At 34.3% G+C, this 72,089-nt stretch overlaps 1 pseudogene; it reads right to left on the reverse strand.

Annotated features, from left to right (window-relative positions):
* Nucleotides 1–14,361: 14,361 nt before the first annotated feature.
* Nucleotides 14,362–47,890, reverse strand: LOC132563052 (uncharacterized; annotated as a pseudogene).
* Nucleotides 47,891–72,089: the final 24,199 nt, after the last annotated feature.

The raw sequence follows: 72,089 nt of genomic DNA on the forward strand, positions 1-72,089 counted from the left end.
TAGTAAGTATCGGCTAATATAGAAATGATTATCCTTATATGGTATTATGTTACAGTTGATTTTTTAGGATATACGTAAGAGGAGAGACATTTAGTGCTAATTATAATCATAGTATCTATGAGTTCTGCTACCCAGTTGTAAGAAATGAGTTAAATTATTATTAATATGATGTACTATGTAGTTTTAATGTATTACAATGTAGTCAGTGTGTGGTATACTTACTGTTTTTGCCCTGAGACTAAGGTATTTCACTGTCTTTAATTATTTATATCGTATGAAATATCTCATTATGCTCAGCAATTGTTCTATATGTATTTTTTCTTACTGTTTGTATGGTTCATCGGATTTCAAATCTAACAATACTACTGAGATCAATGTACTATCACGGTATCTCTGTAATACTTCGTTAGGTCAAATATGATGATATACTATCTGATATAACAAACGGTAATCTACAGACCGAGAACACTGAGATAAAATCTAGTTATTGGTCGAGTCGCATGCGTCAAAAACTCGTAAAAAAGTAAATGTACTTATGATTCCATCACCCAGCTGACACAGTTGTCTTTCAGTTCTTCCAACCGTTTAATTACTGCGTACTTTGATTATATATGCAGTGTGAAGAGTGTTATAACATCATACGTCTGTATTTTATCTTCACAAGTCAATCTCGACTCCTACCAGCAGACTTTCTACTCTCCATTCGATGATATTCACCAATCATCTAGCCTTAACTATCGATCATCTGCTTGAACATCCGACCTCTACTAATCGTACTTTGCTTGTACCATTTGCCTACATCCTGTGCCGATTGTTTTCTTTAACGTCTTTCCGAAACTTTTAATTTCTATAGCTTTGGCCTTAACTCGACCAGTCATCATCAGTGATCTCAATAAACCAACTGAGTTTTATCTGCCACACGGTACCGCTATCTATCAGCGATGGCATTTACCTGCGGTTGGCAGGACACGGGAAATCAGTGTTGGAAAATCTTTCCAAAGACGTCCCCCGATATTTATTGTAAATCGATTGAAAGCAGTATAGTAATTTAGTGGCACTAGGTGATGCAATAGTTTCTTGTTAATAGCCATTATTTAGATACCAGCTGTGTTTATCTTATATAAACAAATCCAGCAAAACGTATAGACTTTTTGTACATTATACTAAGTACAGTCTGTTGTAGTATTTAGCTAGACAAAATAAGAGCTGAAGAGCGTTTTTCGCTCAACAATACATCTGCTAAAAGATTTGTTGTATACTTGAAAAGTGCAAAAAAGAATATATATGTATTTAAATTTTTATAGTGGGCTATAAGCCTATACATATTGATCGTTTGTTTCTTTCACCGATCTTTACGGAATCTAAATTATTTGATATCTGCAGTTGCATAGGAAATTCAATTGAGAAAAAATTATCTTTCATTTGCAACTAACATATGACGTCACAAGGAAAATTAAGCTGACAGTGTGTCGTTTTAATCGCATGTTTGCAAACAACAATTTTATATATAAAACGCTTAAGGCTTAAAATCAGAAAATCAATTCCATTAGAAATAGATTTACTTTAAAATTTTTATGCACTAGAGCTCCGTACACGCACAACCACAGCACGTTTCAAGTGTGTTTTAACTGTTTACATTTATGATAAATGGATGTAAATCAATTTGCTACCTTAATCATTTTTACGTTACAGGTGACTGGTTTTACCATTTGCGATTTGTCTGCCTCAGTTTCGTTTTTGATACATTCGTCTTCATCGCCCTTCTTGCTGTGAAGCACAAACATAGACATGTCCAACATCCAGGTCAGCCAAAGACTGCAGACAGATTGAACAACGAGTTATACAACGAAGATGGAGAAAATTACCAAGACGATGTCGAAGATGAATGGGACGATTACAAAGAAAGTCATGTAACTCAAAGGAAATAAATAAAAATGATTATTAGTAGACATAACAAATTATTAACCTCTGAGGTATTTCATTAACTTATTTATAACCCTTTTTATTCCAACTATATCATCACTCAAAGAAAACAAACACAAAACCCAAAGGCTAAGAAAGTCACTTATTTTAGTTACAAATGTATGAAATTTCATGACTTATTTAGACATCAAATATTTTTTAAATGAAACACAATTCAAAAGTATATTACTATATGACTGTTCTTGTTGATTAAGACATTAGACAAGATTTATCGTTTTAGTGTTGATATAATATGGAAATACTCAAATTGGAAGAAAATTGTAAAACAACAAGTACAGGTAACCGAAACGGAATACTACTGCATGTTATTTTATAGAAATAGCTGGCGTGATCTAAAATGCTTTTCTTTATTTCATTAAAGTTCATATTAGTTTTTGTCACACATCAATCAAAATTTTTCAATACATTGAATATTTATGGTGTCAGATAACATCATTTCACGTTTTTTCCACATTTGTTTTATACTTTGATGATAAGCATCACGGATAACATCAACTGATTGTCAAAATTACCTTAAATGTCGTATCATACTTTATATTTAGAATAATAATACAGTTTCGGGTAACGTTTCGTTTTGGGTAACGTTCCGTTTCGGGTAGCGTTATGTTTCGGGTAGTGTTCCGTTTTGGGTAACGTTCCGTTTTCGGTAGTGTTCCGTTTTGGGTAACGTTCCGTTTTGGGTAACGTTCCGTTTTGGGTAACGTTCCGTTTTGGGTAGTGTTTCGTTTTAGGTAACGTTCCGTTTTGGGTAGTGTTCCGTTTTGGGTAGCGTTATATTTTGGGTAGCGTTCTGTTTTGGGTAGTGCTCCGTTTTGTGTACATCACGTTACTTTTAAGAAAACAAACTTAGTGTATTTTATAATTTCAAAAAATTCTTCCATTATCGTAAAACCAAAGAAAAAAATATTGTGATGGGTCGGTGCATCTCCCTTTTTCACCTTTATTCGGCCAGTTTGCTTTTCCTCAGGAACCCCTTTGATTTTAACTATTTAGGCACGTGTATGTCCTCGAAGGATGTGATAGATATGGGATGCCTATTTTGTTTCGTTATTTGGCAACTTACGTCTGATAATGAAATGTGCTATTAACTTGTGTGTATTTTGTAAATCCTTTCAGACAAAAAAGATATCTATGCTTTCACCAAGATGTAATAACAAGAGGTGCACATGGAAAAATGTTATTTTATATTGGTTTGTTCCTTTGTTTCAGTGACCTAGCATGTCTTTTTGTTTTGCTATGGACCTCTGCTGGTTTACAAGGTGACATTGTTATGTACAGTACTGTATGTATATGATATTTTCCTCCAAACACGACTTTATGAAAATCACATTTTAAGTTTACGTACCTTGATTACTGCGCACTCGCAGACATATGTTGACGTGTACAAAATAATCACAAGGCTTGTACAAACTAATCAGAAGTACATAACACATTTCAATGCAAACTTTGAATATAAAACAGTAGTGACAAATAATAAGTTATTAAGGCGTTTCGTCCTTTTAAGACTTGTCACTGATGCGAATGATCTAAACTGTTGAAATCTAGAAGTGACTAACGGGAATTAACATCGCCTGAAACAAGTATCAGAATGAATGTGTGAAGATGCACCAACTGTTAATAGTAATTCTATAAATTTTTAAATGACCAATATTTGATTATTCTAAAAGCAATCATTAAGACCGTTTGCATATTGGGAACAGTTCCTACACGCTGTGAAATTTTAACTTTGTATGCGTGATAAGTGGAAAAGCTAGTGGAGTTGAGTAAGGTAAAAGCAATTGAGGATATGGATAATACAAAAATTAAAATAGATAACCACTTCTCTGACCTTACAGGCGATTATGTAAAATTAAGTTTATAAAAAACTTTTTAAAAAATAGACCATGTCACAATGAGATTCAACTTCGTAAGACAACATTAAAAACTGTACAAATGACACGCATTTCATGTAAATTGCATTCATCAGTACAATTTTAAAAGTAGACGCAGTAGAGCTTAACCATTAATTTACCTGCATAACACAGCTGTTTCCTCCTCGTCGATGATAAAAAAGGGTCTTTATTTTGAGATCTAGGAGACGATTGGGACGAAAGAAATGTCAAAATTTGGATTTGGAGATGCTTTAGCCCCACATTCAATACGTTTTAAAATTTTCGTACATCAAATACGTTCATAACGTCAAGTACACATGTATATTCTGAACATTGCCTTAATTCGAACGACTTAAAACGTGGCACGCAGGTTACGGCAAACCTCGGTGACCAAAAGACTACCAGTGGTGTCTATTTACTACCTGCTATCGCCATGTAAAAAGACATACAGATGTATTTCATCTTCATTACAAATGTAGAATTTGATACACAAGAGCTAAATAATGAATAAGATAAACCATGTCTTACAGTGGCGGATGACAAGTCTTGTTGTATGGTAGAGACATAATCTTCATCAGAGGAAATAATTTTGTCGATACTTGATTTCGTTTTGCAGCAGATTAAATGATTCAGAAGTGTTTCCATGGAAAAGTATAATTTGATACCATTGATGACAATAAAACAATATTGTATCAAATTACACAAATGGAGGCCATTTGACATACATTTAGAAGACTGACTGAACATTTCGACCCTATAAGAGATTTATAAGCTCTATCTTATCTATTGTATATATTTACTTCATCTTTTCATTTATCAACATCGAATTAACGTTATTTTTGGATCATTTCTATAGAAAATAACAGTAATTAGTTTATATCGTTAGTGAAAGCCAAATCAATAATGATATATTTTCGACGATATAGCACCCTTCACATAGACCAAGACAGTTATCTGGTTTGATCGTCAGTGGGAAAATGTCACGCCCGATAGGCTGAAACTGTCGCGCCTAAATCATCCTGTAACTTTGTTATCTACTGTCGACCTTAAATCAAGCTGTGATGTTGTTAGCGGGTATCAATATGCTAACCTGGGCTGATAGGGAGCCGGTAATGGAAACTATAGGTTATTAAGTAATGGAAGACTACACATAATAGCCAATATATTGTGTACAGAGGAGTCAGTTGTGGCTATCTCGATGCACTTTCTCCAGTCATGCCCATCAGATGATGTGACGAGAGAGATACCTATCTATACCGCAGCAAATAAATTGGCAGAAATCATGACAAAGAGCAAGATATCGTGCTCTGCAATCAAAATTCTGTAAAAACACCATCATATCCTTTGCATGCAACAGACACCTGTTAAATAGAATTACGTAGTGCGTAGTGGTGAAAGTAAAACTTAATTCAATCTTGTTTATCCTTTATCTTAATTACATGCTATTGTGACATCAGTAACAGGTAATCTAATTAAAATAAAGTATCTAAATATGGCGGGTGAATAATGATCTGTAATACATCTATTCCTTATTTATAACCAATGTCCTTTTTTGATGGTTGGAAATTCACATTGCTAGTAGAAGACTTGATTTCACATTACGGAAATCGCAGGCGTTGATAGAATGAACTGTCAATCGCTAGGGTTGTTAATTGTAAATTTGATGATTTCGTTGTTTCACACCAGTTCACAACATGAAATTAATTGAATGTCAGATTGATATAAGAAATATCTATGATGAAGAGAACGCTTACCTATCATGAAAGCATGACCTTGTTCTCCATGCAGTTTTCCAGTGTTGGCTGGCTGTTGGTTTTTTTTTCCTTTTTTGTATTCGAGTAAGATTTAAGGCATAACATAGAAGTCGGTATTATTTTCTTCGTTTTATTTTTGTGTATTTTCTTTCGCAAAGTACAATGCATTTATAAAATATTTTGTTTTAAGAGTAAGCTATAGCAATGTGAGTATAACAATGCAGTATATATGGAATTAGTTAATTTATCAACAAAGAAAAAAATGGCAAATGGCCCCTAGCAAATTCACGCAAAAGTATCCATCGCAAAAAATAACATTAGATTTAAGAATTAAAAATTAAGATTAAATTTTTTTTATCATATTCGACCTGATATTCTCGAAAATAAACAACTATATAGCTGATTTTCTTACTATAGTTGAATTCTTAGAATTGGCGTCAACGTGTCAGTGTCATAAAGCAACTCAGTGACGTCACAAAGATTGTAGAAAGGGAGTATCACCTTTTAATATTTATTTAGAATTAGATATTGTATACCCAAAACACTGCATCATACATTGACTCGTCTTTTTGAGACTCGCAAGTGATACAAAAGGCTTGAATGTTGAGAACTATGAGGCGATTGAGAAAAATCTGCTTTGATTACAAGGAATGTCATAATCTAGATGGGAAAAGTGCAATGGGACAACTATGCAATGAAGCTATAAAATCGGTTATACCGCCACCCAACCGGTCTGAAAATGGATTAATGTCTGGCCATGACCTCATCAGAAATGAAAGAACTTATTTCCCTTCATAGTTGTGTAAAGGATAGCTGGATTATTCCTCCCACGAGGTCAGCCCCAACATTTGGAACCATTGGATTATAATGTGTCCTACAAAAGAGACTTATTAAATATCAACTTCCTGTTCATTTTACTGTTCAGTAGGTTTGCTCTCAGTATATCTCGACACATATTTACTGACTTCTTTGTTCATTTTAGCTTTAATCCAAAGATAAAGATTGATCGCACCATTATTTTCTGAAGCGACAAAAAACTAAGAAAGTGATTTCAGAATGAATTTATAGAAGGTTGAAATCAAAACACGGCATTAAAGAAAAAAATTAATCATGTAGTGCCACTTGCCCTGAAGTCAAGACGATGTCCATGATCAGTAGTATAGTCCTACCAGATTAACCTGTCCAAATCACTTTTCATTACATTATCTATCACAGGCGATTCGACTTAAACGTAGGTGGCGCGTAGGCATATGTATTTGTGAGACGAGACTAATTCAACTATTTACATGCACATGGTCAAACGTAATGATAAGAGATATGTCATATCAGATGAAAATAGCTTTGAAAGTATTGCAGGATTATCGAAGGTTAAAATGGTGAAAGTCTGTGATGTAGCAGATGTATTTTGTGGTTCTTTGAACCTACTACGATATCAACATAGTGTAAACAGTACAAAATGGATAGAACTGAGAGAAGAATTCGCGATGCCTTCCAAGTACTCTAACTGTTCAAATGTTAAGTGAAGATTACGAACATATTACTTGTCATGTATACATGTCGGTCTCTTATCACGAGTAAGATCAAATCATTAAAACATTAATTTAGTAACCATTAAGTTAGATTAAGTTACGATGATTCATTCAACCAAATTCACTTACATTTATCATTTATCTTAAATAATAAACATAAAGTACACATTATCGACAATCTTGTTCTCTGTCAATCCTGTTACAAAATTAGTAAAACTCCAATTTGTTCTGGAGATACAAGTGATTCTACTAACTGATGATACTAATATATAATTTTCGAAGCAATATATGCGATATATGAATGGTTATCGAAAAATCTCTTGCATCGTATATGTAATAAGTGTTCTCTACCATTACACGTATTTGCTGTTCTACTGATCCAGTCTGTCTAATATCCTCTTGGTGCGATAAAAATACTGACAACTGTGGTGTATTTCACCTCGGTATTTCTTTCACTTGACAATGAGTGGCGGGATCGCCAACCGTAAGCATGCTTCTGACATGTTCATTGTCTTAGAAATCATCCAGTTTCTGCCCGTCGCTTACGCCCTCGATAGTAACTTGTGGTATATGACCGACACTAAGGCAAATTTCTTTTTCTATCCATACTGAGGTACAATGATCGCCTATGAGTGACAATGACGTCGGGCAGATGGACGTAAGACCAGCCGGACATGACCTAATGACGTACAGAGTAAAGTGGTTATCACTTGCGATCACAGCTTGCCTCCAGAATAATAGCCGGAACCCAGAGAAGTTGTCTAGAACGTAGGCACTGTGATGGACAGTTTGTCAATAACACTTTCCTTAGGACTTTGTTGAATATCCCTTTGGACACCTTATTTGGTTTGGACTCTCCATGAGGTCAAATGGATCTGGTGTACTTTAATTACTTCGCTTAATTCATCATCCAGGTTTGTTTCTATTCATCCACTAGACACAATAAACCACCATGCGGATATGTTTGTCTTTGTGGTCATGCTAATTCGGTGCAAAGGGATTGACAGAGAATTAACTGAAGAAATCATTAGTTAGTCTTGTCTAGCCTTTCTTTACCTAATGCGTACTTTTACTGATTTCTTTTGGGAAACAGAAATTCTTCTCATACCGTATACTATTGTTGTTTTGATCGAACGTGTTATATATCTTATCATAATCGTATAATACAAATGTTCTATATTATATATAAATATATATATATTCATATTTTATTGCCTTAGATTCTTTTAAGACTGCAGGAAAGTTTGACTGGATATAGGACAAAATTCAGTTTAAAATTAATTCAAACGTAAGATATTTTGCGTTTTCTTAGAAGACAGAATTTAGCATGACGTTTTCTAGAAATTTTGATTGTGGGTCCTATTTTGTAACGGTATTGGCGACGTTGTGATTCGGTTTCCCCAATCGACGATGATTACATGTAACACTAGATTTTAAGAACTGCTGCCAATATTACGATTTTCTTGCAAAATATCTACAATTGACAGATAAAGTCATTTACAGGGTTTCCAGAGATGCAGGCTGATAAAGAATATGAAGGCGTTTCATTGACGTCATAATGAAATATTATATTTCCGTGTACGATATGAAATTGGGCATGTGTTCTTTTGTCGTTTATGTTGTTCTCATTTGGCGTTACATAGTTCGATTAATGAAGATTTACCCGGCCCGTTTCGATGAGGCAGAGTATGCTTACCTTTCCGGAATCCATGTTTTATTCTCCCCGTAGTCTTGCAAGAGTCTTTGTGTAAATATGTCACCAATGGCACATTGATATGTCATTTGTTGTTTTTTTCAAAGCGTCTATAATTTCAACGGTTTGCTAAATTTGAATTGCGTTGCATCGTGACTGACTCAATAATTTTTGAATAATTAAAGATATGGTTGTTCCTTGACTCTTGAAAAATGGATATTTGGATACATATCCAATAAAAATGATAATGATTAAAAAAACAAACACATACGAAGACAGCGACCCATCATAATCATGGATATCTTCCAATAATATTTTTTTACACACATTAATGCAGAATGCCTTCAAACAAGGTAGATTTAAAGTATTATTGATATTCGTTTGGTTGCTGTTCGGCTTTGATCTGGTGAAACTGAATTAAAACATTTTCACATTATTTTTTGTCTTATTCGATGAACATTTAATAAAAGAGGAATATCAATGGTAAAATTCCCATTCGCGAAAAAAAAAAAGAATAATACCTTACGTATTGTGAAACCTGTATCGATAAGAGGAGCAGCAACATGTCACTTTTTTATACATACAAAGCATTCCAAACATCATCACCAGCAAGTTAATTTTTGGAGATTTTGTTCTTAAGACCTCTGTATCACCTTAAGACATGTTGATCATATAAAGATCTATATCTAAATTACGTACATTATGAGCTTAGTTATTTTGTTTCAAATATCTTACGACAGAGGATGTAAAGAATGTATGTTAGTCTGTGATGAAAATAATTAGGACCATTCTTCCTATAAATGTAAATGATTTTATGTTTCCCATTATAGTGAAATTCAAATGTTCAGTGCTCCTGAAGAGAGATCTTCACAACTAATTAATGTCCTTTGTTATTGAAGATTCCACTTTTAGTGTTGTCTCCTGAATTTTTTTTATGACCTATTAATGACTTTAGATAGCATGCGCGGGACATTTCAATCGAATGTGCTTTACAACCTGAAACTAGAAATCTGTTTGACTTTGTTACAGTAATACTGTACAACCAGAAATACTGTAATACCAGAAACGGGACTAGTAATAGGTTCAACTCGTGCTTGGACGATTTTCGGATGAAACCACTGGCGATGATCTCGTTTCCCTTTTGGAGTCTCGTGTCAAACAAATATGACGTATATAAAAACTTTCTTTGCAATATATTGTTTCCAGATAAGTTGTTGTCTATTGTAACCTCATGCGTTGATAGATTGAAAGAGAAGGTTCCTTCGTGCTCGTTTCGTACCCTTTAGATGTGGACGATCCTCTGTATTTCCGTACGCAAGTAATATAGTTATTAACAAAAGAACTTTTCAACTTCAAAGAGAAAATTTCTTGAAAACCTTTAAGTAGAGAAATCGTATGCATTCTTCATATATTATGATTCATTGGCATCATATGAATTAGTATAAATAATTCCTTAAGGAAACAACTCATTTACAAAGCATTGTCAATGACATATTCAGGAAATGTGAGATATTTAACGATTTTGGCTCGATTTCGTCGAAGATGTAAAACCTTAAAGCGTTGCCTTCCTCAATGACGTAGGTGGTTATATTGCCTCGTAGATACCCCCGCCTTCCTTTTTAGATGGTGTCCATGTAAAGTAAACTATTGAATGGGATACACATACTTTAATCCAAGGTGAAATAAATGTTTTGTTTTTTATTTTGTTTGTTTGTTTTTTTCGTTTTCTTTTTTTGTAATTATTTTGGTATTTTTACGCAATTTGTGAAGTTTCTTGCAAATTCTCGCCAGTCTGTTTGGTGAATTCATAGCTATTAATTTTGTTTTTATCTGAGCGCTTATTTTTTCGTCCTAGTACTTTTTCAAGTGTCTCCGTAAAAATCTCTCTTTTGTTCATATTTTGCTTCCTTTCGTCGATTTTGATTTGGAATTGAAATTATGTCCGTCGCCTCTTCTATAATATAAGACATGAAAATTGGCACAGAAAATACAAGTATATGTTTAAAAATCAACAACACGTCATATATGGAAAGATATTTATTCGAACATCTCATTGACAGAGACATTTCAGATTCACGGTACGAAATATCGAAAGTCATCTCTTCATGGACAAATTCTAGGAATTGAAATATTTCACCTACGCAACGGGGTAGCATATGGTTTTGCCAGATATTTATTTACTTCTAATATCGTGTCGTTAACAGTTTATCAATACAGTTTTCGCCTTGGGAAGAAAATCGCTCATTTATAGAAGACATTTTGTAGACAGGTGACAACGGATATGGTCTCGAATCGCAATACAACATACAGATCGAAAAGTCAAAAGATCAGAAGTTTATCATGCGGTATAGAAAAGTTACATGCCATGGGTTATTTCAAAAATATTACTAACATGACGTATTCGTAGAGAGAAAAGCATGCACAGATTATGTAGAATGATGCTTGGAAGTATTGTTTGCATACACAATTCATCCAAAATTCAAGACAGAATTTCAAGTACATTGCCAATTGGCTAAAATAGGAGAAGTCGGATTTTCAGAATGAAAAAAAGACATGGAAATGATATCGCTTATACATATATAGATATACACTGGAGATTAGCAACTCGCAGGATATGCTGACATCTGGTTTTTGGAAATTCCGAGTTAATCAGCATAGATTTGTTAAACAATGATTTGTAAGATTAGGATCGAACGAAGACTGCGATTGTTGTCAAGGAAAACCACAGAAGACAGTACATAGGTTTTAGCTGCGAAAAACATGACATGCAGATTTTTTGTTTCCAAGTGAAGCTAGATATTGAAGATGTCCACAGAAAGAGAAAGTCATCCGGGACGGGTGACATCACCAGTCTTAGCATGCACACCGGGGAGGAGGTAGAGATTCCTTCGGGGTGGCATGCAGCATTACGACACTGAAAACGTTCTTCATGCACAGTGGTTCACTGGTTCACTCCACCTGGAACGATCCAAATATAAGACTTCAACATGACACGTTCTCGCAAAAAGTCATTTATAACAAACACAAATAAGCTCGTTTTAATACGTCCATTTGAAATAAATATGTCATTGAAGATATGCGTTTTCCTGTACGATTGAGAGACAAATGTTTTCGAAATAGCTTAAAAAACGTTAAAGTAATAGTTTCATAATTCTGTACAGAGGTTACTTATCATTTTTGTCGTGCTGATCGTTTGATTATTTAAAACGGGCTTTGATTGAACACTTGAAAAATAACATAATATTACACAGTAGAGCAAACTGTCATATTATTTGTCATGTTAAAAGAACGTACGACATAATGATAACACAACAGAGTAAAGGTCAAAGAATCTATGGTAGAAAAAGAACAGATAACGTAATGATAAAACAACGTAACAAAACGTCGTAGAAACTGTCGTAGATAAAGAACATGTGATAAATAATAACACATTTGTGTAAAACGTCATAGAAACTGTAGTAGATAAAGAATAAAGAACAAGTATAACATGATTGAATAAAACGTCATATAAACCGTAGAAGATAACGAACACGATTAGGTAAAACGTCATAGAAACTGTAGTAGATAAAGAACAATGATAACAAAATTGAGTAAAACGTCATAGAAACTGTAGTAGATAAAGAACAATGATAACAAAATGGAGTAAAACGTCATAGAAACTGTAGTAGATAAAGAACAATGATAACAAAATTGAGTAAAACGTCATAGAAACTGTTGTAGATAAAGAACATATAACACAAAAGAATAAAGCTTTCTTAGATAAAGATCAAACACAATAGTAATTAGTGTAAAATATCAATGGAACAAGGGTAGGAATAGAAAATATTCATTCTTAATTACTAGAAATATGTATAAAAAAGTACATCACCAGTCATACGAAAAAGGGGTATGTCAAGAAATATTATATTTATATTTTAAATAACATAAATTGAAGAAGATATAATGTAATATTGCAAGTAAAGACATACGTTTTTTACTCTGCAACGATAGAGGTCTTGTGTGTTTGAGTAAAATATAATTGAATGATTACATCTCCCTTAGTTTATGAAGTAAATATTATATTTATATATAGGATACAGACTTTCTTACTGATTCGATACCAGTGATTATTTTATATATGATGTAGCATTGAAATGAAAACGGCGTTTCCAAACACCTCAAATTCTGAAATCAATCTGAAAGCTGTGTACATACTTCAATCGTGTGGTTTCTTTTACCTACGTTTTTGTAAATCATTAAAAGCACTTTCCATATATCATACTTACGATGTCAACATTTAGTGATTCTTCCGAAAGTGTCATATGCTGTCTAAAGAACAGTTGTAAAATACCACACGGTATTAAAATATGATTGACAAGAAAAATATGACATATGTCACATTTTGAATAATCATGAATTCAATTTGATTTCAGCCCTAGCTTGGATCCCCTCGCAGACTTCCTGAAGAAAACAATCCACACAGATGCTCTCCAATGGAGATTCATAACACCGACCATTTATCGACAGAGCTTTAACGCTTGGAAATAAGAAATTTCACTTCGAAAGATGTGAAATGAAATGCTTCGTTCTGATTAGTATGCAGAAAAAAATATAGATTGATATTTAATTATTATCTTTCGCTCGACAAGATGTGTGACCTAAGGAATAGTGTACCACATCATTACCTACGCGTGCGTTAGCGCCATCCGCATTGCGTGAAGTGTCTCTATAGATATATATACAAAGTAAACAATAACTTATATTCCATAAAAAATAGAAATAGAAAACCAAAGAAATAAAAGAAATTGAATGTTTTAATTTCATTTAATATCTTACATCTCAATTTTGTAGAAGAAAAGATCATTATTAAACAAAAGCTCAAAATAATGAAAATAGTAAACATTACTACTTCAATATATTCAGATAAAACAATATTGTATAACAGGAAACTATGCGACAAAAATATGTACCGTTCAACAAATAATCAACACAACCCTAGCTTCGTTATTTGTGAATCAATACCAATGTGTAACTGTGTGTCAAGCTGTGTCCTACTGATTGATAAGAAATTCGTTTTGCTGCCCTTTTCGAAAATCACACGAATTTGTCAAACTTCAAAAAGTACCATACCATGTTAAAGAGTTCAGCACACAAGTGATACACTGTTCCTTAAGTGGGTATGTGGATCTGGGTTTGTCACCTTATTGTGTTCACAAACAGCACTAAACTCAAGAAGTAAATCTGATATTTTTATATCACGAAAGCATGTGAATGTTCTCCTCTGCGTATTTTTCTATCTATCATAAGTTAAGGACTGGAATAAATAGACTGATATGTTTGCATAAAATATCCACAATAATCCATCAAAAATATTTGTTTACTTTTGAAAATAACATAATAACATGGTCATGAGGTAAAAACAGAATTATTTATGTTTCTTGTATAAGTATATATTTTGTAAATATTGCACATGAGCATTGAGTTTATCAGTTCCATTCTCGCTTAATATTGATCGTTCGTTCGCTTTAAAATTCCTAATTTGACTTTTCATCTCAACCATACGCTATGTGCCAACCCTGTTGACGTTTTGACAGCTCTGGATAGGACCTAACCAATGGAAACACCTCATCGGAGAAGATACCTTCAGACTCAAGCGGAGAGGCATGATCTCGTTTCCCATAAGCAATGCTCCATTTGTTCGACCTCCGTTTTCCATAGGCTATGTTCCAGCCTTGTCGGAGACGTTTATCTGGAACTACGTACTCTCCGTTGTATGGTTCTTCCCTTGTGTCTAATGTTTTCACATAATTTTCCAGTAGACGATCATAAAGGTCTTGGTTTTGTTTTCCTGTCAGAAGCGAAAGGAGTGGACCTTGCTCCTCTGTGTGTAATGGAAGGCCTATGGTACCTAAAACATGTGAAAAAGATTAATTAATTGGTGATTATGTATATATGTGCACATTAGTCCTGATTCATAAAAGACACACTTGGTATAAACATTACTATATTTTACAAATATACCCTCTGAATTTCAACCCATTTAGACGAGAAGCTCTTTTAATCTCATTGGGGATTCCTAAAATGATACGAAACTAGAAATCATCTCATACATGGGATGTTATCAAGAGATTCGTCCTGGTGATGTATTTTTTGCATTTTGCATTTGTCACTGGTGAAATATACCTCAGAACGCCGTTTTGATTTAGCTGCGCCAGTCATAAATTGATTGCGATGCACAATTACATTACGTCATGAAATTGAATTAGCAGCCTCGGTTTGAAATTCTCCTACACATTTTGACTTTAACAGCTGTTAATGTGTAGCTTTTTCTGACTAATGTAATATAAAATATCTTAAATTTGATTTTATGAAATCCGAAAAGGCTCGCAAAACACAGCTTCTACGACTCAACTTTTTAACAATTCACTGAAAATGAACACTCATTTAACATCCTAGATATTTGTCTCAATATAGACGCAATTATTGCGTCGAAGTTAATCACCTAGATTGAAATTTTCCTGAATGGAATAACTAGTCTGGTAACTTAATGCATGGCGTCTGTAAATCATTCAGCTAGAAAACGTTTGCAGTATAGGAATAACTTCTTAAAAGAACGAAAAATGACAACATATATCAGTATATTGTTAAATACTGGTGTGGTGAATGGCTTCCGCATGAAATAATTTCTTTAAAAAAAAATTGCCACGCAGAGACAAGTCTGGACATTTATAACTAGAAAGAATAAATATTTGTCTTATCAAAATTAGACAATACGTGTTTTACGAGGCTAATCTCTGTTCGCCCACTCAGCTAATGGCATTTTACTGCGGCTTCAAACTGCCTATGAAGATGATCGTTACGCAGGAGTAGAATAACTGTGATTTACACTGTCACTATCGTTGGTATTAATAACTTTATTGGGTTTGGGGAGTCAGCTACCTTAATTAACACCTGTTCAATCACTTTGTCGAAACATATAAGAGATTGCACAGAAGATACACAACTGAATAGTTTCTTTCAACACGAATTTACAATTAGATACAACAGAATGCTAACTAATGGACTAAATTGCATCATACCGCGGCTTTGTCCTTCTAGGTCTTGTTCAATTGTTTATGAATTTAAACATAGCATACAGGTATACAGCAAACATCGGAAATAAAAAAAATCCTTCGGCGGGTTTTACTCCTTTCAACCCAAAATTTTGTGTAGAATATTGGGCAAATATTAAAAAAATTACTTATACATTTGTACCTAATTACTGATAACACTTTGATATTAGTTCCTTCACATTCATATCAGATCGAAAGCATGCTTTTCCATTCCATTAGTTACCAAATATCTGATGAATTGTATATATATATATCAGGTGACATTTGTCAATCAATAAGTCAACAAATGATACCAGATTCATAATTGGCAAGGTCAACAATAGCTTAAGCGTTGTTTGCCTCGTTGGTTTCAAATCCATTCAAAAATATCTATAACTGATAGTGAAGGGCACTGCTTTTCCACGAGGTCAGTATTGATGGATGTGACCGCCCCCGTCTGTTCATTAGACCTTTCCCAAAACACTTAGGCAGGTAGAAATCCTATAAAATGTAATTGTGAGTTACAATTATTGCTGTAGGATGACCGAAAGCAACAGCCACTAAACCGATATGCTATTGACAAACTGCTATCAAACAGAACGTTTTAACCATTGTCTCGATTAGGCTGGTTATCAAGGAGACATGAGACAGCATGTGTTAACTAAGATAGAAACAAAGCCAAACATCTATTTACGCAATCCCAACGCTACAAGGTTGAATAAATAGCATCGCAATTAGACGCAACCTACTTAGTAAACGTATTGTAAAGTAAAATATTGTGTCTTAGTAAAGTGATGGGTGACAACAGAATTGGAAAGAAGAACGTATCTGTTCAGATTAGGAAGGCACTAGTAGTCTTGACTAACCATGCTATCTACCACCCGGTGATTGCTTATATTCAGCAGGTAAAGGAAAGGGCAAAGAAGAAAGGCGATTGGCTTTTGATTTTTTGAGAAGTCCTACAGTCTCGTACAATATCCGTGTCCAGAAAGCACTTGATGTAACATACATCAATCGTCATTATCGATGACGTAGAGAGAACCCATAATATCACAAGAGCGAAAACGGAATTGTCAGGTTTTGTAAAGTTAGGATATCACCAACAAAAACAATGTGCTTGTCAATTTTTTGAACGAAAAAAGGACAACACTAATCAAATACTAGTTTCAAAATAAGACGTTTTTTGTTTTTTTAATGCATGAAAAAAAAAAAAAAAAAACATCAATCATACTTTGACAAATGTTAAGATTATGCATACAAGTTAAATCCCATACAAACGATAACCCGATTTCACAATAATGTATCATAACGTGGTCAATACACATTTCACTTTGGCAATATCAAATACTACAGAGACAAGGCATAGCATAGTTGTACAAGTAGTCCACATATAGAATATTATAATGTTCTAAAGGCATTTTCTGGTTTTTATAATAAATATGAGAGATGGATTTTATTAAAGAATTAGATCAAACGTACGGAAACAAGTGTAGAGTAAACGATCAAATGCCCAGCCTCAATTTTGTCACTCCCCATATAATTTTAAATTCTGTAGAGGAAATCTTCGTTATGAATATTTCGTTTGGACAAACCCGAATCTAGCTTTCAGAACATTACTTTTCTCCGGAACAGAGTCTCAACATTGTTCTTAAAAAGGGTCTAGGTGTCAATTTGTGTTCACATGTTCCCTCTTTCTATGGTTTTTAGTTTGATTATGTTATTGGATATTTATTTTTACGGTGAACTATTTCGAGCACATTTAATCGGCTGAACATTTCGGATCAGCGCAAAGGTGGGGAACATACATGAAGTCCGACACCCTTTCGGCTGAAAATCATTGAAACTAGCGAGCATTGTTTGGTCTACTTAAGCTAATTATCGCTTATACAAATACGCTCAAAATGGATTAAGTTTGATACTGTTTCAATCCAAATAAGTGTGTAGTGCCACGTTAAATTATTCTGGATAATTGAATTAAAACAAATCATGCCTATCAATCAATTTTGTTGTGCATTTGAGTTAATTTTAAAATCACGCTTAAAAGCGCTGACGAACTTTGTTGATTTATTATGTTTAAAAAAGTCCAAAGTAATCAAACCGATTACATGCTTCTCATAAATATAACCTCCGTTACACGTTTGCCATCAACATGATGTTTGCAAATCTCAATGACCTATTATCTTCGTGATCTGTTTTACAATTATAAATCACATTATGGAGAATGTGGCCCATCAACACGAAACGTATATGAAGTCAATAATGGTACATTATTTTTCTGAGTTTGGCAGAAAACATTATGTTGGATACAATATGAAGTACATCAAAGACTATCGAAAACACCTTAAATATGTATAAACTGGACGATTGCTTTTGGAATATCTCAAGTGTCAAACTAAGAAATATCGATAATTTTATGAGGTCTTTTCTATTCTTTTTGTTTCTTTGCAAATTTTGATGTTCTCATTTCTTTACTTAATATGTCTTATGTATGTTGGTATCGTCCCTTTTCTGTTGATGTCTTCACGATTTCATTGTAAAATTGGCGTCTTTATAATTCCTGGTGTTATGTTTTCTTTTGTTTTGGTGCCTGACGTTCCGCTTGCTGCCTTTCCTTTTTTGTTTTTTTTTTCTCTCAGTGTATCTGATGTTTCCTTGCCTGATATTACAATATCTTCGAATTTCTTGTCATCTTTTCATCTGCTCAAATACCTTCATAATTCCTATTGTTGTCTTTTCTTTTGTTTTGGTATCCCCAAAGCTTATTTTGTTGCCTCTCCACTGTTTAATTTGAGCTCATGTTGATATATTGTTGCAACGACATTTACTTCCCGATTTTATTTTTTCCTGATGATAAACTGCTATTCCAAAATACTTATTTGATGTACACATCGCACATCAATGTTAAAAATAATGTACCTCAAGATATCCATATAATTTTTTATCATTCTATCTAAAAGTGTTCTTGAAACAGATATACAGCGTGAGGTAAAAATTAACCTTCTATTGAAAACGTTGTTAATAATATTCCATTTCTGAATAGCTATTTCCCATTCTCCAACTTTGGTATTGGCATGACACAATTGATTCTCATTATCATCATTTTAGTGCAAGCAGTCGATAACTAACGGCAAACTAGAAACACATGGGTTCAAAAGTCGCAGGTTGATGAAAATTACGGGTAACTTCTGTGGTCGCTATTGTGATCTCATTGTGATATATTCTATTCTGTAATTTGAAGCTGGACGTGTTTCATGCTAGTTAGTTTGCCTGTTGGTTCCTTTATTGTATACCTTGTTTATATTTGAGACTGTGACTGCCAAGGTTTACAGGTGACGCTTATTCTTCCGGAACATCTGGTCTTATTCTTCTTGTACATTTTCATCAGTCATTTTCTTAATTGTTTTAGTAGCTTTTGGGAATGGAATTGATTCTACTTATATGGTTCACCACGAGAGAACACCGAAGATATATTTGTCTTTTCCAATCTATGAAATCATCTCATTTGTTTTCAATAATGCAAAGAAAAGTAATGTTGTATTAATTATCTTTAACATCTTGAGAACCGCAACGTTTAACAACGTTCGGAATAGTAAGGTCATCTTTAACATTGGATTCCATATCTACATGGCGATTTGTGACAATTTATATGTTGACATCAACTTATCTTGTTGTAAGTAAATGTACTAAAACCGTGTCCTCTAATTGTTGAACGGTTCTTGCGACACAGTTGATGAGAGAATCAGAGCGTTGTGTCACCTCAGGTCGATAAATGAGGTAGGAATGTAGAAAATGAGTGCATTGTAGTTCATCCTCCTTGTGAGAAACAAAGGTTGGATGTCAACCGGGATGGATTTCGAAAATTGTTTCCCATCAATCAACATTCAGCAAGCTGCACTATACCTCTAGTTACGAAAGCCTCACCGTTACATGATCCTCATATACAGCTGCCGTTTTTCTTCCGCAGATACAGATTGATAATCACCATTATCCGTCTGATAGATTCATCTTGGACAAGTACACAGTAAATTCCAATACGATTTGCTTGACTCGTGATAAATAGTTTGCACTAACTTTTAGAGTTACAGCTCATGTAAGATGTATCAGAATTGACAGTTAGTTAATTTCATTTACTATATGACAGAGATAGAAATGCATCCACGCATGAGAGATATGATAAAATATTATGTGAAAATGTTGTTAACATATATTTGAATACGGTAATAAGCAACAGGCTTGTAAACTACATAGGGAAGCCAGAATGATATGTCGGTTGTCTTTGCATCTATTTTGACCGGGAAATGCTGCACTTTTATCTGTTTCCCACAAATGTTCGTAGATATTTAGACTATTCAATCAGTAGAGTAACCAATTCAACCAATCAATGTCCGGCACATGATATGCAAGAAATTGAAAACCATTTAGTACTCAATCATTTACTTTTGTTTTTAAAGGTTGATCTACTACCTATACCACTAGTACGACGAGCTATAATTCAAGGAATAACACAAGTCGCATTAATATTGTTCTAACACTAACTTGCACTATTATCAACCTATAAATTTACTTAGAAAAAAGTACTTTCTGTTTTCCTTGTGTGATACGAAAACTGATGGACTGGATGATCTCCAGTTTGCCCGTAGGTATCGTTGACGATGTTCTCCTTTTAAGAGCGAGACTTGACTTACTATGACATATTTATGTGTCGTCGATGAAGCAGATGATGTTCATCCTTTCGGAACATGTGGTTTTAGTCTACTTGAACTGTTTCAATGCTATCTATGCAAATCTTCCTTTGTTCCTACTTTGAATCAAAAGACATACATCTATTTGAAATCTTCAAGTGTATTTCTCCATCTTTCACGTTTTGCCCTCGTTTTTATAAATTTTCATTGAGACTTAAATTTTTTAATTTCTTAAATGTGATTTTTATTAATTCCAATAATAATAATTTTAATAATGAAGTGTTGATAAAGCTGTCAAATCAATGAAACTGCGTCAAAATATATTAGAAGAATCATATTGACAGAAATGATATAATTTACGTTATATGAGACAAAAATTATCTTGTATTTTTTAAATGGTGTTAGTTTTGAGTACATATACACAGTGTCTTTTCCAGAACGTTCTCTTTCGTTGTCAGTAAAATCCGCGTTTTGTTGATTAACGAGTCTCCCATTTCGCATGGTCCTTTGTATTTCATAATATATGATACCATGGGAACTTCAGAAACAATTGTGTAAGATCGAAAATAATTGTTACTCCGATACTATGAAGTCTAATGGTTAAAAGTAACTATATAAATTGTGTTAGCATTCCGTATTGAGGTTTATAACGTTCACATGTACTTGACGTTCTTCTGAAATTATCAGACAAGTGATAATTTCTTAATTTGAATTATGGAGTTCCCTGTCTAGATTTTGACATTCTTAAAACTCAATTTTCATCTCCTTATTAACATCCTAGGATTTAAAAATAAGGCCTTTAATATCACTGACGAGTCTTAGAAAGACGGAACATCTGTGTGATGCAGTTTTATCAATTATGTGCACAGCTGTATCTAATTCAAAATTGTATTGGAAGGCGCTTTTCATGTATGTGTCTTTCGTTACTCTATATAAAGGAATACATAAAGCGGTCTACATACATTATTTAAAACAATGTATTCGAATTTCAATCGATTAATATGTAAAATGACAGAATATAACTAATTAATTCATTTATGCCTTTTCCCCATTGTTTTACTAAATCATTCAAATTTTATTACTGGCATGACATTATGTCGAAATACCGAATTTATTAAGAACTTGGACACAGTTATACAATATCTGTCATGGTCAGTGATAAATCAAAGTGGAGAAATTGCGAGGCGATTCCAGACAGAAATGACGTGTTCAGAGTGTTGAACATGACTCTATTGCACATTCAACACTCTGTGATAGATAGCTACTCACTTCCAAATTGGTTGTAGGCACTAAATTGGACACAATTCCCTAGAGGAAACTCACATATCCGAACGAAAGCGCATTCGACTAAATGTGTTCCTAAAACCGATCACACTTTGTAAATCAGTGCCATTTTTATTAATTACACAGGAGACTAAGAAACAAACCAAAGAGATCTCCAATAGGAATTGAAGTCTGGTTGAACTTGAATCGCGGAAGGTGAAAGAAAACGCTCAGATTCGCGGCGAACGAGTCTGTTTGGTGTAATGACGACTGTGCAACAAAAGAGACAGCGCATGCTTGACTGATAAGTTAAGCTTAATCTTAAATCCAATTGCCATTACAGATTGGTCTCTTTTAAAGGCCAGACTGGCCTTTCGAGCCTCTAACAGAACCACAACGTGGGATACTGTCTTTCGTGTCATAGACAACCACAGTTTGTGGAATGACCTCGTAGATATAAACAGAGCCACACCTTTTGAGATGGCCTTGAGTTATCTCGTTAAAGAAAATGACCTTTTAGTCACTATATGGAGCCGCTATCAGGCTGTAGGTCTTATTTGAATTTGATTTAGGAAAATGCATGCTACAGATGCAGTTTTTACCTCCCACGGTGTCATTGTAACCATATTACACTTAAGCATACTAAAGGCTTATAATATAGGATTTTTATCCATAAAGACAAGCGAGTTGTTTTGATACTTTTAACATACAACTTCGATAGATCAGAAACATATATCTGTCCCAAGCAATTCTACGTTAGATGGGTTAGACGGCCTTACCGTTTCATAAATGTATATATTTATTGTAGAGGCATCTAACAACATGGTTACGGTACCTTTGATACAGTAACGAATGGTTACGCAATGACTTGTATGATATTATACATACAAAGTCTAAATATAGTAACAAGCTGAATCTCATCATATGAGGTTTTCTTTATGACATCTAATACGTGGATCCATTCATGTACAAAGTTACCCGAATATCATTTACTTTAAATTTAGGCCTATATCTTGTTTTGTCTAATTTACTAATCTTCTGTTGAGTTTCTTATTAGGACACGCCCATTTCAACCAGCGACAATAAAACGATAATTGTTTACCTTTAGCAATTTTGCATGTAACTTCTATATCTTGTACTCACCAACTCTTGTTGATTGATCATTTGTGCCGTCTTAAAACCTATAAAATCTTAAGGGAGAAGACATGTTTTAGCAGAAAGCTATCTATGGACTATCTCTGATATTTGCTATTAGTAGCACAAACCATAATCAAGGCGACCAAATAACGTACAACACGGGACTTAATATAATTAAGTGGTAATGAGCCGTTCGTACAATAGGTAGGTTAATACGTGGGATTTCTGTGTCACAAGAGTACACTTAGACTGGCAAACCATTGTTCCCTCCGATGCCCGGTGGATGTTATGAGTTAGTATTGTTCCACTATAAACCATTGTGTGAAAGTTATCTTTGTAACAACATGTCTCTTGATATTATATTTGCTCTCCGTAATAACCATATCCTCCTACTCAAAATACCTTACATTTGGATAATGACTATTTTGTCAATCAATGGCGATGACAGGTAGTTGCGTCCCGTTCTGTCTCTACATCTCTGTCATTAACTAACTTTATCGCGGCTTCCATGTCTTCTGTCTTTATTTTTGTTTTGCAAATCCGTCATGATTTCCTTGATAAAATATATCTACATTTTAACTAAAACGCCGAAAATCAAGTTTCTTTCAAATATATTGGAGATTTTTTTTATCAAACTAACTGTTTTGAGTACGCGGATTTTATTTAACTCTTCTCGAAGAGTAACTTTTGATCGCCGAATGACGCAAAAATGTCAACTTTTTATGCCTGTTTCATAAATCTAATATAAAATGGAAACATCGACATGTTTCTTATTTCATTTTACCTCAATATCGAATAAGTATATTAATATTAAAGATATTATCCAGACCATTCAAATTAAGAAAAAAACCTATCGCATTTTTATATAAAATCAAAACTCGATTTACATATTTAATAGACGGTTATTTCTCTCGCTTTAAACTTAACTGTAGTACACATCAAAAGAGGTGTTCTGTACACGAGAAGCTTTTTGGGGTTTAGATCAACTTAAGCATAATATTTTTCAAAGAAATGCTGATTTTCTTTTCCTTGAAATGAACTGAAGCACTGATTTATTTATTTCTGTGACAAGTAATGTTTGGTCAAACATTTGCAGTGTTTTCTTTTAGACCGATCTTAATTGCAATTATGTAATGCAGCTTTGTTCAGTTAGTTTAAATTGCATTTCTCTTCTGTATTTAAACTAATAAGATCAAAGTGGGTTTTTTTGTTAAGTCTATATAATTTTCTTCGTTTACAATTTTTGTCGTGTAATCTGCTGTAATGTGTGAATGTACAATATCGTTCGGAATTCGCTGTCTTAGTGTCACTGCTGTACGTGCTGTTTTTCTTTGGTCAAATTGAGTCACAACTTTGAATAAAATGGCTACAGTTTAGTAAGAAAAACCCCATACAACTTGTTGATACAACACGGTGAAGTAAAATACGTCATATCTGAAGTACAATATCATTACTAAAGTAAATAAATAATCACCGTTGCTGTCTATCATGTGAATATATCATAAGTTACGTGAAATATATCAACGTAGGCGTTAGTTTTCTGAAATACGATGTCATAAATATTGTGAAATATTTCAACGTCGCCGTCACTCATGTGAAATACAGCATCATTGGCAAAGTGGAATATTTCACCGTCGCAGTCAGTCATGTGAAAATACCATTAGCAAAGTAACATATATCACCGTCGCCGTCAGTCATGTAAAATACAATATCATTAGCACAGTGAAATATATCACCGTCGCCGTCAGTCATGTGAAACACAAATCACTAGCACAGTGAAATATATCACCGTCGCCGTCAGTCATGTGAAACACAAATCATTAGCACAGTGAAATATATCACCGTCGCCATCAGTCATGTGAAACACAAATCACTAGCACAGTGAAATATATCACCGTCGCCGTCAGTCATGTGAAATACAAATCATTAGCACAGTGAAATATATCACCGTCGCCGTCAGTCATGTGAAACACAAATCACTAGCACAGTGAAATATATCACCGTCGCCGTCAGTCATGTGAAACACAAATCACTAGCACAGTGGAATATATCACCGTCGCCGTCAGTCATGTGAAACACAAATCACTAGCACAGTGGAATATATCACCGTCGCCGTCAGTCATGTGAAACACAAATCACTAGCACAGTGAAATATATCACCGTCGCCGTCAGTCATGTGAAACACAAATCACTAGCACAGTGAAATATATCACCGTCGCCGTCAGTCATGTGAAACACAAATCACTAGCACAGTGAAATATATCACCGTCGCCATCAGTCATGTAAAATACAACATCATTAGTTATATGAAATATACCAGTCACCAATAGTCATAGTTATACAAGGTATTGGTAATACCATACAATGAGTCAAGTGAAATGCAATACCATTATATTAATGTGAAATATAGGTCAGTAAGTACAGTGAAATGTATTTCTAACCCAATTAAATACCGCTCGTTCCTATATGGCTATCGCTGGTTATGAAAATGCCACACAAACATCACATGACACATGAAACATGTTATATGTCTCCAAGGGTTCAATCAGCACCCTAAAGCTTGTTGTAGTAAGTAGATGGATAGGCTCCAGTACGTCAGCTATCGATTCCCGTCCTTTATATTGCCGGTGATCGAGAGCTTGTCCGAAATTTCCACATAAACGCTAATTATGATCAGTTTGAAATGCTGGTAATTATCACTATGGGGTATCTTTTGTGGCGGTCAATTGGCTTTCTATGGTTTACATCAGGATATTAAGGGAAAACAATCGGTAAACAAAGTATCTCAGCTCGGAGGCGGATACATCAAAGGCAAACACTGTCACTTTACATACATAACGTACGGTGAGGCCAGAGTATTGATACACACAGGTGAACCGGGTTACTTTATATACATAACATATGGAGCATACTGGGGCCAGAATATTAAATATTGGGAAATTATTTGAACATCAAATTGTCACTATAGATAATGTCGAAGCATGGCAAGGCATCCTTTGTGATTGATTACAAGAGTGTAAGTAAAATCGAACTTCTCCCCTTGATAAGCTTGATAAAACATGTGTTGAGGTTAGTTTTAAAAATTGACTTTGATATCAAAGTATTCTCTGTCTTTATGATATATGGTGTAAATTATGATATGCTTATTTTGATTTTTTTTGTATCGAAAGGAGCGACTTGATATTACTTATTATCGATTTTTCAAGTCATGACAATCAGATGGAAAGGTGGTTCCGTACAAACAATTCCCCCGTTTTAACAACTGAAATATTCCAAAACATATCAGCATAAATAATCACTTGCATTTGCATGTTTGTATAAAAATGAGAATAAGCAGATAGAACATCTCACATGTCATATAAAATACTTAACATAAACAATAAGTCCGAATGTAGATATAAATGTTCATTTTAAGAGATAGAAGACAGCGCATACCTTGGTCTTGGACTTCCACTGACCTCACTTAATATGCCTCATTTTGAGATTTATTTTAATTGAATTCTGGTCATATTTTTAGCCTTGATGTTTTAAGACAGACGATTAGTTATGAAGACTTAAGTCTATACACGGGTTACCCAAAAATAATGTGTGAAATGGTAGGAAGTACTAATCACTTATAAAGCAAATTGAATTGAAAAAAATGACGTCAGAAGCAAAATTAATAGAAAAGAAATATCGCCTCCTCTCCGATCGAAGTTCACGACGACATGAGGTTGTGTACAAACTTGTTGCCCAGGAGCTATACATGGTCCGTCTGGGTGGTAGCGGAGTTGTCACAATGAAGATGTGCGTCTTCAAGTGAGACTTACCCTTCAAGACAAGGTGCTAACCCTTGGTTAGAAACGCATCACTTTATGTGCCTTGTACGAAAACAATCAATTTATTTCTGCACAAATAGAATCAAAGTCAACTTGTATTTTGTTCCGGAAATGGGCGGAATTCTTGACTAGGTGATTCGACCGAAAATTTCGCAACTGCACACCCATGGTGTTTAATTTGTCTGTCGTTTATTTGCAATGCCTTGTGGAGTGCGGACTCAAATCTGCTTCTTAGGAATGAAATCCAACTAATGAAATAATAGAAAAATACAAAAGAAAAAATAACAATATATTATTTGTCTATAAGAATGCAAAAAGTTGAGAATTTTTCATATCATTGACTTCGTTCATGGGAATTAACGTGTTTTCATTAAATAGTGTTGTTCATTTGAAGAGCACATTATTAATGACATTATTTGGTCTTAATCACTAAAAATTAACGATATTAAAAATAAACGATATCAGAAAAGTAAGATAATTTGTATCACAAAGGGATTAAACGGAACAGAAATGCTTTCCACAGTTAGAGATCCATGGAAATATACAAAAATAAAGTTGTACTAGGTTTCATCATTGTCATTCGAGGAAACCTTGTAGTATCTTATCACATCTTATAAATATAAGATATTGTTTAATTCTAGCGAATTGATCTCTAGCTTTGCGCCCGACGTGGAATAATAAGATTGTTAACTTCATTCTTTCAACAAAACTTTTGGTTGGTGTATAGAGTACGGGGCATAGAACATGTTGTGTACATATATACTCATCATTTGAATATCTACTTTGTCAATATATTCTGATTTCCCAGAGTTACTGCCCTTCGTTTTCATTCTTAGCGATAATCTTGACAGCCGATAGAGGCCGATATTACAAAATGGTATAGCGATAAGCTTGATGGCCGATGAGGCCGCGAAGGAATTCACATGGCGGATGCCGTCGAAGGAGCAAACGGCAATTACTTTTCCGGAGCACCTGGTCTTATTCTCATTGTATACTTTTCCATGAATCTCCTTGAAAGTCTTTCTTTTGTTCATATTTCACCCTGGTGTCAATGAGTCTGTATTATATAGTGAATGTGTCCACATTTTCTTGATGTTATTGTTGTTTTCGTATGTTGGATTGTTTTGGTGAACGCTCAGATAACTTTATAATATTTCATATCTTAAACATTTAACACCCTCGCAAAACTTTTAATTCTAGACAAAAGAAATGACTACCTCCTGATGACGATATCTGATGCTTGTACGCTTTGGTAATCATTTTGAAATCGGAAATATTTTGATCCCATTTCATCATGTTCATATTAAATACGAATGTCGAGGCGGCCCGGAAGTAACCCTGTTGTTTGCCCGGATGTTGCCAGGATAAAATAAATCATCTATCAGTACGTCTGTCAGGCTATTCCGGAGCCAGTCATTTTTGCAAACAAAAGCAAGCGTCGTGATATTCATATCTAGGACATGAAAACATCATTATTATTTCATAATTGTATGAATGGCAGTCGGTATTGTAATCTAGCTGTGTGTTTTGCTCCTAATGAGTGCGTTTCGTCACTAAGCGCCACTCGTTAGAAGCCGTTACCAAACCTATATAATTAAGAATATTTCAAACATCTTCAGATTTGCACTTTTGACAAACATCGCAATTTGATATTTTTCATCATAGTTTTAATATGAAATCGTCAAGAATTAAGAATCGTCACTTAAATGCGTTGTACATCTAAGAAACTATATATTCAATTTCATTATTCAACATACTTAGTTCACATTAAGAAAATATGTATTCCACTTTATAGTGTCATCATACTGTAATGTCATAACCTGACACGGTAGGATGGCATACCACTCTGTCACATTGTACTGAAAAAGTGCAAATCATTTCTGATCACGATACATTCAAAACTGAATGTCGAGCAGAGAACTTTAATTAGCATTTGTTTTTAGTTAGATCTAAATAAAGCATTTTAACGTCATTATCACATAGGTGCACATTTAACACAACGATTACTGTATGTATGATATCAAGGAACATCATTATCCAATGAAATATAAAGATAAATAAATAAATTCTTGCAGCACTGGATAATTCTTTTAAGAAAAAAATTCTGTCCTTTTGTGATAACAGATACTTATTCTCGTAAGATTATACTGTGATACGAATCTAAATAATTTTGATGTCTAAAACTTAGTTATTTTTTGTCCTGTTGTATCAATATTATAAAACAACCGTTGTTTGTTTACGCCTAAGTAGTATCCGTGTATGTGTTGTCGGTAGTAATATGTTTCACCCAGGTGTATCAACATTTCGTCCTTGTGTCCTGGTGTACTAGTATATTTCACCTTTACGAAAACACGTTGTGGTATATTTCATTCCAGCACGTTTACACTACTACATCTCTAGTCCCTGAAAACTGATCTAAGGTGTATTTGTCAGTGTGTCACTGTTGTCGTTCTGGTATCTATATATGTAGATATAGCAGAGAAGGGGGAAATCTCTTTCAAATCAAACTTTCTCTGCTAACATAATTAATATTTGAAATGAAAAAAAAAAAAAAAAATTAATGGGATACCTGGACGTTAGCGTTCTTAACCAAATAGTAGTCATATGATATCATGTACAGAGTTAATGCGTTTATCGCCAACTGATAATTATAGTAAATCATTATTTTCCTTTACAAAAAAAGTTTATGACTGGCAAAGCTAAGCACATTTGTATCGATAAAAACACAGTACCACTTCAGTAACATTGCTCAATGACAGTGTTGTCAGCAATGAATTAAATCATTAACGAAAATAGCTACACAGCGCGCTGCAGCAAATATGGAATGCCTTATTGACTATCGTGAATATTATCGTTGTCACCTCCCAACGAAATCGAAGGCAAAATGGAGTTATTATAAATATCTTTGTAATTTGTAATAATACCATTAGCTGATTGCATCTGAGAGAGTAAAATGGCCAGGCTGTGGTGGCCTCAGATTTCATCTCTGTGTAGGGGGTTCTATTAAGTGTATATCTCGCTACCACTCAGCTGAGTAACAAGACTATTGGAAACGGACGTTTGGGTAGAAATATTTCCGCAGTACAGAGAGAGATATAAGAATATCCCAAAGCCATAATGCTGAAGGAAAAGCATCACATGACTGACACGTTATCATTTTTGTTTTATGTACACATGTTGAAACTGGCTGAAGGTCCTATGATTCAATTGTGACGTCATAGCTTCACATCAGTAGCGTTGTGGCGTCAACAAAGAAGGACATATATAGATATAGTGAGAATATCCACTTATATATTTCATATCTTGTGTAGAGGTTACATGGTCCCGAACCAACATATAGCCTATATACACTAACCATGTATTTTGTTTATCCTGCAACACTTTGTGAAAACTCTGACAAATGGAACTTCGACAGTTTGTTGTTCAATATGTTACAGTCTTTGTTTACCCATACGTTGAATTAGGTCTGTTGACGACTAAATAATTAATTCGCAGGGAGCATAAATCGATTATGTAAACTTTATATCTTTAAAGGAAATATTTAGTAAATCAGACATTGATTGTGTCTAATTAATGCATGTGCTAAATACAATGTCTTTCGTCACCGCCGAATACAGCAAAAATATATATGCGGCAGGTATATTCCAACAATAATAGTGCCAATTGCAGGATTTTCAGTAATTTTTGCAAAAGGTTTCGTGAAAAAACAGAGTATTTGGTCCTTTTCATATAAAATTGCTAAAAAAAACTTCCCATTTTTTTTAGTTTACGTCGCAAGAAGTCCAAAATGAAATAAAAACTCTTGTAAAATCGTATATATATATATATATATATGACAGCGATTGCTACTAAATAAAGTTACAATTAAGTTAATGCAATCGAGCAAAATACACGTTCGTGATATATCATTAAAAATAGGTCAACATAATCATAATCCAATTTCAAATTCAAGAAAACTAGGGCAAAATATGAACAAAAGAAAGATTTACACGGAGACTCCTGGAAAAGTACAAGGAAAAGAAGACCATGTGTTGCGGAAGAGCAAACATTTTCTGCTCAAAGCAGAACAAGATATACAACAACGCAAGCAACTGACACACCCAGTTTAATACCGCACACAGAAATAGAATATTTATCAATGAGATCACTAGAGTTGCTGCAAAACTTCTCCGTGATTTTCATCAACCTGCATTTTTTGTATCCGTGTGTTACCAGTTTGTCCGACAGATGGCTTCTTCTTGCACGAAAATCGTGATAATGAGAACATGCCCTTGGATATCGAATCCACTACGCCATATGTTAGAGGTGCAAGGAGGTTGTTATCCAGACATATATACAAACGGCGTGGTCAATGCATTTTTTTGTTATCTAAAGACGAGACATCATCAATATATCTGAACGTTGATGAAGGACGACTTTACTGACAAGGTTTGCCCGGAATAATCATGAACTTGTGCATTGTACGGCAATTCTGGTCAGAAGTGATGGAATTTTTAAGAAGGGCTTCTATAATGTTCTGGTTTGTCCTATCAACCATATTTGGACTTTACATGACCATCTCTTACATAAATTCAAACCCCTGATCGGTTTGTTTATCAATAGCAGAAAAACGAGACAATTTTATTTTCTGCAAAGATACTCAATTTTACGGGCTATACACAATCATACCGAAATGTTAGTTCTCCATTTTGATTGAAGGAATCAGTACACATTCTGGTAACTTTGGTCGGTTTTGTTCAGGACAGACATTTTGCCCTATAACACATCAGCCGAGTTTTTTTCTCCGACAGCGGCCTTTTGCTTCCTTTCAAAACACTATGAAATAAGAAATATCCTTTTCAATTTGTGTCTTCAGGGATTTATCAAAAGCTTTATTGTGATAAAGCTGTGTCAAGTTGTCAGATATATACAAAATAAACAATGACAAAAAATGAACTTTTCGCTTTTCACTTTGTGTTGTATTTTTGTTTATATCGAAGTGCTACAGTACTAGGCTCTTCTATATACAGTTAAAAATCGATTACAACAACTGAAGAACAGACATGTGTTTGCCTTCACATGAGATTTCACAATTCTTTGTACATCAATATACCGTCTAGGAGTTTAGCATGATTTCCCCAATGTCCAAAACACTGCCACGTATACAGACATATCATAACTGACGATTTTCATGTTTTACCATAGAGTCTGCTAGTGCAGGATTTTCATCAATTTGCACTTATTTGTCTCGAAGGTGTTTTCTTCTTGTGACTTATTTCTTAGCTTGGACATATATATTTCATATAGACAAAGTGCATAAGTATGTGATTTCACATATTCATATGACGTCACAATCGTAGACATGCGCTTTGTCCTATATCATATATGTAAGTATGTCAGAGAGATCATGAAATTTACTATTAATCAAAACCAACCAATTTTGATATGGTACATCAATGTAAATTCATTTCCGATTTAGACGTTAGACCTTGATAGGATGTAACGAACAATTACTGGGATTGTTAAACTGAAGGTTATATTGGTTAATGAGTCCTTACAGCCTTTGTTTTAATGTTGAGAAGAGCATTATTCTTTATGCCTTAATAGGTAATCATTAATTTTGCTTTAGGAAACCGAGTACCTAAAGATGAAACAAAGATGTAACAAATAACATACACTGTTGTGATGAAGGTTATCTCATTTTTTTAAAATTACATTTTTATATAACATTCTAAAATAAAAAAGGGAAAAAAAGGGGAAAAGAAAAAACAAAAACCAAAAACTAAAAAACAAAACAAAAGAGAACATTACAGAGCTTTGCTAATGGATTTAGTTAACGTTGATAATTGAAATCATAATTCATAATCGAAATTAAAACACTACAAAGTATAGTTCATGAAATGCAAATGACAGGAAATTAGACCAGTATTTCACATCATTAAAAGGTTTAAGTAAACTCGTTAATGGTCACTTCATCAACTCAAACTAACATTATTCATTGTTATGAAATACCGTTATATTGATAAGTTCTGAAGATAAAATAGGATCATTATAATGAACAAACCACGAACGTTTAAACAGCCTGTTCCTGGGGGAGTAAACACGAAGTAAACACATGAAATATAAATCGTCGACCAAGCACGTGCTTTATTTTGTCCATATATTTGGATGTTTTTTTAACTTGAGACTAATTACTTGTAATAAGCAATTGCTACTCTGACCTTTGAACATAAAAGAAATAAAAAGATATATCTGCAAAACTTATCTGCTTATCTATAGAAATAGTGTCAATATTTTAGGATTGATATGTAGGAGTGATGTTTAGTATGAAAATAGACTTTCATTATGTAACGGTAAAAAATTATCATTCTTCTTTATCATTACGGAGATCAGGTAGTCTTTCCCGCTCAAACCAAACAGACAAATGTCAGCAAAATTAGAAAACGGTTTCCTGCCCACATAGATCGAAGGGGATTGATTGATAGAATTGTGATATGTGTATGTCCTTGCTAAATTTGTGTTGAGAAATTGATGCATTTAATCATTAGATGGTTTGCTTTCGAGAATTTCTTTTGATGGCTTGCCTTTACCAAATGGCATAACTGATGACACAGTGATTAATGATGAGATGGTAGTGTTTAGGATAAGATGGTAGTAGACAGAGTGAGTCGGTAGAAATAAGATGTGATGGTAGTGTTTAGGATAAGATAGTAGCAGACAGAGTGAGTCGGAAGAAATAAGATGTGATGGTAGTGTTTAGGATAAGATAGTAGTAGACAGAGTGAGTCGGAAGAAATAAGATGAGATGGTAGTGTTTAGGATAAGATGGTAGTAGACTGAGTGAGTCGGTAGAAATAAGATGAGATGGTAGTGATTAGGATGAGTTGTCAGTATTTAGGACGAGATGGTAATATATAGGACGAGAAGGTAATATCTAGGATCAGATAGTGATATTAAGGACCAGATGGTAACATTTAGGACGAGACTGTCGTATATGTGATGTTAGTATTTAAAATTAGCTGGTGATACTTAGGAGGAGCTGGTAGTATCTAGGACGAGATAGTTATATTTAGGACGAGATGGTATTATTGAGGATGAGCTGTTAATATCTAGGATAAGTTGGTAGTTAATTTCAGCCTATTTCTTTATTTGACTGTACTATGAATATTCTGTATCTATATAGAAGGATACTCTCCCCTTGCTTGTCTTTTGTGCAATCGAAATATACCAATACTTGTTACCAAGAGCTAGAAATTTACACAGCAGCTAAAGTAATAAAATACATCATTTGTCAGATAATCGAGGTTGATTTGCTGTAAACTATAAACTCTGACATTGGACTAGAAAGCATGAAAGAGTACAACTTCATGTTGAATTCACTTTTAATATATTGAACACTTCACCATTGATGTTAAATTCACTTTTAATGTATTGAACACTTCACCATTAGTTGTGGGTATTTATTTAGTACGGTAAAGTGTAAATGTATCCTTAATTGTAAATCAAGAAGAAAGGCACTTTAATGGTTTTCAATCACAATGCAAACGTTTTGTACTTAATTGCTGTGAACAAAATTATCAATATCTCAATATTAGCATTTTATAAGTTTGCAAGTTGACGACGGGGCTTAAAACGGATCGATGCGTACATGTTACGCAATCTGCTTTAGTGTTAACATAAACAAATGTGTAAAACATGATCTCAATAAACAGGAGATTGTCCAGGTCTGGAACTCTCTTAACTAACGACTCTGTCTGAAGACACCAACAACGGAATCTCTATTAACTATGGCGTCCAATCACTTACAATTGCTTACCCTATCAATAAACAAGATATCGTCTATCGTTGCCAAAGTCTGCCCTAATCGCTATATCAATGACGTTAGAATGTTTAGGGATCCCTAGCTAAATTGTACAGTATATACTGATAGACAATACGCATAATCAAAATACATTGCTATATTTGTACCTATATCTGGTTATCTGTTCTTTGTATTACGGAAACTAACTTCTGGAGAAAGTTTTGATACAAATGGATCTTAACATTATAGTGACCGATTGGTCCTGTGTTTATTTACTGGTCAATCTTTATAACTGCTGGTCTCTTTTTGTTTCATAATTGCTCCATTTAAACATAGATAAAACTAATGGTATAATTAGTTGTATTTTTTAGTTAGTAGCTTGTCTTTTATTTATATATCAACTGGTCCAATATTACTGGTCCATGTATATGTAGAGTGATGCCTATATACATGGTACTTCAATGTAGGCTAGGTTTGTACAAGGTAATATGTGATTACGGATGAAATGGTTGACCGCACTTCTAGGATTCTCTCGCGACTAGGGTACCATACAATATATAACACTCCGTGTTGACGCGCTTAGGAACCATTGATATTAGAATGACACGCAAACAACATTCAGATGCTAAAAATCAATCATTTGAATTTCAAATATACTAATTAAATCGTTTAGCTAATTAATCTAGGTATAATTATCAGTTTGATACTGATGTCGTGACTGGCACTCCATCTATAACACGATATCTCGCATCAGTTCTGTTAGGCGATGGCAGATCACACAGCAAAACGGTAACGGTGTATCTACATTGCTAGCCCATTCACAACTAACACCAATGTATTTCCAAGATTCATATCAGATGATTTTTTTCACACTTGTTTTGTAGATATAAGGCCTAATGGAATAATTTTAATGTTACTTGAAACAATCACATGCCTAAAAGGCCAACGTTCTTTCTCGTACCGTCGTGCACCGTATCTGAACACTTAAGAAAGCAACAACCCCTATTTATAGACTATACATCTCTTAGATACCGCCTAAGTGGAAAGGCTACCTCCATTAAGCAACGCGTCTTAGGAGAGAAGTTTCCCTTTGGGGACTGTCTTTGATAAGCGACCAACATCATGATAATGTATGACAGTTTTAATTGGATTTTAAAATTTAGGATTTGTTCGCTGGTTCATGTTTTTATCTTCTGTAATGTACTCAAAGTTTGCCAGCACCTAAAGAGGTATTCGGATAAATGTAAATCAGGTCACAGGAAAATTTTTTAAACACTTACAAATACCTGTAAAGTATTATATTGAGTTCTGTAGGTGATACAGCGGGTATGTATTTACACACACAGTATTATATTGTGTTCTGTTGGAGATACAGCGGGGTATGTACTTACATACACACAGTATTATATTGTGTTCTGTTGTTATGTACTTACATACACACAGTATTATATTGTGTTGTGTAGGAGATACAAAGGCGGTGTACTTACAAACACACAGTATTATATTGTGTTGTGTAGGAGATACAGCGGGGTATGTATTTCCATACACACAGTATTATATTGTGTTGTGTAGGAGATACAAAGGCGGTGTACTTACAAACACACAGTATTATATTGTGTTGTGTAGGAGATACAAAGGCGATGTACTTACATACACACAGTATTATATTGTGTTCTGTAGGAGATACAAAGGCGATGTACTTATATACACACGTTATTACATTGTGTTCTGTTGGAGATACAAAGGTGGTGTACTTACAAACACACGGTATTAAATTGTATACTATGTTATTATCACAATTTTCTTTAGAAAATAAGTGATATTTTAGAAACGTAATAACAACAAGAAGCTAAATGTGAACATTATTGAAAGTCCCTTTTGATAGATCAAATAACGAAAACGCCTCGCATTGGTCTGCTGGGCAAAATGATTCTCCACCGAGAACATCTGCGATGTGACAAAGCAGGCAAACCAAGAGTAAACAGATTAATGGTCCACTTACCGTCAATATGTGGATTTAAAATTAACGGGATTATTCAATTTGCAATACGTTTGAGAATAAATATTCTAAAAGTATCCATGTAAATGAAAATACCAGTAGACAGACGGACAGAAAGTAAACACATGGACGAAATAGATGGCCAGGAAACCAGATACCTATTTATAATATCAATCACACGCTGACATGTCCTACTCCATCTTTAACCCCAGATCAACAAAACCCCCACAGACAACAATATTTAGTTTAGAGGTCGCTAATGATATTGTGTCTATGGTAAGCGTCTAATACAACAAATCCAGGCAATATCGTTCGGTTTAGTTTCACTCCCAAGAGGTCACTGTGCTGCATAGTTTTATGTATATTGTTATAATTCTATCTCTGTAACCTATTGTTTAATGTTTAAAAACTTACCGTTCACGTTACGAGCGCGGAGAAACAATGGGAAACCATTGCAATGCGGTTAGAAGTAGTTATGTAATAATTTATTCAATTATATTTTGAAGACGTATGAAAGGACCCGGTTGTATAACTCATTACAGACTTACAGAGTGGTACCAGGGTGTGAAATACTGACAACTGATCCATCGATATATCCACTTAGTAATGAGTACACAATAATGTTCCACTAAAATCTCTCGGTCCCTGCGGTTAAAGAAGGGAATGGATATTCCGTATGTGCTTTATACATCATTTAACACGAGTTTTATTCTATATGAAGTTACTTGAAACAAGTAAAATTTAAAATTTGTAAGCCAAAAAAAAAAAAAGAATCGAAACGAGTCTCAAAAAATTTCATGTGAGTGTTTTTATCACGTGACTTTATGTGATGATGTACGATATGTGACAGTTTGTATGATTAGTGTCTTTTTTGCTACGTGAAGTGAGGGAAAAGATTGAGATTATAAAGACGTGGATGGCCAGGTACACAAACCAAACAGTCAAATGGAATGAGAAAAGATGATATGTACCCCGAGCCACAATGAGTTACAGTAGAAAAGGTCTATATAATGATGGGTGTTCCGAACGGATGTCATCACTCGTAATGATTTAGTACAGTATAACGACCATATTAGCACGAAAACTACTTCATCATTACCAACAGCAGCAAACCGCCAAAGGTTGAAATCGCGGAACTTGTGAATTAGTATAGTTATGTTCAATAGTGATTCTTAGTATAGTTATGTTCAATAGTGATTCTTACTGTTTTATATATCATTACAAACTTAAAAGACCAGATGTTTGGGAAAAGAATGATCCAGACGTTTATAACTTGTTAATGAAATTAATCACCAATCCCTCTCTCCTGCCCCTGGAAAGCCAGAGGTCCTATCTCTGAAGTATGGTCTATATAAACCTACCATATCGCAATGCTTTTGGAATCAGATTAACAAACTTGAAACCAGCTACAGCAGTGGGAGAGGTTTGTCTGATAAATGTACAAAACATATCAAATGAATACCAGAGAAAGTAGACCCAGCTCACCCTGTCCCGCTACATGCTTTTACTTTCGACAAATGCGCCGTGTAATCACCCCTTGATCAATGGAGGATTTTTCTCCAATGTATTTTATAAAAGAAATATTAATAAAAGCCTAGGAACAGAACTATTGAATTCCATCACAAGTGTCTCGTAGAAAAAAAAACGTATAGTGAGTCTCTAACAATCGCCGAGATTTTCATCAGTGCCGTCTAGACCTAGGTTGATTTGCAGGCCAAATTGCAGCACTTTTTATATATATAGGCAATATAGTCAGTGTCTTAAAATATACGCTGTATTTTGGCAACGGAAAATAAAGACAAAAAAGTGTCGATACTCTCGGGCCAAATGCAGCGTATATTGAAACTTCAACAATCTGTTGTTAGAGACTATGTTTACCTGACGTCATACTGATTAAATCGGATGACGTAAGCCCAATAATTGCTGTGCTCAAGAAAATACGTTCAATATGTAATTTGTACAATAACAGTTTCTACGACTTTTTCTTCATAGAAACTTGTTTAAAAGACAAAATTGCATATTTTCTTAGTAATTCAGAGAATAAGACTGATAAATTGGTGCCCGTATTATAAAATAGATGTTTTCTGTCACTTCCGAATGAAAACAAAAAACATTAAAAACAACATACATGTATATGGCAGGTGGATTTCGACGACGGCAGCGCCGGGTTTAGGATAGGTATTCTATTTCTATCATCGTGTAATCTTTTCTACTTGTCGTTTCCATCTGTTGGTGTGTCCTTAATATCTTTCCATATCAATACCCTATTTGCCCCGAAGCCAAATTACGAAAATATGTTTATATGTCAAAATTGTCATATTTCAACTTGTGAATACTAAAAAATGTATGAGTTCCTGATAAATATCTATGTTAAATATCCCAAAGTGTTTCTATTCAGAATCAATCTTTAATACCCGCAAATATGAAAAGACATTGCTTTATTTTCAAGCGTATTTATGTTTAACTTTATAAAGTTATGGATCAGATGTTTACAGAGAAGTGATTCTGTATTACATCAAGGTCATTATATCAGTTAGACAATATATGGCCTTAGCTGTAGCGAGTTTGTAATATTATTTATCATATATCTAACGTAGCCTGCTTACTATAAGCACGTACCAATATCTTAAATCGGCCTTGTCAGTAGCATTATGTAAAAAAGTGAGAGTCTTAATGAATGATTTTTTCTTATATATATATATCCCTAGTTTTAGTTCTTAAATATGGAAAACAGTACTTCACAGATTTTTCTAAATCTTTCTCAGCAATTCTGCTAAAGCCTAATTTGTAATGACAAAACGCAAATCTTCAGCCAGTCCTTAACGTTTACAATGATATACATAATAATTATATTTTCAGTATCTTTGATCTAACCGACAGACCTAGGTTTTATATCGTGTATAAATATCAAGGAAAAAAGTCATCACAATGTCGTAAGATTCCTCTTCTGTCCATTCATTGTTTCCATACTGTGATGTGCTGTGTTATATAAATCAAGGAATTTCATATGGGCTCACGACAATCTTGTTCAATATCCCATCAGTAAATTTATTGCCATCTGAGATAACGCTCTGGTGTTAACTTCCGTCTTGTTTATTTTCTTATTAGAAACAACGTTTATTTGATATATGTCTTCATTGCAAAATTGTTCATTGGTTTATATAAATCTTTCTTCCATCAATTTCCTTCGTAAAGAACAATATCGTTTTAGATTTTACCTACTTTGATGAATTCCCACGCGATGACATTCTACTTAAATTTTGCAATATTGAACAAAATAAAGCAATTGGTGAAAAGTCAGACAATATGCCAAGGTTTTTCAATTATAATCTTCTTTTGAAGACGAAGTACAAAGTACACGGGAAATTTTTAGGTATCACAACACGCAGGCTAGAGCAGATTAACAGAAGTGCTAAAATTAAGAGACATATACGGAAAGGCAATTGGAAGCTGAAGTTGACTTACAGAGACATCAAACGAGACCATAAAATGTGAATAATTACCGGAATGCACGACAACATTCATTAACGCTATCACATAAATATCGTAAAGATTCTGATATAGATTATAGATGTTTTGATATACCGACGGTTTGGCGAAAGGAACCGTTTTTCAAAGAGCAGATGTCTACAGAACACGGTAGACAGTGGACGAGCTCGTCTGCTGAAAAGCCGAAAGGTCGCAATAGTGGTCGTAAAACCAGCTCAATAAATAAATGAAATATACGATGGAAGAAGTAACACTTTTTTATCTTTTACAAATTTATCTTATCTTAAACTAATAGATATTCCATTTTTCTAAGGCATAACTCGTCGTATTATATTCTGATTGACGCTTATTAACTTACAATACCATGAAGAACAATGCTTTTTCGATTCAAATATTGAAAACTCGGACCTTAGAAATACTTGAACGTATTACAGCCTTCATCATAGGTATTTTAAAATAAATCATAAAGAGGTACATATTTCAATCCTTAAGCCTCCTGTTAATGTACAAGTACAGATATTCTGTAAGAAAACTCACTTTTGGTGCTTATATCCAAAAATAAATGGAAGTGCTTTATCATAAATTTCGAAACGAAAGTTTCCAAGATCTGCAAAAGTAGAAAAGAACATCCAGTATCTTACCTTGAGATAGCAGCGTTACTCCTAGTATCACCAACAGGACGTTAACCATCGTGTAGGCTGTTCTCAACGTAGGCATGTCCATCCCGAGTGTATGGGTCTCTTTCAAGCAGTCCCGTAACTTATTGACAGACTGGTCTCGCGCAAGCACCTTTTTATCCTATTAGCGCACACCTTCCCTAAGCGACTCACATGCAAATTGTCTCACGCCGCTCGCAATACACAGCTGCTGTTTAACAAGCAAGCTCAGCGGTCCTACCTGGGTACAATTGCGCGTCGCTGATTGGTCAGATGGTAAAACCGAGTTGATTCAGCCGGTCGGCTTGATTGCGGCATTTGACAGTAACGGAACTTGTAATGAGGGGGATCTCCCTCCTTGGTTATCATAAATAGTCCAGCTAAATCAATACTGCCGACTGATAGCGCCTCTGTATGAGTTATGACGTAAACTGCCAATGGTACAGGACCTAAGAGATACATGTATATGTCCTACGACTCATAAATCAGTAGGGGTATGTTTCATGATGCTCACTGCAACAAGCGGGGGTGTATCAAAATAACACTCCTGAATTTATTCGAAATTACGCATTTAAGTCCCAAAATACAAAGTACAATTCAACACCTGTTCTGTTGGCCACTGTGGTTGTTGTATGAGAGATATCAACGAGTTTGCTATTTTGTTTCTGTGTACGAAGCATATCTGAGTTATATTTTCGTATTAGTTCATCGTGGATGATACGAAGGTGTAGTACTTCAAAAAGTAAGTCCCTCTCAACAAAAGAATTTTATTTCACCAACAAGTTATTGTTAATCTTAAAAACAACCTGTTGCACTTTTGGCGTTATTTTCACAGTTCTAGACATAGATATTATATCATGTAGATTAGCGATTTAAAGTTGTCCTGGATCTCGTGCTTGGACTAAGAATGTACCTGGGACGATCGTTAGCTCCCCATGTCTAGGAAGTCAAGCGGTTGATGGTGATTAAGCCCAGAATCAATATACAGAAGAACAATCAACTCAATTAATCCTAGCTGCCTGTCACATACAGGTATGTAAAATGTGCGAACACATGACCGGGTCTGACAATTTGTGAAAATCACATCCATGTCGGAAATTCGACTCAATAATTAATACATATTTACATATAGAAGATACAGCTTACTTTTTGTTAGTTCTATTAATTACCTACAATGACAGGCAGTTTATAAATTTCAGTGTTAGGTCAATGACTTGGGAGTGAGAAATATGCATCGACACAGCACGGTCACAACTGTAGATACTTCATGTTGGGGAAATATCCATTGTATTTTCACTAATATAAATTACAATTCTTAGGCGTTATATTGAAATTAAAAGACATCAGTCTATGTAATTTTGGTGAAAATAACACTACCGAAAAATGAAGATTTTCATCATTATGCTGAATATCCTGGTATATAAGACACATCCTTACACTAAATATATCTTATTTTGCTGGAACGAATTTGGATGCCCTATATACATAACGATATTTTCCAGCTTGACATCATAATCAATCAAACAGAATAGCTAATTGATGGGTTTCCTTTAAATATACCATCCATTGTAGGGGTTTCCATTAACTGGAATAGCGAATGGACGAGTCCCATGAAATGGAACAACATTTTGATGGGTTTACTTTAAACGGAACAGTTGAAGAGTTTTCAGTAAATAGGCGAGTCTATTGACGGGTTGCCATTAAACGGAATAACTATTTGATGGGTTACCATTTATTGGAACAGCCATTTGAGGGGCTATCTTTCAATATTTCCATAGATATTACTACAATATCGTAACTGCTAGTCTAACAAAAAATCTCTTTGATATGAATTTGCATTATGAAACGGCTGTGCAGATCCCCCTTTTATAACATATTTGTACAAAATGTAATAACAGGCATCCAACGATAAATAATGAAATTTCTTGTGCTCTACGAAACGAATTAACGCGTCCTGATAAAATCCTTTTTATCAAAGGAATTTCTTCAGTGGTGGATTACCGTGTTAATCTTTGACTTCCATGCTGATGAACACGTTATATAATTTTTTCGACGAGAATATGTCGCTGACTTAATATCTGATTTACCCAACGAAAAATCATAACTGTATTCAGTGGAAATGGTGGTAAGTTTTGTCATATTTCCAAAAGGTTTCAAAACTTCCATAGATGGTCCTTGTACTGAAACAAACAATTTGAGTTTGTAAAACTACATAGTATAACTTCATCATTGCAGAGGAGCTTATTTCAGAACGTAACTATTTGGATTTAAATGGTGGGTGTCGTCGATGAAGCAAAAGACACTATTCTTATAGATTCTCCATATAACTCTTTCTTTGATTCATATATTCAAGTTTTCTTGGATTTTAGTTTGAGTTAATAATGTTGTTGACATGTTTGTGATTAATATTTTTTCAAGTCTGATAGATGATTAAATAAGTATGAGTACTATCATTTTTTGGACAGTAACTTACCACAGCATGAAGTAAGCTTGCTCGAGATACAGAACCCAGGAAACCCTTAATGCTTTACCTTGAAGCTAAATGACGATGTCGGAAATATTGGCATTGGGTTCCTCTCAGCCAGTGTATGAATATCTTTGAAACTGGACAATAATTGCCGTCGTCATATGGATGACAAGGAAAGGATGGACAGATGGATAGTGAAACATAAAAGACCTATTGTCAACTTAAGTGCAATCGATGTTACGCGTTATACAGGATAATGACAACAGTCTGGGACTGAAAACTTTACCAGCAAAGTTAAGCACATATATTAGCGATATCCTGGAATATCATAGATTGATACAGCTTTAGATTAGATGAGTTTTAGTATTGGTGAACTGATATTGTGGGTATCCAGTTAGAGCGCTGCGCTGTTGATCTGTAACACTCTCGCCTTTTAGCACGGCGTCCGGAGTTGATTCACGGACCGGACGTGAAAAGGCATGGGATACGTGGGTTTTCCTCTGATACTCCGGGTTTGTCCCACATTACGACCCTCGCTCGCTTCCATTCGGACCGAAAAGGGTTTATATATAAGTATAAGTTTAAATCTTGTATTGCAAAACACGCAAAGCTTATAGTGAAGCGTTTGAAACAGAAATCCATTATGGTTATTTCATTAATGCTTTTCTTGAACCTCTTCATTTTTCGCTGCAGTGCTCTGCTGTTGTCTCAGTGCAAGTTGTATCCTAAATAGTATAGAACACTGTCTAATGGGTAGATATCCCCATTCTGACCTCTACAGTAGGACACTGGCAACAATAATCCTGTATTGATAGTATTAAAGCTGTTGTGTTGTATCCACAAATTGCACTTTACTCTGCTTTTATGTCGTGAGTGGATCTGACAACGCATAATATTTAGGGGGTGTTGATAGATCCAGATTGCTTAGTCACCATCATCACGGATGTGCTCACTTATATAGCTAGCTGTTAACGAAATTTAATATGTGCAACAAGATATTGTAGGAAGATCTGGAAAAATCACAATTATCAGCCGTATCCAGTTTTACTAACAAGGACTTGGCTCGTTTTGTGAGATCTGGCTTATCTTTTACTCGCCATGAAATGTTTTTGTGCACTCAAGACGACGGTTCCCTTTCTCGGCATGTGTTTTATCTATTGCATCTTTCTCCGATGTTCTTACATAATATGGATCCTCTGATACCGTTGAGGGAAGCTTTAACAGGTTTAACAAGAGCATCAACGACATTAATAAAATAGTCAGAAACAAGCTGTGATATAAAAAAAATCTATTGTTAAAATTTTTAATTTTAAGAAATTTCTACCCATCCCGTCTCCTGTAATGGTTCTAAAATTGACGTGTAGATCGTCATGTCAAAGTTTCCTGTTTTTAGGTATGATAATATTTTATGTAAAGTTATGCGACATCCCTAAACATCCCTAAAACCGCGATCAACAACGACAATGTCATCCATCTCTAATCTTGGCTAAGTGATCTTATCATTATTGTGGCTACCAGGAAATAGTCCTACCTTGTCAAGAGTATAGCCATCTGACCGAGGTATGCTCATTAACTTTCACTTCCGTTTCTTCTTGCCACAGTTTAAGAAAGATGTCATGATATATACTCTTTTAGATGAATCTTAACAGAAGCGCTGTGACTTCTTTGGGGTATAATAGAGAGTCATGAAAACAGTGTGAAAGGATAACACGTAGGGAGTTGTTCTGGACGCTTAAAGTGAAGGAAGATTCTTTTTTCGATAATATACATGATATCTCCAAAATATAAAGTGATAATATATCATTTCGTTTGATCGAGAACGAATCTAGGAAAATTAAGCTTTCATTCGATCGATTTGAATTTTATTATTTTACGATTAAGACCTATTCTAATATGATGACCTTAACAAATGCAGGAGAGGTCATCATAATGCGTCGTGTGAAATAAGTTGAAGGAAGTGTTTGATTAAATGTCTTTACTTCATGCACAAAGTGTTTCTGCATGTGTTGACTGAACATACAACCAATCCTCCACTAATATCAAGGGAAGGTTCCTCAATGTATCATCAGGTTGCCAGGTTTCGACTTACATATATCCTGGAAGCATTTCGCACATATATCAATCTCTTACCCGGGGGTAAAAATACGTCAGCCTTTAAAACCTTTATCAACCATTTCTACTGAGAAAATCTTATGTTCCTGGCTGATTTATTAGCCTTAACGTTCCCCTCAAAACAACTTTATACCAGCTACCTAACACATATATCCCAATTTAACAACACTGGTTAAGCAAGGTGTGAAACTATAAACAGCGGAATCAAACTATACCGATGCATGTGTCAATGTAGGAAAGACTATATGTCTGTCAGCAAAACACTCATTTTAAAGGGAAAAAAGAACGATGCCTACTGCAGTGTATTTCCAATGGGAAATATCAAGTTTAGGAACTTTAAAAACATAAATCTGGGCTTTAATAGGGTAAGGGAACTCGTGCCTCTTAATGAACACAAACTGATATATACATTTCACGCCGCTTTTGGACTACACATATAAAATAACTACGTCTTTAGACCTTATTTGTCAAAATATCCATATAGTTCCGCCAAGAACAAGAAACAAATGTGTACATAACCATATTCCAAACTCGCATTGAATGAAACTAGGACAAATAAAGACAAGAAGATTAACACGGAGATGGCTGAAATATATACATGTACGATAAATCTTAGTTACATGACACGATATAAGAAATTTGTTTTTTTTTCACGACTCCCACAGGCCATGAAGATGCAGTTGTTGCTTTTCACTCATAATCAACAATCTACAACACAAAATCTAAATAGAGTCTCAATTAAGACATGTTCATGTTTTTGTTAAACTGATATCAATATATTCAGATAGACAACTTGTCTCTTGTGTAATATAAAAAAAAATTGACAACAATTCATTAGCGTCGTCTTTTGATGTAATTATTTTGATGGTAATCATGTTTCCATTCATAATACAAAATCTGCAAGGTGTGCTAAACCGGATTTAATAAAATCGAATTAACAGCCATGTCGTGATCAGCTAAGTGAAGGAACTTTGTGTTGATGAAGATAGATGACGGAACTATTACGACACTCAATAATTACTTCTTCTATAGGGTCATACGTTAAGCGCTGTTAACGACATGACAATAAATTAAATCAGTCCTTCCAGGAGAGTTCATCAACCTTTTTGTTATCAATGCGTTAATTTTCAAAGAAAATGTATCACCGAGCTTTTAATATGTGTTAATGGAATCCGATCAATGTTCACTAGGTGAGTGGTAGGGAGATACATTTACGTTTCTGGGAAATTAAACCCTTTCATAATTTTTGACATTCGTTGTTGATAACACTGTTCTCATTTGAGAACGTGACATGACTTACTTGGATTGACATTGACTCACTTCATGGGCTTGGGGTTCGTCAATGAAGCAGAAGACGCTGAATCTTCAAGAACACCTGGACTATTTTTCGTTGTACTTTTCACATTTGCCCTAGTTTCATTTGAGACTTTGTTAACATGACGGTGTTTTCTTTGTTGTTTTTGAGCAATATTTATTTGTATAAAAGATTCGTCTTCAAATCTTTGCAAATAAAAACAAAAACCAACCTGTCAGCTTGTTCTGATTATACCCTTCCTTATAACTTTAGTCAAAAGATGTCGTACATTTTTAATTGCTGGATAACAACATTCCTGCTTCTCCAAGCTGTAGTATTTATTTGTCGCAGTTGATATCAGATATCATTTATCTGTTCAAAATGAAATATTTTTTGTGACAATTGACAAAGAAACTTGCATCAGAAAGTTTTGAGAGATGCAGGTTGATGAAAAATATGGGAAGTTTAACGGTCGTCATAATGATCTCAATGAGATATATTCTATTTCTTTTTGCGATAAGAAGCTTGACGTTTTTGATGATTGTTGATATGCCTGGTTGTTCCATCTTTGTATACTTTTTTCTCATTTGGTACCATTACAAATGGGTTTCTATATACGAATAGCTGTGGTTTTCATTATAATTTGTACATTACGAGTGTCATCAATTTAACTGTATCCTTAACTTTTCACGTGTAATTTGTCTTCATATTGTATGATATTGATTGTCCATTAACATATGAAGGTCGTACCATTCTATGGAAGAAGGTGCGTTGCAGAGGTTAACGCAAATAAGAGCAGGTTAGGAACAAATACAGCTCTTAGGAATTCAAATGAGTATAGCTGATATCTTTCAAACTGTTTCCTATGATATAAGCAATGGCGTTGAAGGATTTACAAAAAATTTCACGTGTATATACAGTACAGGATAAAGAAAAAGTAAACTGCCTCATACGGGCCTCAACGGTGCGGTTGCTGTAACTATGCTGTAGGTATACAGCTGTTTCTTCCTTATCGAACTCTTCAATAATTTTGGAACTTATTGTTGAAATCCGCGAAGCAAGATACCAACATGTGACCATAATCAAAATCCAAACTCAAATTTGACTAAGGTAAAATATGAACAAAAGAAATATCTACACGGTGACTCCTAAAAACGTACAAGAAGAGCAAGACCAGGTTTCCGAGTAAACGTACGTATTCCTTTCGATGTCTGATTTGGTTGATGACACATCCGTATCTTCATCATCTTGTTGAATCTTGTCTAACCTGTCGTACTGTGCGAGACATCGCATGTTGACACTACCCTATTTCTTAGTTCGATACAGTTGAATTTGATTAAGTCTATTTTTTGGAAAGGGCAGGATATACTTGATTACACCTACCGAACAGTTTATCTACTGTTATTTTTATGGCTCTCTGTGCTCTACTAATATCGGCCAAATCGAATCATAATATACTGTCATTACGTTCTTGTTATAATACTCGCATTAAAATATAAATCTTATGCATATTGCTTTTTTTATGTGTTTACGCCTCGCTTCATCCAATCTGCATTCCTTAATCTAATATTCATCAATTTTGTAAGCCCGTTTTCAGTTTTTTGCTTTTTTTGGTAATTTTGCTGCATTTAGTTGCTGGCTGTATGCCATAGGCTTCATGTTGCCCTCTTAATCTCACGCTCATCCAATTCATTGAGCTTTTGTAAAGCCTCAACTGCCTTATTATTATTAATACATTGCAATTTATTTGATATTTATAGATTTTAAGTATCGTTTCTGTGTTCTTGTTGTTTGTGAATCTCCGTTTCTGTTTAAATTTAGCATGGGTATTAATTGAACTTTTGAGAGCTGAACGTACACCAACACTGACAATGAAACAGAAATAGCATTACAAAAACAAGACGAGAGAGTTGGGAGGTGAGAGTTTCACCAAGGTGAGAGGTCAAGTAAAGGCTCTCGGTTATTTCATAAGGATTAATGACATAAGCGCTTACATCCAGATCAAAATGTGATCATATAGGGACGAAAATGCTTTACAAAACGCATCCTTACTCACCAATTATAATACCTAGGATATTTCTGTTTATTTATAGATTCCTGCCCTACAAGACATGTGGCATATTACAGCTCGTCCGTATGGTAATAGATCACAGTAATTATATGCCATCATTTTGCATATCATCAGTCAAAAACATTACGTCATGATGCCATCCATGGGGGTAATTCCGGTCTACCGAAAGTTACATATGCCTAAATATCTGTGTAAAATATTGAGAGGTTGTTTTAATATTAAAGGTGTCCAAACCAAAATTGATGTACTTAGTTTATTTGAAGCATTAATTTTATCAATCGTATACTTTTTACACTAAGCACAATAACCTAAACAACACTACAATTTTCTTTCATTCAAGAATGATATCGATTTTGTTTCTGTGAAAGGAAACAGAACTTGACAGGTATGCTGACCCCAGTGTCCATGGGACGTTTATTAACGCTGTCTGTTCTGGTTCTGGGAACGTGGAGTAAGAGAAGCGGGAGTTAAATATGTCGTATTCAATGTTGTCATCGACACAGATATTTACCACTTCGATATTCTCTAAGCATATATAAATGTAGCCTTTAATCAATGATAAATATATAAAATACCTTGTTATACAATTTGTCAACAGGGGTTGTGATTTGGTAACCGAATACAACATGTGAGTCAATTATAATTAACGTCGGACTAAGGATACATACACACCGTGGACAATTAGAGTATATTACTCCTGACTGGTCGATAAACTACGAGATTATCAAACCAAGAATTATTGTACAATGCTGCCTTACGGTATGTTGAAACGCATCTAATAGTCATTATTATATAAATACTCAGCTTCGTGTAGGAGTATGTCGGGGGAGGTTAATAGCGAGGCCCTTTCAGGTTATCGTCACTCCTTTCTACCTTGGGACATTGTAAAGACAACCTTGATCTATAACACCTGTGATCTTCCGTTTCTTCTCTTCCTTTGCTGTCACTCCTGACACTAGTCGTCATGTGACCCTGCCTGTTTTGAGGAGACATAAAGACATATTTATACATAACATTCTTTGAAAGATTTCAGAATGAAAAGGAAACCTTGTTTTATTTGTCCTCCATTCCATTAAAGTGCCGTGTACTAATTACATTTGGTAGCCTATACCGGTGTGTAAAACTTGTGCCTCGGCATGTCACTGTTTCTCAATCTAATTATAAGTAAGTAGTGGATCTGTTATAGAAATGCTATAATTATATGTACAAAAATTTTGACGAATATAATTTCACCATAAAAATTCTACAGAAATTATCATAAAAATAAAAAGTGAGTTAGCGAATAGGCGTCAGATCATTCCCTTACATTTACTATCGTATGGAATAGCTACGATCAAATACGATGAAAACGATAAATATAAGCATTGAACTGTTTACAGCTGCATTCACGAGCACATGAATACCAACGGGATAAGGCGAAATTTAAGAAAACGCGTTGGCCAGAACAAACCAATTCCAATTCATCTTAAAATAATTACATTAAAATGTTATGATAACAATTAAATCTGTAATTAAATGAAAGTTATCGTGCTTTAATCGAGATAAATTACAAAAGTTTAATGCTCCTAAAGATGCAGCGTGATATATCTATTTAAGGTATAGTCCTTTCCTACATAATTTGTAATTTAATAACCATTAGTAAGAAGCCTTGACTTTTAGGGTTAACTCCCCTTACATCACACTATTTTGTCAGCTCTGTTCTGTGGTTCTCAATCTCATTTTAATTAGCCCTAAATGATCAGTATAAATATCTAATATTTATGGCGCATTTCCGTTTGAGCATATTGTGTTGATGATTTTTTGTTTGTTCTGTTGGTTTCCTTTCCGTCAACAGCTGAAATCATCCGAAGACGACACCTATTGAAAATGCAGGGGTGTTGGAGGGAAACCCAAACCCAAACCATATACCCTAAATCATAATTTCGATCACACACACTTTTTTGTATTAATTCAATTTGAATATTCAACTGTATATAGTAACAAAACTTTAACGTGAAGTTTCAGCCAAATCCTAGATTTGCTTTGTCATTCCTATAGCTAAATGGATTCAGAATTGACAAAAGTATTTGTGTTAAGTTGGGTAACGCCCTATCCAATGCTCACCCTCCTCCTCACATAAATGTAGTAAAAGTATTTCGTTTAATTCAAGAAATTCAATATCTAAGGAGTGTCAGCTTAGTATTAGTTGATTAAGAAATGTCTAACTCTTCGTAACCAGTAATACTTGTAAAAAGATTTTATATCAACTCACCTGAAACAAGAAGATCGCCACAAAACACAACAAGGCATTCTGTGTAATTTTGTGTTTACGACACGAGTAGCACATTTGTGTGTTGTAAGTTGAAAATATAGCAAAGGCAAGATAATACAGTAAAAATAATCAACGAAGGCACCTGCAAATGTAATTGAAAGTACTCTCGTTTCCTTGTAAATGGATATAAGATAACGTGACCCAGATCATCCAATTATATAGATTAGGCTATTCTTTTGAGCGTGCAGTCAATTGTTTTTATCGAGTGATGTCTTGTATTCAGTTCACCAAGAAAGTGGTCTTCCTTCTGATGTAATTTCTGGAAGTTGACCTAGTTGTCCAGGGTTTGCCTGTTTAACGTAGATGTGAGAACTGAAGTCCAGGGTTTGCCTGCTTAACGTAGATGTGAGAACTGAAGTCCAGGGTTTGCCTGTTTAACGTAGATGTGAGAACTGAAGTCTGAATACAGCGGTATGATGTAGTTTAATTCATTATTTAGCTTTATGTAACTAATTATTTTGTATTGGAAGATATCATTCTTTTGACACTCAAGATTCTCAATCGACAAATGAAAGTTTCAGCAATTAATGTAGTGACCTCCAAGTATAAATTTTACTGTTACTACATGATTTACTGTTAAAACTAAACTTAACCTACAAATATTAATCTATTACCTCGAACACGATTTTAAGGTATTGGGTTATTTTGTTATATACAGTCGAAGAAATAAGGTTTAGTAGAAAGAAGGTTGTGATGAACAGCCTTGACATATCCCTTTGTTTTTTGTCTATTCATGATTTCCATTCCTTGTTCTTGAGGTACCCCCTGGGCGAGGTAGTACAATATTCCTTTCGACCTTGAGCGAGATCAGCTCGTAGGCATATGAATGCTGCTAAGGGACCCCGTGCAGAACAACTTCCGCTTGTTTCGATGCATCAACCTGTCTTTAAATCACATTGACACAACAGGAAAATGATATCCAGAGAGAAATAAGACCATTAACCACGTGTCAGAACAAAGTTTCTTTTCGTTTTTATTTATAAAATTTTTCATCTTTTACGCACATTGAGATATGCGTTTTGATTTGAAAATTCCGGAAATGAAAGAATATATAAAATGAAGGTTAAAGATGAGGATAAGTTCCGTGATATTTAGGAGTATAAGATCGTTCAAGGATTTTCAATGAGGTACACAACAAGTTGTTGTTGTATATGGTGTTTTTCACCATATATAACAAAAAGGAGGTTATGTGACACGTTAATATCACATACACACACAACACACACACCCATACACACACACAAAAATGCTTCTTCCGGGATGAATTGACTTCACTTATGTGCTCTTTGTTTACACCGGTTTGGACGTAATCATATAACTGTCAGTTTCAGATAAACACGTTAAGTAGAAGTAAATGAGATTATCTTCAAAAAATTTACAATGACACAGAAGTGAATAGCATCCTTAAATACAATCTTTGGGATATTATCGACCCTGTCAATGACTTCACCTGCATCGTGCAGCTCTCTAGTCCTTCTAGGACTCGTCAGTGATGTTCAGAACAATTGATAGAAATCGTTATAAAATCATATCATTTAAAAACGCAACTGTGGACTTCTTATTATGCGTTCTAATTTCCGCGAGTGCTTGAAGTGCCCTTTCGGTCATATTTCTACATCTCAACCAATCAACCTGGAAGGTCATATACCAATTGTCTGAGAGTGGAATAACGCATCTTAATATGTTTAAAATTTTAAAATAAATCAAGACCACACTCTGGTTGTATTCTGTATCAAAATTATTAGTTTTCTTATACTGACGTCAACTCTCGCTGGTCTCCAAGGTCAAATCTGTTCTACCACTGCACGTTTCATGATGAAAGCAATGGTCAAAACAAAAACTCGCATGTAATACCTGTAAAATCTGACATTTTTCAAATGAAGAGAAATGTTTACGTTTGATCAATATATACATAGAGCTTATTGTCGGAGAAGCAGAAGACGTTACACTTCCTAAACACATGGTTGTATTCTTCTTAAACAATGTCATTAGTAATGAATCATTTTCTTGTTCATGGTTTGCCCTAGTTTCATTGAATTAGACTTTGAATTAAAACTCTAAAAGACACATTGGTATTCTCTTTGTTGGTATTGTATTGTAATCAAAACACCATCATCAAAAGGGTACGGAAATGTGTAATTTCCTTATAACAATTAAGAACGGCACGACATATTAGGTGTTTTTATTTTAATTGAGGGCACTATGGTCAACAACCATTTTCTCGAATTATTTCTATATCACTGGAAACTATTATGATTTCTATAAATCTAGAAAATTTAAACAATGACATTGTCGTCAAAGATTCCAGATTCATTACGATTCATAAAAAATATTAAAGATATTCACCTACCAAATTAGCTCTACTACATCGTATTTCGTACACTTCTCTCTCAAATACTATTAGGTCTTCAGCAATGTTTGCAATTTGTCGTTGAGATTTATTATGTTGCCAAACATACGTTGTTAGACGATGGTCATGAAAACTTTGGTATACACAGAGAGACTAAGGTCATATAACTCTGGGAGTCTTTTTAATAACATCGAAACACAACCAATAAATATTCCCGTGATTGGATATTTTTGTTACAACTCAGAGAACGGATAAAAGACATGCAGCCAAGGAACCCCGACTAAAATATTGGTATACAAAAAGGATTTTACACTCTTAAAGTGAAATACGACTTGGTTTGTGTGAGGTATGAATATTATTTTAAAGAAAATGTAATTGGTTGTTAAGTGTGAAAAGAAACTATCGAACCATTTACAACTCGATTCAGGAAAGAAGGGCTATTTCTGTTTATAAAAAATGAGGTCGAATGTAGGCAAATCTGTTCCTATGTCAGAGAAACAGATATAAAGGCCGCATCCTGCTTGAAAATGATTTTAGAAACATGTCGAGCTATGATAACACGGTCTTATTGTTAATACGAACATATATATGTACCGCCTTCCGAAACGTGAGAATCATGTTGCACAATATTCCTCTCTTCATTTAATGTGTCCGAAACCTGGATCGATTTCATGGAAAGTCTAGAGAACACGGCCAGCGTCCGTTCGATTGATCAAGACTCTGTTCGACCTTTTAAGCCACAATGTTGAAAGGTGACATCACATCTAGTGCAATTCATGGGTTTTTTGTCGCCCCGTCATTAAAGCGGCTCATTATGACTACCATAACTCTAAATCGGTTTGGGTTGGAAAATAGAATTTGTTTTGAAATTTCAGAGAATTCCTGTTTAGTGCGTTTGTGTTGAGTATGGTTGTTAGGGGACGAAAGATGTTTTACTCTATGGTATATATCAGGGTCATCAATGTAAATGATATAATGTTCATGCTGTTTTACTTATAATCAACCTTTTTATATCTATAGTTTTACTGACATCTTTAAGCTAAAATGGATCTACCGTTCTGAGTGAGTCGCTACTTCATTGTTTTTATTGTGTAATTGTCATTTTTAAACAGAAATCGTAAACAAAGCAAAATTTACAACTTTTACCCATCATCGGTGAAGAATATATTTCTGTTTCTGACACTTTTGAAAAAATAAGTGTTTGCGAGCGATATATTTTTGCGATCACAAAAGTCGCGAAAATCAACCTTTGCGAACCTGTATTCTTTATTAAACAATAATTAAAGACTGGTTTAGATCAGTGTATAATCAATGTAAGATCTGTACCAGACACAAAAGTCTGTAGACATATGAATGTGTGAACTTCTCTTTCATGATGATACCTTGTGTAGGTACACAAACACGTGGGGTTGCCTTGGGTACTCCGGTTTCCTCACACAGTAAGGCCCCCGCGAACTTCCGTCCAGGCCAACAAGAGTGATTAATATAAACTGATAGCTTGTTTCGTAATTGTCGTAAAATAAACAAAGTTTACATTATTTTACCTTGTATATATCAAATTATGCAATGCTGTGTTTCGTTTGGTTTTATATTTCATAAACGAACTACAATTCACTATTATACCTATATATGATGTAGGGAATACACATGACCATTTTAACAGAACGATTTGTATAAGGAAACAATGAATGTTGATAAGCATGAAATGTTGACGGTAACTATTTGACAATACGATATAAAGCCTACAACTGAAACCTGTATCCATATGATGATTCCTTTGTTTCTATATATACATACATCTTATTGTGATACTATTGGGAAGACCAACTTCTACGGTACACAAGGACCTCGACACGATCTAATGTTGAGCGATCTAGTTAATCATAAAGTGCACATCGTTACGCCTGTGTACTTTCATTCAAATTGACCTATATATTCTAAATGTTCTAGTTCTAGATATCATCATTGTAACTGAAATTTCATAAAGATATAACAACATAAAACATATAGAAAAATCAATATAAAATTTGTGTAATGAAAGGAAGTATGATAGATAAACGAAATAAACACTTTAACCCTGTCCATTTATGGAATTATACAAATGGCACACGAGAAAAATACCATTCCATACAAATTAGACATAGTAGAGCACAATTATGAATGAAAATGGATCTCACAAATATGTCGTCCTTCTAGGGCTAGTCAGTGATGCTAAGTGCCTCAATTATTTTGAAACCTAGCAGGCAGATGAAAATCAAATTAAGGAATGCATATATTCGTGTGATTTTATCTTTATCGGCATCGCTTACATTTGATCAAGTCGCAGAGCCGTTGGGAATGATATACCTTAACATCAACGGATTTTGTAGACTACTGCACAAATCTCATGCTAATAGTTATATATTGTCTTTTTGTACAGTACGTAAATAACTTGTTAATATAAAATGCATCTAATTACCAGAGCAACAATTCGTCACAAACGATGCTGTTCACTTTACAGGCCACGTGGCAGCCAATGTGTTCCCTTTTTAATCTTAAAATAAATATTGTAATTTTCCCTCCCGGAGATATATTGTGTATTCTCATGTAAACAGTGCTGCGCCCCGTTGAGTTCGTCAAGTTCTTTGTAATCTACTTATTGACTCCGATGTTCATGTTTCAACATGTCTCTATTGAGGTATCAATAATGTTGATGAAGAAGAATGAAATGTCTAAGTCAGCCATTTATTTTATGTCACACAACGTTTTCCATGAAACCGAAATCATTGAATAATTATTAGATTATTGATTTTGAAGGTATCTATTTCGTACAAAACACAAATTGTGAAAATTTAATAAAACGAACAAATTATTATTTTTTCATTACTTAGATATGAGCACTGTCTTTAAAATTTAGGAAAATAGCCCAACACAATACTGTGTATCTTTTTTCACTTCAGCTTATTCAAACAACATACTCGTTTTGCACGTGTGACACGGGATGCACTCACGCGGTCATGTCCTAAAGTTGAAATTGCATCCTTAGACCTAGATGTAACAGCAATCAACACAACACTTTGGACTTAACGATAACCCACAACAATTCACGCGTTGCACAGTTTACACGACACTTTGGACTTAATGAATTCTGAAACGATCCCTACAACACTTTATACAATAAATTGTAAATAACAACTCAGTCTTGAACTCACTCGTCAGCACGAGACAAAACAAATGACAACCAAATGTTGAATATCAATTATCACGACAAATTATAGATGACGTTGCGCCAACAATTTACACAACAGATTACAAAGAACAATTATATTCACAATCAACGACCAACACATCGATACACTACAAATAACGCCTACAAATTACATTTGGCAATTTCTTCTCGGTTAAAAAAGCACAACGTCAAGACAACCATTTGACATAGACGTTACTTTCTTATAATGAAAACATGTTGAGTTTTATCTCCAAAGCGTTAGTCTGCAGTTAAAATCCTACCAAATAAAAGAATTACCCCTATAACGCCAAACAGTTTTTAGTTTTGTCTCTCATTCGACAATGTTAACATATTTGCACTAAAGCAATATGGTTATCTATCATCAACCTCCATTATTGGTGACGGGCCTCAGGCTTCAACTTAAAAATCTGCTGTGGTGATATGCCATTTTTTTCCCTATTTTTATAAATATTCTCATTCGTTTACTTTACTTTATGCTTTTAAAGTGGATATCTGAAACTGTTGATAGGGCAAGTGTTATTCATGACGAATATTTCTATCTTACGTTTAAGCTTGTTTAAGGATGCCATTAGTTATCATTAATTCTGTAAAACGGCTTCACTTCGCACAAATTGAGGACTCAAAATTAATATCTTTTGTGGCAAGAAAACTCTGCCACAGGTTGTAATATTCGCAACAAACTAAGTACTGACTAGTTTAAAAAAACACACAAAAAAAAGACCAATAACAAGGCAAATATCTCCTGGTTTTAGTCGTATGAATTGTAATATTGCGTAATTGTTCACTGCATTATGAACGTCTTTGCCCAAATAATTCCCAGTGGATTCTATTATGGAATGTGTTTTAGCTTTGCACGTCGAAGAAAGGCGCCATCACACCATGGAAGTGTTGTTATCAAAATACATCATCATAGCACATTTGTAAGTTTAATCTTCTGTGGCTCCAGTGTCCATTTCGATTTCTGTTAAAGCATTGTCATTAAACATCATTCCTAATTGCCAATTACCATTTTTCAAATTATTTCAATTATACTATACATTAAATAGAATTTATCGGAAACCATAGTTACGGATGTCAGAAAATGGTATTTAAATTTGTTTGGCAAACGAAATATTCACTGCGTGAAATGGCTTCGTAAGTCAACTCTCCTGTATCATTATAGTTTGGTCCTTGAATAAGAAACATAAAGCTTATTGTGTTTTATTCAATTCACATATTTATATATATATATATAAAGCTTATTCATTTATCTATTCCTTTTTTTGATGACTTTTTATTTTTGGTTTATTGGTTTTTTTATTGTTTTTGTCAACTGTGAGCTTTCAAAAATACTTTTTTTTTATATCCGAGGACGTTTCAAAAAGTATAACAACTTGCTGTCGCCATGTTTTACTTTGTAAGACAAATTTGATATCTAAATCGTCGATTTAACACTGTAGTCTTTTGTACACCTGCCAAATGTGCTTTAAGTCTATCCCAGCAAACATGGAAAAAAGTGCTAGGCGCAAATACTATAAGTGATTGTAAAAATAGCATTTCCACTGATTGTCCATAAAGTGACTTGAAAAAGTGAAATATTAATTAATCTACAAAGAAAATAAATCCTCGTTGTGTGTTTCTATCTCACATTTTTGTTCCTAGGAGTTCGGGTGCCCTGGGTCTAATACTACCTATCAGTATGCAGGGAAAAGTATACCCATGAGCATCATCTACACTAGCCTATACTATCATATTTTTTGATATCAGTTAAAAATAAAAGTGATATAATCAAATGTATTAAAATGAAAATAAATTAAAAATTCATAATTAACTGTCTTGTTGTCCATGAAACACTGTATATAAGAAATAAAGAAAATAAGTGGTCTGAAACAGCACTGGATGTGTCGTTGTTATCATCCTCGATCACCCATGAATAGGTAAATTTTTTTCTCTTACCCTTTTAGGTTAGGTTCATGCAATGTAAAATTTTGTAGTCTCTTAGCATTGTAGGCAATGACATTATTGGATTGGTGACGTGACGTCATTGAACTGTTGATGTGATGTCATAAAATTGTCTTGACAGCAGAATCCCCCTATCCCTTTTAAAGTTTGACTAATACAGTTTTCCATCCCCTTGGAGGTCTGATGGTGATTTATTTGTTGGCAAAATACTTCGGACCGTCTACGTGATGTCATATATACGAAAGGGAGGTTGGGTTGTTAACGTGACGTCAGTGAATTGTTCATATGACGTCAAACCATTGTTCTGAGAGAGAGTGATCCACCTGAGTTAACTCTGGGATGAGACAACGGAATCTCGCATGGTACGCAGCATGGATATACCCGAGAAAAGGGAAATCTTCTCCTACTGAAGACGTGGATACCTCTATCTGACATAAGAGAAGATGATGTCTCTAATTGAGGTAATCACTGAAAAAGACGCGAACATTGTACCGTGAAAGCATAGCATTGTAGTGAGTAGGTGGACGAGAGTGGTATGTGCGATACAAAAATCATAAACAAGTACGCAGTTTATGTGTTTGCTTGTGAAATAACAGGGAAACCAGAGCAGGATACTAATAGATAATTAATGATCAAGATGGATGGCAGTGTCAGATTGAGGGTTGGGCCTGAAGTGTTTACACTCGGTCAAAGATGGCATCATTGTCGGCAATATAGTTGGATTATTGGCCCAAGTTCAAACAAAGTCTGTTACTTTCCCGCCATTTTCTTTTGATCTGGTGTCCAGATCATGACCAATTATATATCAATTGAAAAATTTCCTCACAGAAGAGAACGGCGTATCAGATTTTACAACTACCGATATCGATTTTTACTCTGAGGGGTCCTTCAATAGAGGCTATGTACATATAAACTGAATGAGTACAATGGACAGATTATAATGATCTGGAATTGATAACTAATAAGTGGATATTTGTAATTAACACGGGCTTAATTCATATTTTATTTCAATAAAACACCGAATTAACCGGAATAAAAATAGAATTAGTTAATACCAGATCGATCTTACATGATACAATATTTGATTTCTGTGTGGGCGTTCCTAATCACCTAAAGGGGTCAGCTAATTGTTCGGTGAATGTTTGAACAGTCTCCTTTACTCTGATAGTCCGTCACTCTATGCGACATTGTAAGCAATATCAATGAAAAGATTCCCTTAATAGAAGTAAATCTGGGCCTTCTTTCTGTCAGTTGCGATTTCCGAAATCGCCTCGTAAGTTAGAACATGATCCGTCCCTTGCCTTATTGAGGGACGTCACAGGTATTTCATATCAAGATGGTCTTACCTGAGCTATTGTACAAAAGACATATAAGTGAATAGCAACATCTGATACTTATTTAAATAAAATACTGTGGAGCCAGACAATTAATTAAATAGCGTCCGTCCTTCTAGAACTCATCAGTGATACCAGGTGCCTAAATGTTAAATCTAGGAAATTAATGAGAAAAACCTATAGTGATTTTAAAAAATGTTAAAATTTAGATGGGGAGGTGCACTAGCCCAATAATTCAGTAAATTTCGTTATTTTCATATTTCTGATAATTTTAGAATAACGTCATGTACATATGTATATTCTGAAGCGTGTCACTTTTCGAATTAATTCAATTTAATTCAGGTTCGGGCAAATCTCGGGGTTTCATTAAATCAAGTCAGCACGAAATATCATTTATTTATTTTTTTGTTTTTTTGTTTTGTTTTTTGTTTTTTTTTTTTTTTTTGTTTTGTTTTTGAAAACCATACAACTGCAAAATAAGCCCAACAAAATTATCAAATTTTACAGCAAATAAGTAGTTAATTCAAATCTTTAATACGATCGTCGAATTCACCTACATCTCAGGTTAACAATTACATGGTACAAAAGATCGGTTATGTTGTTATTGCGACATATATATCACGAAGCATAAACTCTGCAATAAGCAAATCTTTAATTTTATTTTTAATATCAATGATAAACTTTATGGATGTTTAGTATTTACAGTGTGAACAGTACTCCATCGATCAGTAAATAAAATCTATCCAAAATGCCAGGGGATAAGCTTGGCAAATCCTGGGCAGCTGCATCGTTCGTCCTCAATGAATTTCAAACTGCAAATGTACTTTTGTTTGATATGAATTACATGTACTTTTAAAGAAGTTTACTAGGTACATTTTATTACACTCACCAAGAAAAGTGAAACTTGTTTACTCATAAGATTCCTGTAATATCAAGGGAAAAAATGAAATGTAAAAGGAGATTTTAATCAGATCATGTTTCTCATTAACAGTCATAGCATGTTCTCTTGTTTCGTCTGCCTACATTACGTCGTAGTTAGATTTTTGCTTCCACAATTTCAAATCATAATTGTCACCGTCAACATAGCTAAAGAAATTGTATTTATCCTTATCAATTAATCATTTCTATTTCTATGTGTGCCTTTGAAGCAGAATAATGCTGTTATCATTAAATGATGAAAAATTATTTTAAAATTCTTCGGAGATAATATGTTGATATTTCGTATATCAAATTACGCGGAGTTTGTTCTTTTCTCTGAAGAAATTACATAATGTTAAAGACATGACGTAAACATGGAGTCTGTTATCAGTGACTTCCATATATGGATATGAATTAACTACCCATCAAGACTTCAAAATGTCGACATCTGTCCATAAAGCTGTATAATATATTGATTCCAAAGCAAGGCTTTATTTCAAACATTGATAATTTGAACTATAAATCATATCGTTTGGTCATCGTTACCACTTGATAAGCAGGTGTCCGTTATCGACCGACTGTGGTCAACCAAACATACGCGGTCAGAGATACGCTATCATTAAATGTCTTTGTAAATATGTAATGAAAAGTCAATTTTATGACTGGTCAGCAGTCACACATATCGACTTGTTTATTGATTGTACGGGAAACACTGATCTCGTTGTTGTCTCAGAACTTCAAAAATGTCGATACTGCTTTTACATACAACGGATAAAGCTAATGTTACCTAGACACGTCGAAAATAGTAACTAAAATATTATAAAGAGTTTTATCTAAACAATATATTTGGGTGTTTTTTGCACACTAAGATTAAAGATGTAATTTGCTTTATTGTTAGATAATCGGTCAAGATATCGAAACTCGTGTTTGAATGTGTATATGATTGAGCTAACGACACTGGTCAAGTTGATTCCATATGGCCATTATAAGTTTGCGTACTGCTTGAACCGAACGTTACGGTCTTAGTACAAACAAATACGTCATTACTATTGTTAAAGTTGTGAGATGTAAACATCTTAACTATTCATTACATGGCTGATTTGTTTACTCTCCTACATTCTTAACAGTAAACATAGCAATAGTGGGCAAAGGTCACGTTAGTCTGTGATTATTTTACTGATAATTGGCAAAACAAGACACAATCGTATAAATATATACATTTGATGTGTAGGAACATCACACACTGATGTGTAGGTACATCATACACGATATTTGATGTGTAGGTACATCATACACGATATCTAATGTGTAGGTACATCATACACGATATTTGTTGTGTAGGTACACCACACACGGTATTTGATGTGTAGGTACATCATACACGATATTTGATGTGTAGGTACAACATACACGATATTTGATGTGTAGGAACATCACACACTGATGTGTAGGTACATCACACACTGATGTGTAGGTACATCATACACGATAGTTAATGTGTAGGTACATCATACACGATATTTGATGTGTTGGTACAACATACACGATTTTTTGATGTGTAGGTACATCATACACGATATTTGATGTGTAGGTACATCATACACGATATTTGATGTGCAGGTACATACACGATATTTGTTGCGTAGGTACATCATACACGATATTTGATGTGTAGGTACATCATACACGATATTTGATGTGTAATACATCATATACGATATTTAATGTGTAGGTACATCATACACGATATTTGATGTGTAGGTATATGATACACGATAGTTGATGTGTAGGTACAACATACAGGATATTTAATGTGTAGGTACAACATACACGATATTTGATGTGTAGGTACATCACACACGATATTTGATGTGTAGGTACATCATACACAGATGTGTAGGTATATCATACACGATATTTGATGTGTAGGTACAACATACACGATATTTGATGTGTAGGTACAACATACACGATATTTGATGTGTAGGTACATCATACACGATATTTGTTGTGTAGGTACATCACACACGGTATTTGATGTGTAGGTACAACATACACGATATTTGATGTGTAGGTACATCATACACGATATTTGATGTGTAGGTACAACATATACGATATTTGTTGTGTAGGTACATCATACACGATATTTGATGTGTAATACATCATACACGATATTTGATGTGTAGATACATCACACACGATATTTGATGTGTAGGTACATGATACACGATAGTTGATGTGTAGATACAGCATACACGATATTTGTTGTGTAGGTACATCACACACGGTATTTGATGTGTAGGTACAACATACACGATATTTGATGTGTAATACATCATACACGATATTTGATGTGTAGGTACAACATATACGATATTTGTTGTGTAGGTACATCATACACGATATTTGATGTGTAATACATCATACACGATATTTGATGTGTAGATACATCACACACGATATTTGATGTGTAGGTACATGATACACGATAGTTGATGTGTAGATACAGCATACACGCTATTTGATGTGTAGGTACATATACATCATACACGATATTTGATGTGTAGGTACATCATTCACGATATTTGTTGTGTAGGTACATCATACACAATATTTGATGTGTAATATATCATACACGATATTTGATGTGTAGGAACATCACACACTGATGTGTAGGTACATCACACACTGATGTGTAGGTACATCATACACGAAAGTTAATGTGTAGGTACATCATACACGATATTTGATGTGTTGGTACAACATACACGATTTTTTGATGTGTAGGTACATCATACACGATATTTGATGTGTAGGTACATCATACACGATATTTGATGTGCAGGTACATACACGATATTTGTTGCGTAGGTACATCATACACGATATTTGATGTGTAGGTACATCATACACGATATTTGATGTGTAGGTATATGATACACGATAGTTGATGTGTAGGTACAACATACAGGATATTTAATGTGTAGGTACAACATACACGATATTTGATGTGTAGGTACATCACACACGATATTTGATGTGTAGGTACATCATACACAGATGTGTAGGTATATCATACACGATATTTGATGTGTAGGTACAACATACACGATATTTGATGTGTAGGTACATCATACACGATATTTGTTGTGTAGGTACATCACACACGGTATTTGTTGTGTAGGTACATCACACACGGTATTTGATGTGTAGGTACAACATACACGATATTTGATGTGTAGGTACATCATACACGATATTTGATGTGTAGGTACAACATATACGATATTTGTTGTGTAGGTACATCATACACGATATTTGATGTGTAATACATCATACACGATATTTGATGTGTAGATACATCACACACGATATTTGATGTGTAGGTACATGATACACGATAGTTGATGTGTAGATACAGCATACACGATATTTGTTGTGTAGGTACATCACACACGGTATTTGATGTGTAGGTACAACATACACGATATTTGATGTGTAGGTACAACATATACGATATTTGTTGTGTAGGTACATCATACACGATATTTGATGTGTAATACATCATACACGATATTTGATGTGTAGATACATCACACACGATATTTGATGTGTAGGTACATGATACACGATAGTTGATGTGTAGATACAGCATACACGCTATTTGATGTGTAGGTACATATACATCATACACGATATTTGATGTGTAGGTACATCATACACGATATTTGTTGTGTAGGTACATCATACACGATATTTGATGTGTAATACATCATACACGATATTTGATGTGTAGATACATCACACACGATATTTGATGTGTAGATACAGCATACACGCTATTTGATGTGTAGGTACATATACAACATACACGATATTTGATGTGTAGGTACATCATACACGATATTTGATGTGTAGGTACATTACCCACGACATTTGATGTGAAGATAAATCATACAACGATATTTGCAAAAGCCAAAACACCAACGAATCAACGGCATATAAATTTAAACTCAGATTCAACAAAATCATCATATGAACAAAAAACATATACTGAGAGTTCTAAAAGTTACGAGGATGACACGATCAGGTGGCCTAGAAGGGTATGCGTCTTCTGTTTCATTAACCAGTGATATAAATCTTGGTCATTCCAGGTAAGTTATGTTTTGTTCCAGAATGAAAACATAGTAAACAAAGACAGAACTACTAGTCAGCACTCTTCTTACATAGTTGACGTATCGCTAGCTTATAGTCCTTATAATTAGTTTCTAGACAACATTTAATAATTTGTTATCGATATTATCAGACTGTATGTTACATCATAATTCAAAAACCACACTCTTCAACTGATACCTATCATAAATAACATTTTGATCGTATCATTAAACACACATTAAACAACGTTTATTGACTAAAGTAGCAGTGATTTTGTGTACACTCCGATAGCCGTCTTAACTGGATAGCACAATCACTAAACTTGAACAAGTTTTTTATTTATTGTGAGTCTTTGCCCGTTCTTACGTAGAATTAGTTTCAGAATATCGAACGACTGTGATTTTATAATAGTTCAAGGTTCTCGTCACACTCTCCCTTTAAGAAGCAAACAGATTCGACAGTTACAAGTTTAACACACACAGTGAGGTGCCATCATTGCGATACGTTTAATGCCGGATTAAGAACTAAATATCACAGGTTCCAAGCAATTACACAACGTTGAGTAAGATTAAAGGTGGGAAGATATAAAACTACTTCAGTAAAACACGTTTCCTCTTTCATCCTTGTATAGCAACATCCAGCTGCAATGCCGATTTATCGCGGTTCATAATAAACATGCTTTTTTCTTTTGTTATCGTTTTTTGTTGTTTTTTTGTTTGTTTGTTTTTTTTTTGTTTTTTGTTTTTTTTTGTTTTGTTTTGTTTGTTTGTTTGTTTGTTTGTTTTGATGATCAAATCTGTGAAAATTATGAAATTTATTGAATTATATAAGTGCACTTCCCAATCTAGATTTTGACTTCGATTACTTAGGATTTTTCTCACGAGCTCTACTAGGCCTTTAGCATCACTGATGAGAAGGATGAAAAATGTAGTATTCTTCTGTGTGTTTTATACAACTTCATCTGGGACCACCAACTTTAACAAGCTTCGCAAATGAGATCCATTCAACGTCAATGAAAAATACATGCAGAATGCATGACATTTTTTTTACATTTTGTGTGTAAAACGATATTATAAAAGGTAGGGTGATAAAGTTACACATTCCTATCATCCTCTGTAGGCTATTAAGTGGCTATTAAGTGGGTGGATGTATTCCCTGTATGCTTGTTATTGTACAGTCCTTTTCTACTGATAATATAATCAGGTCTAATCGTTAACTGAATGCACTATGTAAAGCTTCTGAAACTTAAATATTCCACACAATACACTTTAATATGCTTTTATTAAAAGGTGTCAGTTAGACCATTTTGGCCATCTGGTAATAACGTTAAAAAATTAGACTTGTTACTAAATAGCTAAAGAACAGCGCAATGTTGAACCTTTACTATCACATGAATTATTCTGAACGATGATATGACTGATCATTATTCATATGAAGGAGCTATATCCTAATAGTAGTTGTGACTGTCCTTCGTCAATTCAGCTAACCTTAGTTTCTCTATTTAACACACAATACAAATTTTCTTCTTGCTCCTGTTCATAGTGGAAATGTTTCGGAAGGGTGTTTCTTAGTTTTTATTACAGCTCTTTCTCCTTTTTTGCTCAAAGCGTAAAAACATAGCCGTCATCTCGCCTTAATTGATTGAAGTGATGGTGATGTTTCTTGCCGGAATACATAGTATCATTTCTGGGTCTTTTTCAAGTGTTTTTATTATATATTTCCATTCACAGGAAATTATTGTGGGTTCATTAGATTTGAGGGTGAATCACGCCTTCGTTTTTGAGGTTTATGAGCGCTTCAAAGATTCTACAATAGACACACAAATGAATAACACATTGAGTACAAATTTAGAGCGATAAAGTAGAGCCAAACAACTAGACGGTTATTATCCCCATAATTCAATTAATTTCTTAATTTTCAATGAACTGGAAGAAATTCTCACATACTTCAAAGGTTTGTTAAATGCCTAACTTGAGAAATTCTTTTCCTATCGATGGAAATACAGCTCCCATACGAATTTCTCTTGTAGGCGTTATGCAATCTAGCCAATATTTAGATGGTCTCGTATGAAATATTAATGTGTCGATAATGTAGTTTGATGCTATGGTGTTTTAATCAAAACTTTGAAGGTCTTTTGCAACAAGAAGTTGACTTAATCAATGACTTTTGTTTGACTTAGACAGTGAAGCGTCAACACATACAATAATGTAATCTTGTGCTAAATGTCAAAGATCGTATTCTTCGGTCAATCATTTTTCTTGGTCAACAGCGATTAGAGATGAAGTTACTAAGATCTGAGACTTCGGAAGATGTGAGTAGTAAAAAACAGATAATTAGTTCTCTTTCAAGATTTCTCATATTCAGGAATAAGTTAATTGTTTTGTTACTTCTAACCTTAATGTGATTTTTTTATTTCTATTTTTTCTTATTTATATTTTTTATAATGCCGTATAGCGATGATTTTATTGTCATTTGAAATTCAAATTTACACATATGTGATATAAAGCACATGTGATCTATAACATGTGTGATCTATAATATGTGTGATCTATAATATGTGTGATCTATAACATGTGTGATCTATAATATGTGTGATCTATAATATGTGTGATCTATAACATGTGTGATCTAAAGCATGTGTGATCTATAATATGTGTGATCTATAACATGTGTGATCTATAACATGTGTGATATATAACATGTGTGATCTATAGCATGTGTGATCTATAACATGTGTGATCTATAGCATGTGTGATATAAAACATGCGTGATCTATATCATGTGTGATCAAGAACATGTGTGATCTATAGCATGTGTGATCCATAGCATGTGTGATCTATAGCATGTGTGATGTATAACATGTGTGATATATAACATGTGTGATCTATAGCATGTGTGATCTATAACATGTGTGATATATAGCATGTGTGATCAATAACATGTGTGATCTATAGCATGTGTGATCTATAGCATGTGTGATCTATAACATGTGTGATATATAACATGCGTGATCAATAACATGTGTGATCAATAACATGTGTGATCTATAACATGTGTGATCTAGAGCATGTATGATATATAACATGTGTGATCTATAATATGTGTGATCTATAACATGTGTGATCTATAATATGTGTGATCTATATAGCATGTTTGATCTATAATATGTGTGATCTATAACATGTGTGATCTATGGCATGTGTGATCTATAACATGTGTGATCTATAGCATGTGTGATCTATAGCATGTGTGATCTATAGCATGTGTGATATATAACATGCGTGATCTATATCATGTGTGATCAAGAACATGTGTGATCTATAGCATGTGTGATCTATAGCATGTGTGATCTATAACATGTGTGATATATAACATGTGTGATCTATAATATGTGTGATCTATAACATGTGTGATATATAACATGTGTGATCTATAATATGTGTGATATATAACATGTGTGATCTATAATATGTGTGATCTATATAGCATGTTTGATCTATAAGATGTGTGATCTATAACATGTGTGATCTATAACATGTGTTATCTATAACATGTGTGTTCTATATCATGTGTGATCTATAGTGTGTGATCTATCGTGTGTGATAATAAATCGTAATATTTGTCATGAACTTAGATGTACAAATCTGCTGCAAGTTGATAAAAAACAAAGTATCCACCCATCCCCTTCCCTCCAAAATAATAGCACACACACACACACACACACACACACACACACACACACACACACACACACACACACACACACACACACACACACACACACACACACACACACACACACACACACACACACAATATGCTATTGTATCAAGCTTGCTAGGCGTCGTGCATTGTATCAATTGTATCACACAATTTTGAGCTCATGTTGTTATGTAAAACAATTAAAAAACTTGTGGAATTCCATTTAATCTTGATTGTCGTTACAAGTGTTTCATTATCTTTCCACTTTCTGCGATAGTATATGATTCGTTTTGGCACGACTTCGAAGCTAGCAAAATACAAGAGTGCAGAGTGGTTAACAATATTGATAAAAATAATGTTACTCTTACGAATTAATGTGTTACGTCTTATCCACTTACAAAACGCATTGTCAAGCGATCACTGTGTTTTCAAACTGTTTATTTAATTGAAGAACATGGACGGCCCTGGGCCAAACATGTCCGAAGAAGATGTGGTAGCATGGTGTTAAGTCTTCCCTTACGTGCCACACCAGACAGTATATATAACCCTTTATCCCGACAAACAAGTTGAAAGATAACACAATTATAGGAATACAAGGCAAATACATTAGTACTGTCTGCATCGGCCAAAACACACCGATAGGTTAACGGTTTTAACGCATATTCAACGGGGCTGAATACATATAAATATTGCTAAAACATTGACATTTAGAAATTATTGACAAGATGACAAAACAGATGTAACTATTGTTACAGATTCCGATTGCACAAGAGTTACGAACATTAACACATCTTACTTTATAAATGGTATGAAAACGTTTACCGTGTTTTTGGTGCGTTTTTTTAATTACTTCAATTTAGATAAGATACTGTTTTGCCTTTACAATGTACCTTTTTCACGCAATTACATCGACATACAAAGTAACTATTTTACTTCAAAAATGTTCCTATCAGATTCATCACTATCAGATGACCGTTACTTATAACATGATTTATGACTGTGGACAATATTGATCAATATGTATTCAATATATCTTTAATACAAACCAAAAAGCAGTAAATATTTTATTCTGAAAGGTATTGAGAATTATCCTGGAAAAATGTCCCACTTACGTTTGTCTCACTAACTGCTCCCATGATTGAAACTGATTACTGTGATGAGGGCGTGGCTGTAACGATCTCATTACCGTTGTGACGTTAGCGGACTTTGTCGATTGTTATTAAAGGTATCAATTATCTATCAGAAGCTGGAACGACGGGAGCTCCACTGGACATTCAAGCGGATGTTTGGACACTCCCCGCGTAGTAAATTGCGCTCTCTGATTGTCTCAGACTTGGGAGTATTTATCACTTAAACACTGACCCCAAAGGGTAACAACATATTGATGGACTGATTGTTTTACACATATGACGAACAGTTATAGACATTAGAAAGAAAATAATAAAATAACCCAATCAACTTTCCAAAATGTCGACATTCAAAAAAGAAAGTGCATATAAAAAATGATTTGAAAGTTTTAGCGTCCTAAAGCTTACCACGTTTTGGAACAACCGGGCCCAAAACGTCAATTTATGGTCATTGTTATCAAAATACATTGTTGTAGGTGTAAGCGTACATACCTTTCCCAAAACAATTTGGCAAACATACATAGCGTACTGGTGTATACTTATCTAAAATTAATTTTTGATATGTTCCGGACAAACACGGAATTTACGGAACGTGTCTCAAAATTACAGCTACCTCATGATGGCGTTTTGAAAGCGTTTAGGGGAACTAATATATAAAAAGGGGCTGACACAAGGAACCTGTCAATGGTCCTTGAGAGATGGAAGCTTAGATGGGAATATCTACACTCTTTCTCAAATACCATAATGACCTCATTGATTTGACATTGTATCATTAGAGCACTGAGACAGGAGAAGAGAGAAGACCAGGATGAAACAATGAATGGTAAGGCAGTTTGGTGTGAATAACCAGCTTATCGTAGAATCTAGACAGATCCAGGTTAATCACAATCCATTGAGAGTGAATTCTCCAATACACGGCAGATATATCACTTGACATGATTATAAATTGTAACCCAAGTTTCTCACAAAGAAATATCAATATCTATGTCACATACACACAAAGAAATAAAATTCATTTCACACAAAGAAATATAACAATGATGGTAGGATGTGTTCCAGCCTGTTAGATTTCACACAAAGAAATATAACAATGATGGTAGGATGTGTTCCCTGTTAGATTACACACAAAGAAATATAACAATGATGGTAGGATGTGTTCCCTGTTAGATTACACACAAAGAAATATAACAATGGATGGTAGGATGTGTTCCCTGTTAGAATGCACACAAAGAAATATAACAATGGATGGTAGATGTGTTCCCTGTTAGATTACACACAAAGAAATATAACAATGGATGGTAGGATGTATTCCCTGTTAGATTACAAACATAGAAATATAACAATGGATGGTAGGATGTTTTCCCGGCTGGGAAATTACACACAAAGAAATATAAAAATGATGGTATGATGTGTTCCCGCCTGGTAGATTACACACAAAGAATATAACAATGGATGGTAGGATGTGTTCCCGCCTGTAAGATTACACACAAAGAAATATAACAATGGATGGTAGGATGTGTTCCCTGTTAGATTACACACAAAGAAATATAACAATGGATGGTAGGATGTGTTCCCTGTTAGATTACACACAAAGATTACCTGTTAGATTACACACAAAGAAATATAACAATGGATGGTAGGATGTGTTCCCTGTTAGATTACACACAAAGAAATATAACAATGGATGGTAGGATGTGTTCCCTGTTAGATTACACACAAAGAAATATAACAATGGATGGTAGGATGTGTTCCCGCCTGTTAGATTACACACAAAGAAATATAACAATGGATGGTAGGATGTGTTCCCTGTTAGATTACACACAAAGAAATATAACAATGGATGGTAGGATGTGTTCCATGTTAGATTACACACAAAGAAATATAACAATGGATGGTAGGATGTGTTCCCTGTTAGATTACACACAAAGAAATATAACAATGGATGGTAGGATGTGTTCCCGCCTGTAAGATTACACACAAAGAAATATAACAATGGATGGTAGGATGTGTTCCCTGTTAGATTACACACAAAGAAATATTAGATTACACACAAAGAAATATAACAATGGATGGTAGGATGTGTTCCCTGTTAGATTACACACAAAGAAATATAACAATGGATGGTAGGATGTGTTCCCTGTTAGATTACACACAAAGAAATATAACAATGGATGGTAGGATGTGTTCCCTGTTAGATTACACACAAAGAAATATAACAATGGATGGTAGGATGTGTTCCCTGTTAGATTACACACAAAGAAATATAACAATGGATGGTAGGATGTGTTCCCTGTTAGATTACACACAAAGAAATATAACAATGGATGGTAGGATGTGTTCCCTGTTAGATT

Source organism: Ylistrum balloti, unplaced genomic scaffold (genome assembly GCF_031769215.1).
Source record: "Ylistrum balloti isolate Yb309-2 unplaced genomic scaffold, AGI_CSIRO_Ybal_v1 Utg371572, whole genome shotgun sequence".
In the NCBI taxonomy this organism is placed as follows: Eukaryota; Metazoa; Mollusca; class Bivalvia; order Pectinida; family Pectinidae; genus Ylistrum; species Ylistrum balloti.